Below are 62,849 nucleotides of genomic sequence, written 5' to 3' on the forward strand. Positions count from 1 at the left end.
TTATGGCAGATTTTCTGCATGTACATTTTTGTATATGAAGGTGTCGACATGGTGGAAAATTTGATGAGGGCAGAAGAGTTAAATAAAAAGAGACATTCAGAAAAATAATTTCCACTTAAATAAGTCTAACTGGATACTGAAATGAGCACCTTTGTTTTTGTCAATATCATGAAGTGTTTGATTCACTGACAACCAACATCCCTGCTGGAGTCAGTCAGATGATTTCCATAGAGAGGCACTTTGCATCAGCAGCACCATGCTCCAGTGCTCTGGGAGAGTTTATAGTCCTGAGAGTTGAACACTGGATGACTGACAGCTGTCCTTCATCACAACAGAAGCCACAGAAATCCTCCTCATCAAAAACATGACTTTGATCTGCGTCCTCATCTGGACTCTCCTCTGCTGCTGCTTCACAGGTAAAGTCCAGAGAATCAAACTCCTCTCCTCTATCAACATCTGTCCCTCTGAAATGAAGCCCACAAAACCATGAAGCTGCTTTATGTTTTTGTCTCTGTATCCTCAGAGTCCAGAGGACAGATCACAGTGACTCAGCCTGGAGCAGTGAGCTCTGCTGTGGGAGGAACTGTGAGCATCAAGTGTACGACCAGTCAAGATGTTTATGTTTCTAGCAACTATCACTATTTAGCCTGGTACCAACAGAAAGATGGAGGAGTTCCTAAACTGCTCATTTACTGGTCTAGCACTCGATATTCAGGGATTCCAGCTCGTTTTACAGGCAGTGGATCAAACTCTGACTTCACTCTGACCATCAGTGGAGTCCAGGCTGAAGATGCAGCAGTTTATTACTGTCAGAGTGAACATGAGATCAACAGTCAGTATGTGTTCACACAGTGAAAAACAGTCGTACAAAAACCTCCCTCAGTCAGACTGAACAGAAACTGAAGTGACTGCTGCAGCTGGAAGATACTGCAGAGACTGATACAGTTCACTGAGGACACACACACACACACACGCACACACACACAGTAATGTTAATGTGGGTTTGACTCAAAACTTCAGACTTGTGTCCATCCTGACGAGCTCGCACAGAAGAACATGTGAAACACAAAACAGTTGATACTGTGAGTCAGATCTGTGATGAAGAAACTCTCCTGTAAATATTCAAACTGGGAAGTAGTTATTAAATGAGAATATTTTAATAAACTGCAGTACTGATATATGTATGTATGTAGATTGCTCAGCTACATTCTTGGTCACAGAAATATTTCACATGATTTGATCTGAAGATTTAAAGTTTAGTTCATCAAGTCTTTAACTTCATCTTTGTGACATAAATTCTTCTGACATTTACACTTTTTAACCTGCACTGATGTTCTGAAAGAGACATTTTTAGTGTCTCCTATGTTGAGAAAGAAAGTTTAGTTTTTCTTTGGGTTATTTTATCAATTCTGACTTTGAAGAAAACCAGGACGGGTCTCATCATGGGTCACATGCAGGTTACAATAATCTGTCACCATGTTTTCTACTTCTTCTACACCCAACAGCAAATATCATCACAAAATCCAACATGATGGAAAATAATGCAGCTGCAAAAGACTTTAAAACTATTTATAACAGGGAGCAGCTGTTGGCTGTGATTCTATTTTTAACTTATTGCTTTTTCTTTTCTTTTTTTAGTTGTTTTCATTTTTTTACATTTACACTCTGATGTGATACAGCACATGTGATTCTCTCAGTCAAAGTTACTGAAGCAGAGATTTTCAGTGTATGGAAGCATCACTGCTGAAGCTGAAGGATGATTATCAGACAGAAGAGCAGCTGAATGGAAACACATTAAAACCACTATTTGAAGACCTCAGTTTTTATTTGAAGTATTAAAACCATCAACAGTGCCACAAGCATGAAAACATGAAAACTATCAAAGCAATACAGACACAGAGGGAGCAGACTGAGTCAAGGTGCAGACTAAAGCCAGTATCAGAGTCCCAGTGAGTCAGCTCAGGACTGGGAACACTGGTCTGTCATCAGAGTCTCTGAGAGTGGAGTGTGGGAGCCCTGGGTGGCCTCACAGGTCACAGAGCCCACCTTCTCCCACTGGTCTGCAGGGAGCCTCAGGGTGCTGCTCCAGCTGTAGTGGCCGTCATTCTGCAGCGCCCCGGGGCTCCTGCTCTCCTTCCAGCTGATGCTGCCACTGCCAACCACCTTCCAGGACAGCCTCCAGTCTGAGGGGAAGCCCTTGTTGGCCACACACATTGTCAAGTCAAACCGAGTAGGAGGTGGAGAGCCCTGAGGCAAAAAAGTAAAAGTGACAGACTGGAGGGGGGAACTAATCTTGTGTCTGGGTTTCTGTCGGGAAGGAAAAAGAAGGCGAACTGGGGAGCAACAGGAAGTTGCCACTTTCGGGAAAAGCCCAGCATAATTCTTTCAATAAGTTGTCGCCAACATGAATATTGTGTGGAACTGAAGTATCTACAAAGCCAGGGAGGCAGCCGGTAAGGGAATGGTTGCTGACTATGGTAAAAGACTTTGAAGCGAGTTGCTAAAGAATCGCGGCTGCCGCTAGTTTACGTAGCATTAGCACTGTGCCGTGAGTTGGTCGCCTGTTTACGAGCGGCACCATTGTTTATTGTTGGTCTGCATATGGAAGACTGTTAATGCTTGCATATGGTTAAGAGAAGCTGGTTAGAAATACTATTGTTACTGCTCAAGTTCTAATGCAGATTGATTATTTAATTTAGCACTGTAATAGAAAGCAGTATTTCTCAAGGTGTATGTACAATTGTTAGTGAATTACATAATTTGAGCATTTAAAAATACTCAAGTAAATATTGTACTACAAAGCTTACGCACTGCATTGATGTGTTTAAAAAAGAAATGTGTTTGGGATTGTTTACAATATTTGCAGATGTGTGATAACAAACATAATTTGTATTTTGGTTTTTTGGTTTGTATTTAAAGGTTTTTCACCTATAGCTGACTATGGCTGAAAAGAAGATTAAAGAAAAAGGAAAACAAAAGATCTGCCTGGTCATTGAGTGAAATCCAGTTAAACACCTGTGGTAGATGCATCAATCCCTTTCAAGCGGGGAAGCTGCACAAACTTAAAGAGCTTGACAGTGAAAAACCGGGAAATCAAATCTGGGAAAAATGACCTGGAGTCCTGGGATAAGGGAATAATTGGTGCAAAGAGGAAATTCGGAGAATACCTCAAGTTGCATGTGCCATTCCCATTAGTAAATAAACCTCAGTTCAAGCCTGAGCACACAAAAATGGCAGACCAAGCTGCTGGAAAGTCAGTTGAACAACTCAAAGGAGTGAGGGCAACAGCCAAGAGATCATTCTCTTGTCTGGTTAATAGCATTACGAGGACGCATGAGGATATGACTGAAGAAGAACTCAAAGACAGTTTCAATAGACTGACGATGGAAGCAGAGAAAGTCTTGGAGGCCAATGATGATCTAGAGGCCGGTTTCATCACGGAGCTAGGGGCAAAGCCTGACACAAGTGAAGCAGCTGTGCTGACAGAACAGCAGAGAGCCGACTTAGCAAAGACTGCAAGTGAATGTGAGTTAAAACTGAAGGAAATAAAAACCCTAGTCAGAGAGGCTCTCTGGGCCAACTTTGGAAGTGCAGAATTGTCCACAGCACTAGAGGCAGCAGAGGCTGAGTGTGAACATGTTGCTGCCATTGCGCCTGACGGTAATTATGAAGTGTATGATTTCGTTCTTGGCCACCTGAAAGAACTGGTGGGAGTGGCAAAGGAGAGGTATAGCAAGGGGAAGCATTGGATCCCATCAGGTATTCGGAGAGATCTTCAAAGCAATATACAGAAGCTGGAACTCTGCGTCCCCAGGCTGGTTTCCAGAAAAGCTGACTTTCTGGAGATGAGAATAAAGGAGGATGCTGATCACCTGTCATCATTGCCAGTTACCTCCAGCTGCCCCATGCCAATCATCAAGCTGAAACCAACAGCACTTCCTAAGTTTCTTGGAAATAAACGAGACTTCCACAGATGGAAGAAGGAATGGGAGGTTCTTCAGGGGCAGGCGGAGCCATCTGGTTCTAAAGAGATCAAAAAGTTACAGCTACTTGATAGTGTGGATGAGAAAATAACGAGAGAACTTCGACTCACCACTTACAACACTGCAGACGACATCTTTTGTGTTTTGGAGAATCGGTTCGGCAATCAAACATCAATTGCTATTGAAATAGTGGAGGAGTTACAGAGAATGCCAGCTGTCAAGAGCCACCAGCCAAGAAAAATAGTGGAATTAATTCAAGCTGTGGAGAAGGCACTTCAAGACCTGGTTGACCTTGGTGACACGGGGGCTATAAAAAACCCATTGGTGACAAAGTCAATCGAAAGTAAACTTCCAGAAACACTCAAAAAGGAGTGGCTTATTTATGTTGCTGACAGTAGAAACATGGTCACCCCAGAAAAACGATTTGATAGTCTTCTGGAATTCCTCAAAGAGCAAGAAACCATATATGAACAGCTTGATCATCTGAGAGAGGAAGAGCCAAGTAAGCGAGAAAGAGTGGAGCTGAAACATTCCAGAACCAAATTCACCAAATTAGGTAGCGATGAAGGGTGTGTGGTCTGCGTTGATGGAAAGCATAAAAAGAAACTCTACTTCTGCAGGCAATTTAAAACATTAAAGCTTGCAGAAAAGAAGGCCGCAATTAAGAAACTAGGCGCATGCTGGAGTTGTCTCGAAGTTCATGACAATGGGTCATACTGCAAACCCACTTATCTGTGCAAAAACCCAGGCTGCAAAGAAGCACACGCTGTGGAGCACCATTACTACTTATGCCCTAATGCTGAGGTGAGGAAGGGAAGTGCAGCAGGGAGGCAAAATAGATCTGATCCAGAGGGAGGAAAGGTCAGCAGGAAATGTACGGAGGATCAGGAGGAGTTCCTCAGAAAACTGTCACCTGAACTGGCAAGAGAATGCAGGGATGCGTTTTCAAACACTGCATCTAGGGCATGCAGCACCACCAAGGAGCAGCCAAGCCTCCTATTTGAAGGTGGGCTTCGAGAGCTGCCAGTAACCATGATGCTCCTTGAGGTCACAGCTAATGCTGGGCAAAAGATTGGGACATTAATTGACCTGGCTTCTGACACCAACTATATAACCCACAGGGCTGCAAGCAGTCTTAACCTAAGAAGTGAAGAAATCACTCTGGTTGTTCATGGAGTAGGGGCGATGAAAACGCACGTGAGAACAAGGCGGTATCTTTTAAAGATCCGAGTCAGAACGCCTAGAGGCACCCTTAGGTCACACCAACTGGTCTGCTATGGACTCGACAGCATAGCAGAAGTCCACAAACATGTCACACCGAGTCAGCTACAAAGGTTCTTTCCGGATATACCACTCAACGATCTTGTAAGACCGAAAGACATTCATCTGCTTATAAGTCATAAAGAAGGTCGGCTAGCGCCTCAGAGGAGCAGAGTCATCGGTGACCTTGTGTTATGGGATGGGCCACTTGGAAAGACAGTTGGGGGAACTCACCCTGAGCTCTTTGAGGAGCTTACTGTCTCTGCCCACATGTCCAAGACACACTTTGCCAGGTCAATGAGAGCAGCAGCTGTCAAGTATGAGGAGCTCATTGGCGAGGCCTCAGACCAGTCTTCAACAAGGAAGCATGTTCCTGCTAAGCTTCAGAGGTCAAGCACCTCAACCACCAGTCGAGAATTCTTAGAGTGGTGGAAGTGGGATAGTATTGGTGCTGCATGTGAGCCAAAGTGTGGGGGTTGCCGTTGCGGAAATTGCCAGCCAGGTGGGAAAGAAATGACACTGGCCGAGGCGAGAGAGCTTGAAATAATAAGAGAAGGACTCACCTATGTCACGGGTGATGGCCACAGCGACGAGCCACACTGGCATGCCAAGTACCCTTGGGCTGAAGATCCAGCATCCTTACCAGATAACAAAAAAGGAGTTGAGAGCACATTCCTCCGGACAGAGAAGCAATTGGCCAAGGAGCCTGAATGGAAAGCCGCTTATGCCGCTCAGGTGCATGACATGGTGGAGCGTGGAGCCGCAGTCAAGTTGTCCAAGGGCATGATCAGTAACTGGGATGGGCCAGTGTGGTACGTGAGTCACCTCATTGCTCCGAATCCCCACTCTGTTACAACTCCAGTGAGGCTTGTGTGGAATAGCAGCCAGAGGTTTAGAGGTGTGAGCTTGAACGACCTGCTAATAAAGGGTCCAGATGTCCTCAACCAGATTCGAGCAGTTCTCCTCAGATTCAGGGGCGGAGTGTACGGAGCCCTTGGTGACATAAAAAAGATGTACAATTCAGTTTGGTTGGAAGACAAAGAGATGCACCTGCATAGGTTCCTCTGGCGGGACTCTGAGGATGACGAGCTAGAGGAATATGCCATCACAAGGGTGAATATTGGAGATAAACCGGCAGTATGCATTGCACAGCTGGCAGTGCGTGAAACTGCCAGCCTTTCTACCTTTTCCCACCTCAAGGAGGAACGTCGTGTACTCCAGCAAGACAGCTATGTCGATGACATCCTTACCTCTCACAATGACATGAACCAACTAGAAGTCATTACAGAGAACATTGGGCGAATTCTAAAGGCTGGAGGATTTGAGCTGAAACCTTGGGTCTTATCTGGTCAAAGTGGGAGGAGGAAGCGCGATGACAAGGGTGAGAAGACAAGAATAAAAACTATAGTCCTACCAAACCAAATGCGTGACGAAGAAAACAAAGCTCTTGGTCTGGGTTATATAGTGGAAGAAGACAAGCTTCATGTCATGGTAGCAATCAACTTCTCCAAGAGGAAGAAAAAGATGCGAGTTGGCCAAGACCTTGTCCAGGAGCAGATTAAGACCCACACACCAAACCCACTGACACGAAGAGAGCTTCTCAGTCAAGTGTCAGGGTTGTATGATCCAGTCGGTTTGGTCACTCCTGCAAAGCAAAAAGGAGCAATCTTAGTTCGCAGAGCATTCCAAGAGACAAAAGTAGAAAGCTGCTTGGTCAAGGACACTTGGGACATGGCGCTCTCAGATGCCCTGAGGGAGGACGCCATTAGGCTTTTTGAGGAGTATGCCCAGCTCAGCAAAGTCACATTTGCAAGGGCGCTAACCCCCCCATGCTTCACCGAAGAACCCTGGGCAATTACTTTCTCCGATGGAAGTGAGCAAGCCTATGGGGCAGTGTTGTACTTAAGGTGGAATTCAGGTCAGGGCCCAATCATCAGGTTGGTGGAGTCCAAAGCTAAGTTAACACCATTGGACCACAAAGGGGATGTTGTCAAAGCAGAGCTGTGTGGGGCAGTGTTTGGCTCACGCCTAAAGAAATACTTTGAGGCGCAAAGCCGGATTCAGGTTGAGAGGTGGTATCACTTTGTCGACAGCCAAACCGTCATTGGGGCAATACAGCGGGAGAGCTATGGGTATCAGACCTTTTTTGCAAATAGGATTGGAGAAATACAGAGCAGCACAAGGATTCAAGATTGGTGGTGGATCCCTGGCCCTCAGAACATTGCGGATGTAGTCACAAGAGGAGCTAGTCCAGAGATCTAGATGAAGACTCAGAATGGCAAAATGGTCCAAAGTTCTTGAGTTTGCCTGTGTGCGAGTGGCCAGTTAGGTCAGCTAAAGAGTTAGCCGCCACTGCCAAAGAAAACGTCAATAAGCTGCAAAGAAAGGCGTTTGTCGCTGCCTTGACAAGGGCCGAGATAAGAGGGCAAGAAGAAAAGCGAAGTCGGGCTGAGGCCCAGAGAGAGCAGCGAAGACCACCTGCGGGGTCAGTCATCAAGAACCTTTTAGATGTCAAGCGGTTCAGTGACCTAACTCGATTAGTTAGATCAGTTGCTTGGACTTGGAGAGCAGCTAGAAAGTTTCTTGGGGGACATCCAGCTGCTAATGACCCAAAGTGGGAGGCAGTCCCGTTGGCAGGAGTAATTTCGGTGAAGGAACGTGAAGATGCCCTAAGAGACATCTTCCTTGCAGCACAAGACAGCGCTGTCTTCCCATGCACTACTACAGATAGACTGGTAGTATACAAAGACCCAAGCTCTGGGCTCTTTGTTTGTGGCGGCCGAGTGCAAGCTTTTAAGATAGACCAGTTTAGTGTTCCCATCTTGGCTTATGATGCTTGGGTGTCTACACTGTTAGCCCGGGAGGCCCACAACGAGAGTCATGAGGGAGTTGCTGGGACCCTGCTCAGAATGAGGAAGAAAGCGTGGGTCATAAGAGGGAGAAGGATTGCTCAAAAAGTTGTGGATGGTTGTGTGGTTTGCCGGAAAGCAAAAGCACAGAGTCGCCGGCAAATAATGGGCGACTTACCTCCGGAAAGAACTCAACCTGCTTTACCTTTTGAGTTCACAACAGTGGATCTCTTTGGACCCTACCAAGTGAAGGATGACATCAAGAAAAGAGTCATGATAAAGGTTTGGGGGGTTGTATTCTGTTGTATGGCCAGCAGAGCGATTCACACGGAGTTAGTAAACTCCTTGTCGACTGAAGGCTTCTTGATGGCTTACCAGAGATTTACAGCAATTAGAGGACATCCAAGAAAGATCTGGTCAGACCCAGGTACTAATTTCATAGGAGCAAAGTCTGTCTTGAAGGAACTTTACGGATTCCTGGAAAGTCAGAATAAGTTTGTCTTGGAGGAGACTGCGGCAAAGAATGGAACAGAGTGGATGTGGAAAGTAAATCCGGCTGATTCCCCACATAGAAATGGAGCTGCTGAGGCTGCTGTGCGCATTGTGAAGAGAGCACTCCAGAGTCTTGGAAGGGAGTCTGGGCTAAGTTACATTGAGTTCCAGACAGCTCTTCATGTGGCAGCTAACCTTGCAAATGAGCGCCCGATTGATGCCAGAGTACAGAGTCGGGAAGGTTGCATTCATTACGTCACACCCAACAGTCTTTTGCTTGGTCGAGCATCTCAAAGTGGGGACTTCAAGATGTTTGACTTTTCCGTTTACCCCTATAAGAGACTCCAAGCAATTCAGGCAGAAGTGAGCAAGTTTTGGAGGTCCTGGAGCCAACTTGCTGGCCCTAATTTGTTTGTAAGGAGCAAGTGGCACACTGCACATAGAAATGTCACTGTTGGAGATGTCGTCTGGTTAAGTGATCAGAATGCGCTGAGAGGACACTTCAAAATGGGCATAGTTGTCAGCACTAATCCAGACAAAAAGGGAATTGTGAGGGACGTCAATGTCCAGGTATGCCCAAGTTACAGCGGTTCTGTGGCTAAGTCCTTGAGAGCGGAGGACTTAAGCTCTGGTTCAAGGGGAGCGACTCCGGTGGCTCAAGCTACCATCCTTCATAGAGACGTCAGACGTCTAGTTATTCTGTTACCTGTGGAGGAGCAAAATGGGACCAAGCCGTCAGCATCATGCTTCAATGGGATGAGTTAAACTGCGGTTTGCTTGTGAACTTGGCGATCTCCTGTGTTCCAAGGGAAGATCGAGTGGGAGGTGTCAAGTCAAACCGAGTAGGAGGTGGAGAGCCCTGAGGCAAAAAAGTAAAAGTGACAGACTGGAGGGCGGAACTAATCTTGTGTCTGGGTTTCTGTCGGGAAGGAAAAAGAAGGCGAACTGGGGAGCAACAGGAAGTTGCCACTTTCGGGAAAAGCCCAGCATAATTCTTTCAATAAGTTGTCGCCAACATGAATATTGTGTGGAACTGAAGTATCTACAAAGCCAGGGAGGCAGCCGGTAAGGGAATGGTTGCTGACTATGGTAAAAGACTTTGAAGCGAGTTGCTAAAGAATCGCGGCTGCCACTAGCTTACGTAGCATTAGCACTGTGCCGTGAGTTGGTCGCCTGTTTACGAGCGGCACCATTGTTTATTGTTGGTCTGCATATGGAAGACTGTTAATGCTTGCATATGGTTAAGAGAAGCTGGTTAGAAATACTATTGTTACTGCTCAAGTTCTAATGCAGATTGATTATTTAATTTAGCACTGTAATAGAAAGCAGTATTTCTCAAGGTGTATGTACAATTGTTAGTGAATTACATAATTTGAGCATTTAAAAATACTCAAGTAAATATTGTACTACAAAGCTTATGCACTGCATTGATGTGTTTAAAAAAGAAAATGTGTTTGGGATTGTTTACAATATTTGCAGATGTGTGATAACAAACATAATTTGTATTTTGGTTTTTTGGTTTGTATTTAAAGGTTTTTCACCTATGGCTGACTATGGCCGAAAAGAAGATTAAAGAAAAAGGAAAACAAAAGATCTGCCTGGTCATTGAGTGAAATCCAGTTAAACACCTGTGGTAGATGCATCAATCCCTTTCAAGCGGGGAAGCTGCACAAACTTAAAGAGCTTGACAGACATGACTGTAGCCTTCCCCTGCTGCAGCTCCTCACTAGAGGGCGCCAGCACGGTCAGGGAGGGGGGGACTCGACCCACTGCAGAGAGAGAGAGAGAGATGTTAGAGAAACTGGGAGTTTGGGTGAAACTGCTCTCCAGTTGTTTCACTTCCTTCTCTGAGCTTGGTAACCATGGTAACAGACAGGCTTCACTGCTGAACCATGGCAACAGACGAGTTTCAGTACCAAAGATAAAAATATTAAAGTGTTTCTTTGACTTCTGATGTACTCGTCTGTAATCTGTGAACTATTTCTTAGTTCTACAATTACAATTAAAATAATCAGAAAAATAAATTTCAGAATTTTATCATAACTCAAAAATTAAACAATTTTGTATATAAAAATGGAAAAAAACAAACAAACTTATTTTTGGTATATTTGGGAAAAATAACTTAATTACAAATTAAATCTCATAAACTGAGCCCAACGTGGTCAGCATGCTTTTAGAGCAGGGGCGGGCAACTCCAGGCCTCGAGGGCCGGTGTCCCTGCAGGTTTTAGATGTGTCCTTGAACCAACACAGCTGATTTAAATGACTAAATTAGCTCCTCAACGGCTGTGTCCCAATTCAGGGTCTGCACGCTTGAAGTATGCATTTTAAGTGCGGTTACGTCACCGCCACGCGACGACGGCTGTCCCAATTCGAAGTGTACTTCAAATGCATGCTTCAAATGCATACTCCAAATGCGCCGTCGATTTCCCCAAATATCAAGCGTGGTCCGGTGCATGCTTCGTGGTCCCATATATCCCACAATTCGTAGTGCGGCGGTGGGTGTGGATAATTTTGCCGCAAAATACCGCAGAAGGGAGCGGCCGAAGAGGTTTTTTTTTTTTTCCAAACTTTATTGAAATTATAAAGCGAACAGTCAGTCATTCCAGTTCAGTTTGTACAGTAGACATACAAGGCAAATAAGAGTAACAATATACAGTACAATGAAATAAGGATAAATAAATAAAGGACAAAAAAAAGAAAGAAAGAAAAAAGGGGGGAATGTGACAGACTTCATAACAACTTTGTACTTGAAAGTTGTGACAGCTCATTCCTTAAACATTTCTGAATGAATTTCAATCAATGATAAACCTTTTTTATTGGAAGTTAATTTAAGAGAATGTAAGTAATATTCAATTTCAATCAAAACCAAATTAAATGATGGGGTTGAGTTTTGAAATTTACATTTATGTATGTGGAATTTCCCTAATAAGATGCAGCGGCCGAAGAGTGAACTGTCAAAAGTACTGAATATGACGTCACTTATTTATGTGTGAATGTTTAATAATTGAAGTCAGTCATATATCCACAAACACAACAAGCTGAAAGTCAGTGATATATGTGTATGTGTGTGTATATATATATATATATATATACACACACCCAGCACGCCCCTGCGGGCGGTTTATCCTTCAAGCTCGGGTCCTCTACCAGAGGCCTGGGAGCTTGAGGGTCCTGCACAGTATCTTAGCTGTTCCCAGGACTGCGCTCTTCTGGACAGAGATCTCCGATGTTATCCCCGGGATCTGCTGGAGCCACTCGCCTAGCTTGGGAGTCACCGCACCTAGTGCTCCGATTACCACGGGGACCACCATTACCTTCACCCTCCACATCCTCTCGAGCTCTTCTCTGAGCCCTTGGTATTTCTCCAGCTTCTCGTGTTCCTTCTTCCTGATATTGCTGTCATTCAGAACCACTACATCGATCACTACGGCCGTCTTCTTCTGTTTGTCTACCACCACTATGTCCGGTTGGTTAGCCACCACCATTTTGTCCGTCTGTATCTGGAAGTCCCACAGGATCTTAGCTCGGTCATTCTCCACCACCCTTGGGGGCATCTCCCATTTTGACCTCGGGACTTCCAGGTTATACTCGGCACAGATGTTCCTGTACACTATGCTGGCCACTTGGTTATGGCGTTCCATGTATGCCTTGCCTGCTAGCATCTTGCACCCTGCTGTTATGTGCTGGATTGTCTCTGGGGCATCTTTACACAGCCTGCACCTGGGGTCTTGCCTGGTGTGATAGACCCCAGCCTCTATGGATCTTGTACTCAGAGCTTGTTCTTGTGCTGCCATGATTAGTGCCTCTGTGCTGTCTTTCAGTCCAGCTTTGTCCAGCCACTGGTAGGATTTCTGGATATCAGCCACCTCCTCTATCTGCCGGTGGTACATACCGTGCAGGGGCCTGTCCTTCCATGATGGTTCCTCGTCTCCCTCCTCTTTCTTGGGTTTCTGCTGCCTGAGGTATTCACTGAGCACTCGGTCAGTTGGGGCCATCTTCCCAATGTATTCTTGGATGTTCGTTGTCTCATCCTGGACTGTGGTGCTGACACTCACCAGTCCCCGGCCCCCTTCCTTCCGCTTAGCGTACAGCCTCAGGGTGCTGGACTTGGGGTGAAACCCTCCATGCATGGTAAGGAGCTTTCTTGTCTTTATGTCAGTGGCTTCTATCTCCTCCTTTGGCCAGCCTATTACCCCAGCAGGGTACCTGATCACGGGCAGGGCGTACGTGTTGATGGCCCGGATCTTGTTCTTACCATTCAGCTGACTCCTCAGGACTTGCCTGACCCTCTGCAGGTACTTGGTGGTTGCAGCCTTTCTAGCGGCCTCTTCATGGTTCCCATTTGCCTGCGGGATCCCCAGGTACTTGTAACTGTCCTCTATGTCTGCAATGTTGCCTTCTGGTAGTTCAATCCCCTCAGTTCTGACTACCTTCCCTCTCTTTGTTACCATCCGACTACACTTCTCCAGTCCGAACGACATTCCAATGTCATTGCTGTATAGCCTGGTAGTGTGGATCAGTGAATCGATGTCTCGTTCACTCTTGGCATACAGCTTGATGTCATCCATGTACAGGAGGTGGCTGACAACTGCTCCGTTCCGTAGTCGGTATCCGTAGCCAGTCTTGTTAATGATCTCACTGAGGGGGTTCAGGCCTATGCAGAACAGCAGTGGGGACAGAGCATCTCCTTGGTAGATCCCGCACTTGATGGTGACTTGTGCTATGGGCTTGGAGTTGGCCTCTAGTGTTGTACGCCACATCCCCATTGAGTTCCTGATGAAGGCTCTTAGGGTCCCATTGATCTTGTACAATTCTAGGCATTCCAGTATCCAGCTGTGGGGCATTGAGTCATAGGCCTTCTTGTAATCAATCCAGGCAGTGCACAGGTTGGTCAGTCTGGTCTTGCAGTCTCGGCTGACTGTTCTGTCTACCAGTAGCTGGTGTTTTGCGCCTCTGGTATTCTTGCCAATCCCTTTCTGTGCCCCACCCATGTGCCTGTTCATCTTAGCCGATATGATGCCTGACAGGAGCTTCCATGTAGTACTGAGGCAGGTTATTGGTCGGTAGTTGGAGGGGACCGGTCCCTTCTTGGGGTCCTTGGGGATCAGGACCGTCCGACCTTCGGTTAGCCATTCCGGGTGTCTCTCGTTAACTAGCAGCTGGTTCATTTGTGCTGCCAGACGCTCGTGGAGTGCAGTCAGCTTCTTTAGCCAGTAGGCGTGAACCATGTCGGGCCCTGGTGCTGTCCAACTCTTCATACTGGAGACCCTTTCTTGGATATCTGCCACTGTGATGGTTACTGGACCCTGTTCAGGGAGGTCGCTGTGGTCTGCCCTCAGATCCACTAGCCACTGAGCATTGCCGTTATGGGTTGCGTCCTTCTCCCATATGCTCTTCCAGTATTGCTCCGTCTCCAGCCTTGGTGGTGCTGTTCTCTTATTATTGTTCCCTTGCCACTGAGAGTACACCTTTGCTGGTTCTAAATCTAAATCTAAACAGAACAATGCAGGCATTAAAGAATGATCCTTAACATAAACAAGTAGACTTAACATAATACAAAAAAATGACAAAAACACAGGAAACGCAAACCGCTTGGTCGAATGAGCCAGGACAATGACAAGTGGTCTTGAATCATTTCAGCAAAATGCCCCTGCAGGAGAAAAGCCTTCACATCTCCTCACTGCATGAGTAAATTTTGACTTAATTTCTCATCTGTCTATAAATCATGAAGGGTTCATGTGAGTCACATGCCAAATATGCCATGACAACTCTTTTTAGACACATCACATTGATCCAAGTCTCTGCTGGAGTCAGTCAGATGATTTCCATAGAGAGGCACTTTGCATCAGCAGCACCATGCTCCAGTGCTCTGGGAGAGTTTATAGTCCTGAGAGTTGAACACTGGATGACTGACAGCTGTCCTTCATCACAACAGAAGCCACAGAAATCCTCCTCATCAAAAACATGACTTTGATCTGCGTCCTCATCTGGACTCTCCTCTGCTGCTGCTTCACAGGTAAAGTCCAGAGAATCAAACTCCTCTCCTCTATCAACATCTGTCCCTCTGAAATGAAGCCCACAAAACCATGAAGCTGCTTTATGTTTTTGTCTCTGTATCCTCAGAGTCCAGAGGACAGATCACAGTGACTCAGCCTGGAGCAGTGAGCTCTGCTGTGGGAGCAACTGTGAGCATCAAGTGTAGGACCAGTCAGAATGTTAATGTTTGGAACAACAACCACTATTTGCACTGGTACCAACAGAAAGATGGAGGAGTTCCTAAACTGCTCGTTTATTGGTCTATCAATCGATATTCAGGGATTCCAGCTCGTTTTACAGGCAGTGGATCAAAGTCTGACTTCACTCTGACCATCAGTGGAGTCCAGGCTGAAGATGCAGCAGTTTATTACTGTAAGAGTTGGCACTATCTTAACAGTCAGTATGTGATCACACAGTGAAAAACAGTCGTACAAAAACCTCCCTCAGTCAGACTGAACAGAAACTGAAGTGACTGCTGCAGCTGGAAGATACTGCAGAGACTGATACAGTTCACTGAGGACACACACACACACACACACACACACACACACACACACACACACACACACACACACACACACACACACACACGTGCACACATTTGATTTCAATCTAAAAATAGTTTCTTTCTCGTTTTCCTTTACATTTAACTAAAAATAAGTCAGATGTTCCAAAGTCGAACAGTTATTGAGAAAACGCTTCATCATGACCTTTGACCTCAGTTTCACACTACAGCCGCCGTAATATAATCTATGATTTGTTAAATTTGAATAATCATCAGTAAAATAAGACCTTCCTGTTAACATATACAAAAATACAATCATTAAATATCATACAGCTCGACATAAAAACACATTTTACTTTAAATAATCTAAACATAAATTTGCGGCTCAAAAACTGAAGTCATGAGTTGCTTTCATGATTAAATCACATGTGTCCATAACTACACATACATAACATCCAAATCATATGCAGTGACATATTTGTCACATGTATACAACCCTTACTCTGAGATTCAAAGTTCATCCTGCACTTTAGACTTTCAGATGAAACAATCTCACCTCGAGTTACAGTCAGTACCTGTTGAGGAGCTTTCAGTGACAACACACGATCAGATAGAAGCGTCCATTTATTATTGACATGTATGTGCTAAAAATAGCTTTTGTCCAGATTCACTGAGACGTTTGTATCCCAATCTTTAAACACATGAAGGATCAAGCGCTAACACTTCTAATTTTAGCAGCCACACCACCACATGTAAACTGCTGCGTCCATCTGGATTTTGACGTGACCGACACAATGCATTATGGGACTGTTGTTCACGCAAATCTGAGTTTATAATGGAAAAAGGAGCCAGAGGTTGGTTTGGTGTTTTAAAGTTAAAATTTGGAGATTAGCTGCTCTGCTGCAAAATGATGCAGTCGCTCATCTGACCGAACAGAAGCATTTCATGTAGGGTGACCAACCGTCCACTTTTCACGTTCTGTCCGGGGCGTCCGAGGGGATTTTCGAGATTGATGAATATGTCCGGGTTTTCCTGTAGTCCGACAGAGGACCCATATGTGAGACGTCATCCCCGAACTGCTGTTTTGTGAGGGCTTGTTCTGCGCTCACAGACAGGACTGACAGCACGCAGCAACGCGTCTAATGATGTTTAAAAGATCCCAAAGCGCATACCGAGCATTTACCCGGTTAGCCGATGGCACTTCGCTCTCGCTCTGCAGGCCTACTTGTTGTTCCTAGAGTATTTAAAAGTAGAATGGGAGGCAGAGCCTTCAGTTTTCAGGCCCCTCTTCTGTGGAACCAGCTTCCAGTTTGGATTCAGGAGACAGACACTATCTCTACTTTCAAGATTAGGCTTAAAACTTTCCTTTTTCCTTAAGCATATAGTTAGTGCTGGACCAGCTGACCCTTAGTTATGCTGCAATAGACGTAGGCTGCCAGGGATTCCCATGATGCATTGAGGTTTTCCTTTCCAGTCACCTTTCTCACTCAGTATGTGTTAATAGACCTCTCTGCATTGAATCATATCTGTTATTAACCTCTGTCTCTCTTCCACAGCATGTCTTTATCCTGTTTTCTCCTCTCTCACCCGAACTGGTTGCAGCAGATGGCCTGAGGGTTCAGCTTTTTTTTTTATGTGTGTATGGATTCACTAAAATTCTTTAAATGTGTTTTGAACAATCATCATCAGATCAACCAAACTCCCTGTTGGAGTCAGTCAGATGATTTCCATAGAGAGGCACTTTGCATCAGCAGCACCATGCTCCAGTGCTCTGGGAGAGTTTATAGTCCTGAGAGTTGAACACTGGATGACTGACAGCTGTCCTTCACCACAACAGAAGCCACAGAAATCCTCCTCATCAAAAACATGACTTTGATCTGCGTCCTCATCTGGACTCTCCTCTGCTGCTGCTTCACAGGTAAAGTCCAGAGAATCAAAACTCCTCTCCTCTATCAACATCTGTCCCTCTGAAATGAAGCCCACAAAACCATGAAGCTGCTTTATGTTTTTGTCTCTGTGTCCTCAGAGTCCAGAGGACAGATCACAGTGACTCAGCCTGGAGCAGTGAGCTCTGCTGTGGGAGGATCTGTGAGCATAAAGTGTAGGACCAGTCAGGATGTTTATGACAACAACCGTTTAGCCTGGTACCAACAGAAAGATGGAGGAGTTCCTAAACTCCTCATTACCTATGCTAGCAGTCGAGAATCAGGGATTCCAGCTCGTTTTACAGGCAGTGGATCAAACTCTGACTTTACTCTGACCATCAGTGGAGTCCAGGCTGAAGATGCAGCAGTTTATTACTGTCAGAGTCTTCACTATCCTAACAGTCAGCATGTGTTCACACAGTGAAAAACAGTCGTACAAAAACCTCCCTCAGTCAGACTGAACAGAAACTGAAGTGACTGCTGCAGCTGGAAGATACTGCAGAGACTGATACAGTTCACTGAGGACACACACACACACACACACACACGTGCACACACACACACACACACACACACTCACGCACACACGTACGCACACACACGCACGCACGCACACACACACACACGCACACACACGCACGCACGCACGCACACACACACACACACACATTTGCTTCCAATCTAAAAATAGTTTCTTTTTCTCTTTTCCCTAAAAATTAAGCAAAAATCAGTCAACATGTTCAACAAGTCGAATAGTTATAGAGAAAACTCATCGTGACCTTTGACCTCCATTCCATACTAGAACCACCATAATATCATCTATGATTTGTTAAATTTTAACAGTTATCATTAAAATAAGACCTTTATGTTAAAATATATGAAAATAAAATCAATAAATATCATACAGCTCAACATAAAAATAAAGTTTAATTCAAATAATCTAAACATAAATTTGAGGCTCAAAAACAAACACTCTGTTTACACAGTGAAAATCTGTCGTACAAAAACCTCTCAGCTGAAGAGGAACTGATCTGAAGCAACAGCTGCAGAACAAACTAAAAGACTGGGAGGAACGATTACTTTAATATTTACTGTGGAATTTCATTTGTGTGCACTCACAGTTTAACATTCATAAACTTATTGAATACGTTGTTAGTAACATGAAAAAAAAAGAATAAAAAGATAAATGTTTAATGAGTCACAGAATACAGACACAACACTGGCTCCAGATGTTTAACACATTAACATTATTTTTAGATGACTGATGTTCTCTGCAGCCCATCAGTCTGACTCATTCTTAGTTTCTACATTTATAACAATAAGTTCAGATGAAAAGACGTAGCTGGAAGGTCCACAAAGAAAAAAATGTTGTTTTTGCTCATTAAAGATTTTTATATTAATTTAGATTTTTAGTTGTCTCGCTGCCTTCTGTGAGTTACTCAGCCTCTGTTTTGTGTGCTTTAAATCTCCTTATCTCCACCTCATCCTGACAATTAGAGATCCTCAGCTAAGTCTCCACCTGCTTCACCTCTGCCACCACCAGCTTCTAGACTCTTCTCTGCTTTGTTGCCTCGTCAGAGTTTCACTGCCAAATAGTTCATTAATCAAACTTCAGTAAATCTTCACTTAAACTTGATTTAAATGATCTCTGTTTAAACATACAGATGACACCCTGCTCTTTAATTTTACTTATTAGGTTTTAGATCAGATTAAAATGTAGATCATAAAACAGCTTTGAGACTAGAAATTATGAAGAGCACACAGATAATCTATGGTTGACATGACCTCAACATCTTATAGAGAAATATTTAATATGTGGATTTAAAAATATATTTAACCATTTTCACTGCACATTACACTTGATGTGTCTGTTTACATTTTTATTTTGGTCTGGTTTAATAAATATTACCAAATCTTAATTTTTTAATGTGCATTTATTAAACTCACAGAGTCAAAGAACATGTTTTCTCGGTACGTTTTTATTCTTTTAAGAGTTTGAAATATCAGCTTTACAACAGACACAAAAGGATGAAACTAGAGGAGATTGTTGCTCTGATTGTTGTCATTATGAGATGGAAACATGATTATTTAATGAGTTTATTTTTTTTAAATCTGCAAACACAAAGAAACAAAGAGAAAGAAGAAAATCAACATCAAAGACTCAGTGATTGACATCAGGACTGGGAACACTGGTCTCTCCTCAGTATCTCTGAGACCAGAGACTGGGAGCCCTGGGTGGCCTCACAGGTCACAGAGCCCACCTTCCCCCACTGGTCTGCAGTGAGCGTCAGGGTGCTGCTCCAGCTGTAGAGGCCGTCATTCTGCAGCACTCCAGGAGTCCTGCTCTCCTCCCCTCTGATGCTGCTGCTGCCACTGCTGTCGCTCGTCTTCCAGGACAGACTCCAGTCTGAGGGGAAGCCCTTGTTGGCCACACACATGAGCGTGGCCTTCCCCTGCTCCAGCTCCTTGTTGGAGGGACCCAGCACCTTCAGGGCGGGGCGGGTATCACCTAGGAAACACCAATCAGCTTAGAGGACACGAACCACAATTTGATTTTCTCCGTTAAGAAGTTTCTGTCAGGTGTTTTTTCTGCTCCACCAGTCATTCACTCACACATTGTTTCACTTCCCTTTAAGAAACCTCTCATGCATATCAGCACAGAGAGAATCATCACACAGTTTGAGCTGAAATATGTTCAAACTACACTGGAAATAAAAGAAGCAGATGTGGAAACATTTACAGCAGAAGTTTGGCTTTAAAATGATTAGAAGTCTAAATCATGGACGACTGAAGAAATGAGTGGACACAAGCACAGAGCAGCTACTCATTCATATAGATTTGAAATGTTATTGAACAGCTCACATGATTTCAAACTAAATCTGAAACATCTGACACGATAAAAACATCAGAAAGCAAACTTTAACTCATCCAAACAGCAGCTGATGTGGTGGAAATTTACAAACTAATCATAAGATGATGAAGTTTACTCTTGTCTACATATATTTTACTGTGACAGAAATGTAGATTCAACAAGAGAAACTCGCAGAGCTCATCTGAATTAGTCCAGTAAAAAGGACAAACATCAAACACTAAATTATTTTTAATAAAAAAGTATTTTTCTCTCATCTAAGCAGCCTAACAAGTAGTTATAAAAGAAAATGATAAACCATTTAATAATAAACACAGTTAATTAACTTACTTCCAAATTCCAGTCTGGTTCCTCCACCGAACGTGTACCACAGTGATACAAACTCATTGAGGCGCCGTACAAAAACCTCTGACTGTAGAGAGACACGGCTCTCTGACTCTGAAACAAACAAACTCAACAAAATCATTCACTCCTTCCTTTTCAGTTTAACCAACTGATCTAAAAAAATGAAATTGTTGCAGTGATAAACTGAAATATATATACATTTAAAAAATATTCTAGTGTCTAGTTGGCACTGAAAGGATCATCTTCAGTGCTCCTTGGCACTGATTCTCAAAGACTTTGAACTGTACTGGAGGGATGAGGCCCTTTCTCCCAAATCATGCAGACGGAGAGCTCTGTCTAACACATCGGCCCAAAATCTCCTTGACATTTAGATTAAGCTCTAATGATTGTAAAAACATAGTTTCACATAATTTCCATCCTCATTAAAGCATTAACTGATCCCTAGTGTCAGGGGCTGAGTCTGTGACCCAGTGTTTTGAGTTTATTTAGTATTTTTGGTTTCTTAGGTTATATTAAAATATATGAAGTTCTTGTGGTGTTATTCTTAGTTAGGGTTTAATTGAAGTTTAGCCTAGTTGTGTTACCACCTAAGTCTCCTTGTTTGTGAGTCTTTTCCTGTCTTCTGTGTTAGTCTATCATATGTTATCATGTCTATGTCTCTCCAAGTTTCCTGTTTTACTTTGAAGAGTCTAGTATTCCCATGTTCATGGTGTTTTGTTTTACTTTCCCTGTGGCATCATTATGTGTATTCCAGTCAGCTGTTTTCCCAAGTGTTTCCACTTTCCCTGATCACCTCCTGTGGGTATTAGGTCTGTTTTCCGTCCCCCACATCAGGTCAGGTTAAAAGTACGTATTTCATCATTCTGTTCAGGCCATGTTCATGTTTTCTCATCATAGTTTCTTGCATGCTCCTACTAATCATATTCATATCACTTTGTCATAGTTGACATAGTCTAGCTTTTCCCAGTTTAGCTTTTAGTTTTAGTTTACTCCCCCTGTGTGCTTTGCCTTGTTTTTTATTCCTGTGGGGTTTTTCCAGCCAAATAAAGGGCTCGCCTTTTGTTTAAACTTCTCTCTTCTTCTGTGGTTGCACTTGGGTCCACTCCACAAACACACCGGCTGCTCAGCCGTGACACATAGTTCCTCCTGTCATCTTGGAAAAGCTCACTCAACTCAAGATTGAAAAGTTTAATGACAGTAGTGATCACTCAGAACAAATATAATAGATGTCGTTTAAGTCTTCATTTATGAAAAGGATCTACATCTTCCTCTGCATTCTTCAGTAAAATCTTGGCTTTTTTATATTTATTGATATGACGCTGACAGCATGAGAAAGCTTTTTAATATTCAACAGCTGGAAAATCTTTGGCTCACAAAATCGATTAACTAAAGAAAGAGTCATCTTTAAAAGAGCGAAACAGACAAAATAACCTTTTTCTATTTAGTTTTGTTAAGCTGGAGGACAGGATCAGAGATGAGAACTTTTTAAACAGAGAGCTGATCCAGACTTGCTGTATTGGGGTGCTGGTCCTGCAGATCGACACTACGTCTTTACTAGTTATGGATTGGCAGTGGTGTGTGGGGTTGTAGTATCAGGGCTGATACATTTTCAAGAAAGGTAACAATTAATGCATTTATGTATATGTTTCAATAATTATTTATATTCATGATTACCACAGCATGAGTCATCACACACTCTCTGAAAGTAAATGATGGAAGAAATTGGAAAAGAAAAATTGGTCAAGTTTAAGCTTTTAAACGCAAATTGATAAAACATTGTTGAGATTTGGATACTTAAGTAAATATACATGTTCCTGTGTGCTGAAATATCTTTAATTAATAAATGCAAATTGAATAAATAAAAATGCAAGTTAAAACAAAGAAGCACTGCACTAACTAAAGGACGAACAGGATGACACGATGAGGAAAGATGACTGACTCTGTGTGTTTGCATATGTGTCCTGCCTCTCTGCTCACAGCTGTTAAGAGGCCAGTGTTGATCAGTGGCTGTCCAGGCCTTTCAGAGCCACTCACACACCAGCAGCACAATGATGATGTCACTGACTCTACTGCTGGCCACCCTGGGGCTCCTTGTTCAGGGTGAGACTCTCTGTCTTTGCTTCAGCATGCAGCCAGGTTCACCACAATGATGTTCTGCTATGATGGAGAAACTCTGAAACCAGCAGCACTGACCTTCTTCCATCTGTTCTCCATGTTAGAGAAATGATCCTCGAATGTTTGGATGTTCATCATCTCAATAACTTTTCTCCACTTTTTCATGTTTTCAGGTTCATCAGGAGAAAAAGTCCTGACTCAGACTCCTACAGCTCAGTCTGTTGTTCCAGGACAGACTGTCTCTGTCAGATGTAAAGCCAGTTCAAGTGTTAGCGGCTACCTTAACTGGTACCTTCAAAAGGACGGAGAATCTCCCAAACTCTTAATTTATTATGCTACAAACCGTCAGTCTGGAGTTTCTGATCGTTTCAGTGGAAGTGGATCTGGGACTGACTACACTCTGACTATCAGCAGAGTTCAGGCTGAAGATGCAGGAGTTTATTACTGTCAGCAGTGTAACAGCTGGCCGTTCACACAGTGATACAACGCTGTACAAAAACCTCACACAGCTGGAGAGGAACTGAGAAAAACGATCATCTGAACTGACAGCTGCTCAGAAACACACATTATTTTACATTGACAAAATATTTTGATAATTTTAAAAATAGTTTTTAGATTTTGTTATAATAACATTTTATAAATGTTAATCTCATCAGTTCCTCATGCTCAAAATAAAATGTTATTGCTGCAATTAATTATCTGTAAAACAGAGAATATCGATACGAGCAACGATTGAAAACAATCATTTAAATAGTTGATCTTTGAATTATGAAAGCTAGAAACTCAAAAGACTAATGACTAATTCATCCTGCTTTAAGTTCTACAGAAACACAAATATTTATGATTATCATGTAATCATCTTTAAAGCAAAAACTTCAGGCAACGTGTCTCTGAAGTGTTTTAGGCACATGCTCTATATTATATATTACTACATTTGAATTAAATTTATCAGTACATACTGACAGTTATAAATATTTCCATTAACACAGCTGATTTGAGAGTATTTATGTTCTATTTTAAATTATTGTTAGCATTACTGTCAGCAATGAAAATGGGATCATAGTAATTCACTGTTAGACAACAAGAGATACAGACTGTTTTCTCTCTGCTCCTGTTTTTGGTAAAGTTCTCCATGCAAATGATACCATGTACTTTAATTATGTCACTGAATCTCTTTATTAATATAGTTTTAATGTGATGATCAGAATCAAATGCAGGACAAAGAACTGCTTCAGGATGAGAAATTATGAAGAGCAGCTGGTTCATCGACCGCTGACGTGACCCAAACAGCTCGACTCACATTAGATGTGGACATAAGAACACATTCAACCTTTTTACTACACCTGATGTTTAACAATCTGCCCTGTTGGAACTTTTCATGGTTTTCTTCCTCCTTTTGCTTCCGTCTGTCCTTTTGGGAGGAGCTACATCCCCTTTATTAAAAGGTCAAAGGAGCTTGCAAAGAAAAGCGTCTGGACTTCTTTAAGTTACTTGAAGACGTTTCACCTCACATCCGAGAAGCTTCTTCAGTTCTAAGGTCAAATGGTGGAGAGTCCCAGATATAAACCTAGTGGGAGTAACCCCCCACAGAGGGACAAAAGGACCCCCTGATGATCCTCTAATCGCCTGAGCCAAGGTGTGAAACTGGGTGTGGGTCAAAATCAGCCAGAGTTTCGAAACTAATAAACTGCATTCCCTATGACCTCAATACCTAATAAACAATCTATTATTTCTACAGCTCCTAAACCAGTGAAGAAATAAAGCTCCCCACAGCTAAAAAAAAGATCCTTATACTCCATCTTAGGGTTAGGTTTTTTAATCTGTTATCTGTGTATCAATGCCAGAGACAAGATTTTGATCCACTAAAACTCCGAATATGTTGGAAAACAACATCATCAGATCCACCCAACTCCGTGTGAGTCAGTCAGATGATTTCCATAGAGAGGCACTTTGCATCAGCAGTACCATGCTCCAGTGCTCTGGGAGAGTTTATAGTCCTGAGAGTTGAACACTGGATGACTGACAGCTGTCCTTCATCACAACAGAAGCCACAGAAATCCTCCTCATCAAAAACATGACTTTGATCTGCGTCCTCATCTGGACTCTCCTCTGCTGCTGCTTCACAGGTAAAGTCCAGAGAATCAAACTCCTCTCCTCTATCAACATCTGTCCCTCTGAAATGAAGCCCACAAAACCATGAAGCTGCTTTATGTTTTTGTCTCTGTGTCCTCAGAGTCCAGAGGACAGATCACAGTGACTCAGCCTGGAGCAGTGAGCTCTGCTGTGGGAGGAACTGTGACCATCAAGTGTACGACCAGTCAGAATGTTAATGTTTATAGCACTGTCTTCAACAGCTACCCCTCGTTAGCCTGGTACCAACAGAAAGATGGAGGAGTTCCGAAACTTCTCATTAAGTATGCTAGCAATCAACAATCAGGGATTCCAGCTCGTTTTACAGGCAGTGGATCAAACTCTGACTTCACTCTGACCATCAGTGGAGTCCAGGCTGAAGATGCAGCAGTTTATTACTGTCAGAGTCTTCACTACCTGAACAGTCAGTATGTGTTCACACAGTGAAAAACAGTCATACAAAAACCTCCCTCAGTCAGACTGAACAGAAACTGAAGTGACTGCTGCAGCTGGAAGATACTGCAGAGACTGATACAGTTCACTGAGGACACACACACACACACACACACACACACACACACACACACACACACACACTTTATCATATTCTCCTTGTTCTTTAAAGAATCTGATTTCAAAATGTAGATTTTACAGCTTTCCACATGTGAAAACATCTCTTGAAACCTGGCACTTATTTTTTCACAACTCTAAACACTGAAACTAATTCTCAGCCTAAAACGCTTCAAAAACACTTCAGATTCATGTAGTTATGTTTTGAATTTCACAAAAATATTAAGTTCTGGAAAGTGTACCAGCATTTTTTTCTATGTTTTTTTTTTTAATTTCCGAAGGAACATGTCCATTGTTAAGACGCTGCCTACACATACAGGGTTTTTTTTAATGAGTTTTTATTTCTATTTTGGAATTCTGTCTATAAATAATGGTGTTTTAGGAAGTTTTGAAAATCCCTTCCAGGTAGAGAAGACTGTGCTCTGTGCTGTTCTCACTGTGAAGGCTTCTAACTGGTAAACATTACCATTCAATTCGGGTTTTATCACCATGTGTTGCTTTGGTTCACTTTTGACATGTTTCACACACACACACACGTTTTCAAACGACTTCACTGACATTTATTCGTGAACAGTTAAATGAACTTCAGTAAATGTTTCCCCATCACTGCTTTTCTCAGTTGCTTTGGTGAAAGTCTTACATCAGGAACGTCATTCTCACCACTCTTAATGCAGCTCTCAAAATATGTAAGGCCTTTTTCACCACACAGACTCATCTATGCAAAAGACACTTCATAAAACACTTTCACCGTCGTTTTAAGACATCAAAACAGGTTTTTTTGTTTTGTTATTTTTCTCAAAACCTTACCTACTTTGGAAAGAGTACTGCAAAAAATGTAGGCCTAATGTCACAAGGGGCCAAAGGCCTGTACGAAACTGGACTCAAGTGCTGGACCACATGTGGAGACGGTTGAGTTTGCTTTACACAAATCTTTATTTGGCACAAAAACACAGAGTTATACTTGACGTGGGATTCATGACAAGAAAACGTAGCGTGGTGGCCTAAGGTGGCGTGGTGATCAAGAGGGAGAGAGGAAAAGGGGGTTAGTGGGTTCACAGACTTCTCCAGGTGTGATTGAACTTTAAAGAGGAGTATTGGTTATGTTGCAGGTGGAGCTGGTGGTACTTTGAGGGGAGTAGGTGAAGGTCCAGGTGAGCTGAATAGATTTAAGATGAGCTGACCTGAGCTCCAAGGGATCCTGTGAGAAGCAGTGGGAAGAGGGCAGCAGGTGTGATATTGAAATCCTTCCCAGGAGACGGAGCATGAAACTGCAGTGAGTATGGCCGAGTGCATAGACTTGGGCAAGGAGCATGAAGCATGGTAGCCTGTTACCACCGAGGGTAAGTTAACAAACTAGCAGTGAAGAGACGACAACGCTGGTCTTAAATATCCTGAGTAGGTTGCTCCAGATTGGCTCCATGTGAGGAGATGACGGCTCTGCCCAGGGGCAGACACAGGAGAACATGGTGGAAATTTACCAGCAGCTCACCCGGACTGTGACAGCTAATGAGAAGTTTAAAACTGTTTTCAGAAACAAAAATCAAGTCTGATGTTTTTTTTGTATTTTTTTAACCTTAAAAAACTGATGAAATGGAGAAAAGCAAAATAATACTCATTAAACTATTTGTGTCAGGAAAAGAAAATGTATACAATCTGAGACCACAGCACCAACTACTGTATAGTCCAGTAAAGTCATACTGCATGTGTTTATTAGGTTATTAAGTACACCTGTTAAACTGCTTATTAATCCAAATATCAGCCAATCACATGTCAGCAGCTCATAGCATTTACACATGTAGACATGTTGGACACAGCCTGCTGAAGATTAATTCAAGCATCATTAAGAAAGATAATTAAAAGTGTCATGGTTGTTGATGCCAGACAGGCTGATCTGCTGGGATTTCTTTACACAGCCATTTGTAGGGTTGATGGGGAACGGTCTGAAAAATGTTGATGTCAAAGGCCAGAGGAGAACGGCCTGAAAGTTTTGAGTTTATAGGACGGCAACAGTAACTCAATCAACCACTTGATACAAACAAAACGCAGAAGAGCATGTCTGCAAGCACAACATGCGACCTTGAAGCAGATGGGCTACAGCAGGAGAAGACTGCACTGCAGGGCCTGTCACCTAAGAACAGGAAACTGAGGTTATAATTCACATGGAGTGACCAAACTTGTAAGAACAAAAAAAACAAAAACACGGTGCTCCAATGGCCTCCACAGTCACCAGATCTCAGTTAAAGACAGCATTTTTGGGATGTGGTTGAAAGGGGTGTCCAGCTGTCAAATCTGCAGCAATGATATGATGCTATTATGTCAATGAGGGGCAAAATCTCTGACTTGTTGAATCTATGCTACAAAGCATTCAGGCAGCTCAGAAGGCAAAAAGGGGGTCCAGCCCGGTACTAGCGAGGTGTACCTAATAAAGTGGTCTGTGAGTGCATATAGTATATGTTTCTGTGTAATTACAGTAGCAGTGCCATGGCATGGACGTGTGACACAAGACTGAGATTATGCATATCCAAATGCTTCAACTTAAAGGTCTTCTGAGAACATGTGTCCATATGTGATTATAATTGAAGAGCAATTTCACTGCTTTGAAGTAATTTGAGTGGAAACACTAATGCAGTGTTGGACAGTAGTAGTAATACGATGGCACCTGTCCAATATGGCGGCCAACCAAACCGGTTTGACAACCCGTTTGACCGGTTTCGTGCGTGTGCGCATGCGCGTTCAGCAATACGATGGCACTAGTCCAAGATGGCGGCCAACCAAACCGATTTGACCAGTTTCGTGTGTGTGCGCATGCGCGTTCAGGTGCGGGAAATACCACAGGGGTTCAGAGGGGTTATATGAGTTTATGAGTTTTTAACGGGGTTTTAATTTAATCAAACCATAGGGTTTTTAATTAAACTATTTTTATCACTTAGGTGTATCGCAACATTCAGTTATGCAGACATATGTGTTCTTAAAAGCAATTCTTTGTTTCTTGTTTCATTCTTGGCGGAGTGGAAGCTGTTTTGGTTCACAGTGCGCCTTAACAAAGAGGGGGTGCTCTAGTCAAAAGTGTTGGTAATAGTGTTTTAATCACACTAATTTTCTAAATCTGACAATGTCTCAGCTTGCAGTGGGGCATGCATTTTATTTTATAAATGGCACAAATGGGAATTTCTTCTGAACGGGTGATGTCAGCATGTTCACAAGCGTTTCATTTAATCAAACCCCTAGTTTTAATTTAACTAGTTTTTACACATCTACTGGGGTTTCTTTCCAGGGTTGATGCGATCATTTTATTTAAAAATCGGGATTTCGGAATGTTGAACTAAGAGTGAGACAAAGCCAGCCAGCTAGTTTTTTAACACAGTAAATGTTACAAACAGCATTCAGTCCTTTAGAAAATAAATGCTATAAGCAGCCAGTATCGCTCTTTTCAAACTAATCGTCTTTTAAATACACTCATTTTGTGATTCCGGTGTCAACACCTTGCACCGATGCAAGCATCTTATTTATTTAAAAACGGATCAAACGGGCCATTTCTTCTGTAAGGGGTTTCATGGTTTCAGAGTAGTTTTTAACACAACAGATGATCGCAAATAACATTCAGCCCTTTAGAAAATAAACACTACAGTGATACTTCTAAAACACGCTGCACACAATGTCACCTTTTCCCCCAAAGCAGCCAGTATCGCTCTTTTCAAACTAATCGTCTTTTAAATACACTCATTTTGTGATTCCGGTGTCACACCTTGCAGCGATGCAAGCATTTTATTTATTTAAAAAAACGGATCAAACGGGCATTTCCTTCTGTAAGGGGTTTCATGGTTTCAGAGTAGTTTTTAACACAACAGATAGTCACAAATAACATTCAGCCCTTTAGAAAATAAACGCTACAGTGATACTTCTAAAACCAGTCGCCCAGACCCACTCCAACTTTTCAACAGCTGGCTAATTGTTTGAATTTGTTCAGGATTGTAAAAGCCCACCGTGGGTATCACTAGTTGAGAGTACCATGCGAACAAGGGCCCAGCCTATTGTTTAAAGTGGCCGGTATTGGCTCTTTTTGTAATTCCTCGACAAGGTAAATGGGGCAGGTGTACCAGTCGGGTGGAGACCCCGCCTATTGTCTGAAGTATCGGCTCCTTTGTAATTCCTTGAGAAGACAAAAGCCCTGAAGGGTCTCATTTAAATTGATTGGCGACATACCTTTTCTTTTTGGAAAACACCCACCCTATATAAAAAAACACGCTCAGAGCCCGAAACCCTGAGCCATTTACGCCTCAAGATTCGCTGCGGAGCACACCATTTTCTTTGCGATCATCAACACTAACATCGTTCTTTATAACATGGCCATCTTAAACGGTAAGTAAAACAAAACCTATTATTGGATTTTTAAAAAGTGTTATGTTAACATATTATAGGATATTCAAACTATTTTTTTTCCTAAAACAAAAGCTTAATTTTTAGGACTTCGGGAGAACGGCCCAGGACCCCTTTTCTTTAGAAACGGGCGCTTTTACAGCTGGAACTAGTTCTCTAACAGGCACAAGGTGTGTACAGAATTACTGGATTTTTAAACGTATGTATGTTTTAAACTAGCGATTGTTTTAAATTATGTAATAACGTTTTTGTTTGTTCCAGGGTTAACAAACTGAGCAGGAAAACATTCAGACACCGCGACCACAGAGCCCAACCTTACATCAGGTGTGTATACAATGGGATGTATAGTTGTGTATTATTTTTTTTAAAAGAAAAAAATTTTAAAAGGGTTTAAACAATTACAAATGTTCTAAACTGACCGTTTTACACATACAGAGCCACGCCAGAGAACCGTGTGTGCGGAGAAGCAGGACCATCCCGAATAACGCACACTACAAGGTAAGCATAGGCCTATATAAATTAGATAAAAAGAGATGGAGAGGGAGACACGCTTATTCAGTTTGAAATGGGTACATGTATAAAATGTTTTAACACATGTCTATCTATCTTCACAGACTGCAGAACAGCACCCCTCCTCATAATGATCAGGACACCGTACGATTCCAGACGTTTTTGGAATGTTTAAGCAGTATCGACCTCCCAGAACAACAAAAACCTGGAGCCTTGTGCAACAGTGGAGAGTCAGAACAGATCTTCATCAGCGAACCTGCAACACCCCCGAGTGAGTGGCTACCTCGCGATTTCTCTGATGTTTTTGAGTACAGTATATCAGATTTTGATCTAGTTCATATACCCACCAACCCAGAATGTGACAGAAATAGTGTTGATTCACACATAGATTTTGAAGAAGATGGCATAACAGACTCTCAAATATCAGTGGCGTATGATGCTTACATAAAGCTTCCAGACGCTCAGCCTGCTGAACAAAGTCATATAGCTTCAATAGCTGATAAATTATGTTTGATTGAAGCTAGACTCAATCAATACCACCAAGAAGCACAGGTACAAAGGCAACAGTTTACCAAACTCATAAACAAAGTGTGTAGTACATTAGACAACATCTGCAGCAAAATTTCAAGTCCCTGACTTTTAAAATCCAGACCATGGACCCTCCAAATAAATTATTTAAACATAATAACGGGACCTCCACTCCTGTTAGATGTTTTGACTTAGAGACTTTTATGCAGTGGGCTGAAGAAACAGATAACAAATTAGACGATATTATAGCTAGACTTAATAGGGTGCCTGCATCAGCCTCATCCGATACACATCCTTGTCAGACTGTTCCTACGTCTGCTATTGCTGATGGGGCTATTGTTGCTAATAATAGTGATTGTACAGCAGGTGTTGCTCGGGCCGTTGCTGTTACTGATGCAAACCATATAGCTTGTGCTGCTGGTGATTTTGCGTCTGATGCACAATCTAGCCGGGTCACCTCTGCTGCAGCTACTGTAGTTGTTATTCAGCCTGTTACCGCTTCTACTATTACTTCAACCACATATGCGTGTCCGGGCTCCGCTGGTGATGCTGCAACACAACACACCCCCTCAATCATTGTAAATTTCTCACAAACAGATACTGCTGTAATTGAGCCCGTTGTGCAGTCTGGGTCCGGCAGGCGCTCTCAGTCACACATTAGAGAGATACCTAATTTTAATGCTCGCGAATTGCATGAACGCCTTGATTTTAGAGGTATAAGTCTCGATCATCCAGAACAAGTGCCGGCGCGAGTGCGCGAGTGCTTAGCCAATGTGATAGACAGAGCTGTGGCGGGATCCCAACAGGGCAGTGTTCTAAACGTGGTCCTGCGTGGCCCCTCGCTGGCTTCAGATGTTCAGGCTGTTTTAAACGCTGATGATCGGTGTGATCCGGAGTTGTTTCTCGATCAAATTGCACAAGTTATGCAGAGTAATGATGAATCTATCGGTGATGATGAATTAGAGTTTATTGTCACGGTAGCTCAGAACAGTAGTGGTGGGTCTCGCTTAAGACTGGCGCACATACCTTATGATGAGATTCTCTCAAAGAAAGGCAGACATTTATACACACCAAACAACACAAACAACAATTTGTGCTTCTCCCTATGCATAGCACATTCATTAAACTCATCATCCTCTGAGCATGAAAAACTTGCTACAGCTAAACAGATGCATGCTGAAGTAGGTCTATGCGACACACAGCAAGTATCATTCTCTGATGTCGGTAAATTTGAGAAGCACATAAACATTAAGATTGTAATCTATTACCACACAGAAGGGCGTAAACGCCTGGAATGTTTTTACACACATGAAGAGCCAAACCCTAACACGTTGATGATGTATCTCCATAATCAACATTACCACCTGATTTTAAACCCGACCGCTTTTTTTGGGGGGGTCCTATGTGTGTAATTTCTGTTACAGTATATATAATACACCATTGCAGCACAGCTGTAAACATAGATGTAACACATGTTACACACTCTGTCAACATCACAGGGGTCCCACAGTGAAATGCAGCGACTGTAACCGCATCTGCAAATCACAACACTGTTACCAACAACACAAATTACCTGAATTAAAACACAACATGATCCCCTGTGATAATATGAAACATTGCATGCACTGTGGCACCACATATAGAGAATCCAAGAAATTGCCACACAAATGTGCGCAGCCTAGATGCGAGCACTGCCGCGAACCTAAATTAGCAGGAGACTCCGACCATCAGTGTTTCATACAGCCTGTTGAAAAACAGAAGCCTAACGATAAATACATTTTATATGATTTTGAGACGAGGTACCACAACGGTAAACACGAGGCTAACTTTGTGTGTGCGTCTGATCTGAAGGGCAATAAGTTCACATTTAACACATTAAAGTGTGTGGAGGCGTTTGTGCAGCATTACAGACGCCCAAGGTTTCGTGGGTACACTTTCATAGCACATAATGCATCTGGCTTTGACAACTACATACTCCTTGAGTACTTTGTCAGACAGAGTATAACACCTAGTGTCATAATGAACGGCAGCCGTGTGATTTTAATGCATGACAGGGACTATGACCAGCGGTGGATTGATTCGTTCAGCTTTTTGCCCATGGGCCTTGCCAAAATACCCTCTGCTTTAGGTTTTCAAGACCTGCAGAAGGGCCATTTCCCACACAGGTTTAATACGAGGGATAATGAGCGTTATGTGGGCCCGTACCCAGACCCCTCCTTCTACGGCTATGAGCACATGTCTGAAAGCGATAAGGTGCGATTCATGGAATGGTACCAGGTTGCCTCACAGAATCCCTTTGATTTTCAGGCTGAACTCAGGCGTTACTGTGTTAACGATGTTGATGTCCTGCGTAAAGCATGCATCATTTATCGTGACACGCTACTGGGTTGTACTCAAGTTGATCCATTCACGTATACCACCCTGGCTGCATTTAGTATGGGTGTGTATAAAACGCTGTTTCTGCCTAGAGACGCGCTCGCTCTCACGTATGAAGGGGCATACGTTGAGCAGAACAAGACGTTTTCTAACGTCTCTATTGAATGGCTTCAATATGTGTCCCACACCATCAACAAAGTGGTAAAACATGCTCTCAGAGGAGGCGAACAGAGGGTTGGACCGTATTTTGTGGACGGTTTTGACCCCACAAGTAATACAGCTTATGAATTTGCAGGATGTTTTCACCACGGTTGTGTTAAATGCTACCCCGAGAGTGAAGTTAATCCTGTCAGCAAAGCATCCTATGGACTGCTGCATCGCATGTTTTGTGACAAAGTTGATGCACTGAGATCACAACACAGTGTGAGCGTAATAGTGATGTGGGAGTGTGAATGGGCTGCCTTGAAGCAGACAGACCCTGCAGTTGTGGCTTTCATGCATACATACAGAAAGCCAGAACGCCTGAATCCCCGAGACGCCCTTTTTGGCGGTCGCACAAATGCTCTAAAGCTGTACCACAAGACTGCTTGTGATGAAAAAATATTTTACTACGACTTCACCAGTCTCTATCCCACAGTGCAATCTAAAAAAGATTATCCTGTAGGACACCCTCAAGTCATTTACACCAACTTTGACAAGCTAGAAAATTATTTCGGCTTTGTTAAATGCACAGTGCTCCCACCTAAGGGTCTTTTTCACCCCGTCCTACCCTACAGATGCCATGGAAAACTGATGTTTCCACTCTGCAGCATGTGTGCTGAAGACCAGAACCAGCATACTGCATGCGGGCACAGTGACAGTGAGCGGGTGTTGACAGGCACATGGGTCTCATTTGAGCTTGAAAAAGCTGTTGAGAAGGGATACAGGGTTCTTGCTGTTGATGAGGTGTGGCATTTCCCCAATAAGACCGACACATTGTTTAAAGACTATGTGAAAGCCTTCCTAAAACTCAAACAGGAGGCCTCGGGGTATCCTGAACATGTGAACACACCTGACGAACAGCAGAAGTACATAGACGAGTATTATGAGAAGGAGGGAATAATGCTAGACCCGTCCAAGATTTGTGTAAATAAAGCTGTTCGTAACTGTAACAAGCTGTTGCTAAACTCGTTATGGGGTCGTTTCAGCATGAGGTCAAACATGGCATCATCTGAGCTCATTACAGACCCTTCCAGATTTAGCCAGCTAATGTTTAGCGACCAGTACGACGTGCGTCAGTTTTGTTTCATCTCTGACGACGTCGCAATGGTGCAGTGGCGCCATGCTGATGGTAGAGCTTCCCGTGTGAAGGACGTTAATGTCTTTGTCGGGGCCATGACCACTGCACACGCCAGACTCATGCTGTATGATTTGCTAGACAACTTGCAGCAGCGCGTGCTGTATTGTGACACGGACAGTGTCATTTTCACGGCACGCCCTGGCGAGTGGATGCCTCCTCTAGGTCCGTTTCTGGGGGGTCTCACAAGTGAATTAGATTGTGGAGAGGGTGGTGTGGAGGATTACATAGCGGAATTTGTTTCCGGTGGGCCAAAATGCTACGCATATCACACATCGTTGGGAAAGACCCAGGTCAAATGTAAAGGCGTCACACTGAATGCATTAAACTCGAAAGTTGTCACCCACGACTCCTTGAAAGGTTTAGTCCACAAGTTTGTAGCCAATCAGACATCAGACGCACACCTAGTTGCTGTGTCTGATAGCATCAGACGCGATAAAAAGAAGCTTCATTTGAAGAATGAAACCATTGTGAAAAAAGTTAAAGTTGTTTACAATAAGCGCCGTGTGCTCCCAGACTTCACAACCCTGCCTTATGGATTTTAAATTAGAACAGCGGTTTGACGCCCGGTTGCAGCATCCGTTCAGCATGGTGGTCAGTGGTCCCAGTAACTGTGGCAAGACTTTTTTTGTTAAAAACATAATTGAAAATTCTTCCAAGATTATATCATGCAGCATTGATAACATTGTGTATATATACTCATGCTGGCAGCCACTATATGACCAGCTTCTTAAGATAAGAAACATAAACTTTGTTAACGGTATACCCGAATCTCTTGCTGATGACACCCTTCTGCCTACAGAAAAGAACAATTTGTTAATTATAGACGATGTAATGAACGACGCCGCTAACAATTTAGAAGTACAAAATGTGTTTACAAAGTATGTGCATCATAGGAATTTGAGTTGTATATATCTAGTTCAGAATTTGTTTATTCAAGGAAAATCCAGTAGAACCATTTCCTTGAACACTAATTACCTAATATTGTTTAAAAATCCGAGAGATAAATATCAGGTTATGCTTTTAGGTAGGCAAATGTTTCCGGGTAATACTAAATATTTTATAGAAGCGTTTAATGATGCCACATCCACAACATACGGGTATCTTTTAATAGACTATAAAGCTAAGACCCCGGACTATTTAAGACTCAGAACAAATTTACTGTCAGACCGTCCGGTTGTTTACATTCCAAAACAAAAATCAGCAAAGAGGTGAAAGGATGTCATCACGCATGCGGAGGAATCTGTCTCTGTTGGAGATGATATACAGGGCTCCTCCTACTCTACGCAGAGTTATTATTAGTAATTCAAACTTAGATTTTATCAATGCATTGTGTGAGATAGCCTTTAATGTATTGCATGGTAACATTCCACTGACCAATCAGCAGTACAAACAGCTAAAAAAGAAAAAAACAATAATCAGACTGATTGCAGACAAAAAAATAAAAACTTTGAAAAAGAGAAAGACAATCAACCAATCTGGAGGGTTTTTACTACCGTTATTAGGGGCTGCAATCCCTTTCATAACCAGTCTGATAGCAAACAGGTGAAAATGGAACATGTGCAAAAGATGTTTTTGGTACCCCAACATCAGTTGGACTTAATAAAGCAACAACAGCAGCAGCAGCAAACAGGCAGCATCAGACAACAGTCTCAGCACGAGTTGGATAAGGAGATGTTACAAGTGTTACAAGATTCTGACATAGATGTGTATGAGAAGGCTAAAAAATACAGCGATATTCTCCAAAGATACCTTACCCTTGTGAGACAAGGTGCCCGTGAAAAGAATGTACTGTCTTTATCATTACCTGAACAATTTAACAGGGATGTGCAACCCCAGTCACCGGACACATCGTCTGTTCATGGTGATGCCGGGGTGAGGGATCTTGTTGCGGAGAATGTTTTAACACACATACCTAAAAGGAGTAGGAGGAATGCAGAACTTATTCTATCAGCGGTGAACCGTTCGCCACACTTGATCTCTTACAATGACAAAGGCGAAATTGTTGTTGATAAACACACCATCCCTGGTTCACACATTTATGATCTAATTAAAGCCGTCACAACCACACACACACCTTCTGAGGGTTTGAGACCTATCGGCTGGACAGAGTTTTTAAAAGCTTTCTCAGATTTAAACATACCGTTATCAGCCATATCTAACACAGGCATATGTAAGACCGTCGCCATGTATAAAACCGATCACACACTGTCTGAAGACCGTGGTTTTTTAAAACACACACCAAAAAAGAACACCCCCGGTGGACCGCTGCGACATAGTACACTAAAAAAAAAAAATAAAGAATAAAAAAAACAAATTAAAGGGGGGTCCTGTAGAGTGGTTGGATTTTTGAATTCAGGTTTTTTTTCTTATTGCAGAAATTGTTTTTCTGCTAAAAATATTTGCTGTTTGGTGTTTTTCTACTGTTATGTTTTTTTTTCACTTATTGCTGCTAAATTGTTTTGTTTTATTACTGTTAAATATTTTATGTCTTTTATTACTGGTTAATGTTTGATTTCTTTTATGTTTAAACAAAGTATGTTATGAATCTATATATATATATATACGAGATTTGATAATAAATACCATTGACTCGATTAAATCATGCTCTCATGTTGTTTTTATTATTATTCTCATTAGTACATATCAGTGTCCACATTGCACACACACATAATCACTGCATACAGCAACAGGTTGTATGTTGTTGACAAATCGACACACCATAGCATCATTACAAATTAAATCAGACCCATACATGTTAAGCAGGCGGGCATAAGATACACCATTTTGCATATGATATAAAAAAAATACACAATGTTGACCGCATGTGATGGAGAAGTCGTTCTGCACTTGTTTTCCTGAATATAAAACAGTGGAACAGTTTTTTAGAAGAAACATCTTTATTGCTGGGGGAAAACTGTCTAACGAGTGACCAAAACTATCAAAAAAATAACCGCGTCTGTCTCTCGAAATATAAACAGCAAGCCAATGTTCCCCTGGCATCGTAGAAGGGTGGGTGTTTACAATACCCATAGCGGGGAGTCTTTGAAGCCGTTCAGTGGTTAGCTGATCATAGGCTAACACGCCTAGGAAATGTGTGTTTTTATTGATAATGCCGCCGACCACGGCTGATAGTTCTATAGTGTTCATGACCGTTTTTGTCTCAATAGTAGTCCAAGAGCACATGTCTCATGTTAGATATTTCAATGACTGAATCAAATACAGAATAACACAAGAGGTTAACTGTACGGGGTAGTGGGTTTCTGAAACGGGTTTCCAATCTCACGTTCCCAGTTATAATTAACGACACATTCCCTGAATGTCCTTCGTCAGCTTCCAGATTGAAACAGAATAAAGTGTAGCCGTTACCAAAGTCTGCACGTGTTATGGCCAAGGATCTGTCCTTTAAATGTCTTCCTGTGGTTTGTATCAGCTGGTAAAATTCTCTGATATAGTGTTTTCTCTGGAAATTTGGTTGGAATGGTTTAGCAGGATAAGCCTGACTATCAGCATATAAAGACATAAATTCTATATCGCAGTTTTCAAAATGAAATGGATTACGCTGGTAGGAGCCGGTGTATGCTTCATTGTCTATGAATGCAATGATGACAAATTTAGGTATCCTACCCATAAATAAATTGTCATTTGTTGATATTCTAGCCCCTGCAGGTATGGAGAAGGTCTTTAAAGACACTCTGTCTACCGTGTATTTTGCGTTTGCATGGTGCAATGCCTTGCTGTGTGCAAGTCTGACGCTTGGTGATACACTAACTTTCTTGACAAAGAGACTGGCTGAGACAATTTTAACTCTGTATGCATTGGCATCCGCTGTCATGAGAGCAAATTCGTCTTTAGAGCGCACAAATTTCAGCGACAGGTCGATTCCATTAAGTAACAGTTTTTCTTGAAAAAACAGGTCTGCATGTACTGGTGCAATCAATTCAACAATACTGCTATTTGCTGTGTAGCCACCTCTGGTCACCAGACCCTGGTTCTCTCCTTCTATAGATGTGTCATTCATGTGTGATGATGTATCCTTACAGAATAACCCGGTGCTGAACTGTGTGTCTAAAGTGTCCTTATTATAATTGATAAGACATTCTATCACACCTCTGTATGGATATGTATTGGATGATTGACTAATGAGCCGGTCTCCCAAATTAATATCGACTTGACTAAATATGCTGCATCCAGGATAATTAATAAATCCTACATTAGCGTCCCTAGCCAGGTTTGAGCCATCAGCGTTTGTGATTCTCACCCGTGTGTAGATATATGAGTCATTTAGATCCAGGTAATCTTCACCCGAAGATGAGATGTAAAACTCGATCGGCCCTCCATCAGTGATTGCAGATACAGGTGGGATTTCAATAAATGTACTTTTCTCAATGCTAGTCTGTGTGTATGGGACAGTAAAAAGATCGAGCTCTGTTTTTACACATTCTCCAGAATGACTGTGTAACAGAGCCATTTAGAATATGTCTAACGCTGCAGTTTTTGAACGACTGGTTCTGGGTCTTTTCACTCTGCGTGACGGTGTCCGTTTGGTGGCTCTCCTGCTAGGTTTTGTGGTTTTACGCTTTTTAGACAACGGCTGCCCTGGGGGTGGGGTCTTAGATGGTTTGGGCGTATACACATACAAGCCGTTACCGTCCTGCTTAGTGGTTGAGGGTCTGGTTATGTTGGTTATGACATCAGACACTATGCCCGATGCGGCTGTTTTTAGGTGTGGTTTGACTATGCTGACTCCTTTTTTAAACAGCGGTACTGCAAATCTAAACAAGCTACGGAACAACCCACCCAGACCTGTCCCATATTGTGTACTGGTCCCAACATACCCTCCGAGCTCTCCACCAGCCTGTGATAAGTAGTATTTTACATATTTTGAGTCATCAGTGTTGTAGACGGCCATCCTTTTTTTCAAAAATGCTGGGTTATCGGTCGGAAGTGTAACTTGACAAACACTTTGCCGTATAAAAAGGGTATGTGTTGATTTCGATCGTCTTTCAAATCAATTTCTATGTCGTCGATTAATGTCTTTGACACAGGTGTGTAGTGTGGGCTGTCAAATTGTAGAATAGGCAAGCAGCGGTCATCGTCTGTAATATTTATAGCTCTTAATAACCTCGCGTGGGCGTCACCCACAAGCTGGTAATCAACGATATCTGCATAAATAAAGATGTTATATTTTCCCCCGTATATGTCTGCGGGGTGCGGGGCATATGTGTTTTTATAATGAAGTACAAACGGGTCTCCTGTTTTGAATCCTAGGATTTCCGCCAGTCTCCCTCTGAATGTGAGAATAGTCCCCCTAGGCCCCATAACACAGGCATGGTTACTAACTGCATTGTACTGCATTTTAATGTCACCAGTGGCTTGGTGCTGCTGACATTTAAAATTAAATTCTTTTATTATCTGTTCCACAGATGCATAATGGCCCACAGACAGTTCGATCATGGTTACGGCTATGGTTCCATCTTTGACTGGGTCATGAATTTCCACTTCCGAATCTGATTGTGGAAAAGTCCGCCATATGCGTGGGTACTGTATCTCTATAACAGCGACCTCATACGGTTGATCCAAAACAATAGGTTTTGCTAGCTTTGTTCTAAAATTAGATATCTCATTACCCGGGTAAACATGTGCTGAAGCATTCGAGAAGAGGCTTACATAGAAGCCTGCATTGTTGTTCTTTTTATTCATGCTTTCTCAGTCTATGCTCAGTGTTGAATGAATGTATGTAGAGCTGTGTCATCTGAGTTAATTACGCCTCAACGATGTCTTTTTCTGGAATCCACGAATTAAAGCTGTTGGGCCATCCTAGCCATTTCACTAGCACCTGCTTTTTCCGACCCACTTTTTTTCTAGCCAATATGTTTTCAATTTTAAATGTTTTGTTTTCATCAACAACCACACGTTGTATCTCAGGCTCATAAAATGACCCTTTCAATACCTCTCCTGCTAGATCCACTAGTCTGTACACTGGGGGCTGTCTCCCTATACGTTCCTTGACTGTGAAAATCTCATCGGTGTAGGTCTGCTCGTATCCTTTTCGAAACTTTCCTCTCAGTTTTGATATTCGTACAGTGTCACCGATATTAAATTTAAAGTGCAGTTCCCTCTGAGGCCTCGTTTTGTACAGCGCGTTAAAGACCGACTTCTCATTATGCTTATTCACCTCTGCCGGAGCCATTTGGATAGATCTGTGATAAGCATTGTTATATGCTTGTGTGAGATCTGGTATGACATCTACATATCTCCGGGAGTTGGCTGATGTTAAGTACTTCCACATTCTACCCTTGAAGCTACGATTGAATCTCTCGACAATACTGCATTTAACCTCGCTAGCTGTTGAGAAATGCTTGATATTATATCGCTTCATTAGCTGTTTAAAAGTTGCATTATAAAACTCTTTGCCTTCATCTGTTTGTAGTTTCACAGGGATCCTACCCTCACTAAGTATATCCTCAAAAGCAGCTGATACAACAGTCCCTGTCTTGTTTGTTAGACATCTAACCCATGCGTATTTTGAGAATACATCTATACATGTTAGCAGATATCTCACATTATCATTATCTGCCACATATTCACACATGTCAACCAGATCGGCTTGAAACTGTTTGTCGACCCCTGTCACCAATACTCTATTTCTGGGGAAATGGATCCTCGCAGGTTTGTGGAGTGTGTAAGTGTCGTCTTGTTCTAAATAATGTTTGACCTGAGATAGTGGAGGTGTTACATCTGATGCCTCCCCTGCTGCTATACGTAGCTTATTTAAACTGGCCAACCCCGCAGGATGGGCTGGATCATGATATATTTTATGCAATGTGCTTTCCATGATTTACAAACCACAAATGACTAAGATGTTGATGTTAACAAGTCTTTTTATTTAATTTTCACAAAGACACAATCACAGACAATGGATACTCGGACACCCCACATTAAACCAGATGTAACCCAGCCCAGTAGTTTCCAATCATGCGGAGCATGGCTGGTTTAACACGGCGGGCACAAGTACTTGCATCTAGCAGGTGCCCAATGTTGTCATTAATGGCGCATACTATATATCGCTCTGATCTCAGTTCACACATGATGTGTTCTGCAACTCTGCGGATTTGTGTTCCAGACCCATCTGCAGTGGATGAGCGTACAAACAGCCGGATGGCAGGGATGAATCGGTCAGTCTGGAGCCTTATCATCACATCATCATAGTAGGTGTCGAAGAAATACTCAGACAATTCCTGCAAGCAGCTGTGTTGCACCTGACTGGGGTGGCCTGTTTGGCATCCGTAACATGTCTCTTGTACAAACTCATTCAAAGCCAACATTAACAGGTGGAGAGTTGCGAGTTTGATGTCGATTACAGTTTCATCCCACAGGTCTGATATGAAGGGGTCCTGCGAGCATTGTGGTGAGGGTGGTGGAGTCTGGGGGATCGGGATTAGCAGCTCTGTTGATGGTGACTCCAACAGGTCCCACGAGGGCGTGTCATTCTCTGTAAAATGAAAACCACAAGCTCTTAATTTGTCACATAGATACACACTCAACCCCACACACCCGCACATTAAACCTACCAGTTTATTGTTTAGCTGTCGGAAGGTCTTATGATTTTAGGTTTACACAGGGTACCAGGCAAACCAGTCTTCAGACAACTCGCCAGATCGTCAAAAACAAGGCGCTTTCTAATACTCTCGTACGCAGTGTTGAGTCTGTCCCTCTTGATCGCGTCATCAATCTGGCTAAACAGACGCGACAAACCTCTCCAGTCGCACCACTGTATAAAAAAACAAGTCCTTAAACCATCTTGTGCGCTCTTCGAGGTTTAGAGGGTATGGATTTAACCTCCAGTTTTCAAGCCCTCTGGAAGCAATAAGACTATCCCTGTCATCACATACACTGAGGAAAATAAAGTTGTCGGGGTTGCGATTGAAACGATCAGCCTCAACCCTGTAAAGCTCAGGGCCTGATGCACTGTTCCACTGGGAAACATACAGCAGCTCTGGGAAACCCACATTGTCCAGGTCCGCACACACTACGGTGCGGAAGAGCTTCCAGTTTTTAGTAGACATGACTTGGGCTTCCCCCCAAAACAATCCCTCACCACAATCTACACTAAGCACAACTGTCCCTTCGGTATATTTAATGGCATACACATACCCTTCGACGCCTCGATATTCTAACTTGAATACAGTTCCATCTGCGGCGTTTCCACAGCGTTGCTTTTTACGTTGAGGACCCCGACTGCATACTCCTGAAGACATACCTATAGTGCCTGTGGCATGGGCGATGTCCTGGCTGGGTGTCATTCCGAGCTCCATAGGTCGATGCGTCGGGGATCCTTAGCGCGATGTGTCGGTGCTCTAGGTCGATGCGTCGGGGATCCTTAGCGCGATGTGTCGGTGCTCCTCAGGCCGTGGCGGTGATGCTCTTAGAATGTGAAAGGATCACTTTTATACCCATACAACCTAGCACATCCCACTAGGAGGAGTCGTTCCCGCCCAGAGGGTATGAACAAGCATAACCGGTAGCACACCTGAACGCGCATGCGCACACACACGAAACTGGTCAAATCGGTGGTCAAACCGGTTGTCAAACCGGTTTGGTTGGCCGCCATCTTGGACTAGTGCCATCGTATTACTGAACGCGCATGCGCACACGCACGAAACCGGTCAAACCGGTTGTCAAACCGGTTTGGTTGGCCGCCATATTGGACAGGTGCCATCGTATTGCTGAACGCGCATGCGCACACACACGAAACTGGTCAAACCGGTTTGGTTGGCCGCCATCTTGGACTAGTGCCATCGTATTGCTGAACGCGCATGCGCACACGCACGAAACCGGTCAAACGGGTTGTCAAACCGGTTTGGTTGGCCGCCATATTGGACAGGTGCCATCGTATTACTACTGACAGTCTTCAGCAAAGTGACAGATCTGGAGTTCTGTCTGACAAAACTGTTTCGAAGAGTTGTGAGATTCAAGTGGATCAACAAAGCAACAAATCCCTTTATTAGAGTAGAAACAACAGCAGTGTGTATGTGTGTATAAAAACAACGAGAAAGGCTAATTTGATTGGGGAAAAGCATCACTGATTTGAAACTGCAGCAAACTGACAGAAAGTGTAATATATGTTGGAGGTGGATGGTACTGGAGGAAATCATGTTGTATCATGTTGTTTGAACCATATTTAATTTTGGATCACAGCCATCTTAATGGTCTCCTATAGCAACATTTTAAAATTGACATTATCATCAGAAACTTTAATAATCAACAACATCGCAAACAAAACCAATAAAATGTTATGCTTAATTTAAAAATGTGTTTCCAATAAGTCAAACAGCATGTCTCACTCAATAGTACTTTACATACAGTGAGTATAACTGCATTCATACAAATAATATGTGGTATTACATTCTTTCCAAATACCAGCACAGTGGCACAAGTGGTTTAGAAAACACTTTCTCCACAAAGTCTCTTGTATTCCCACTGTGAAGCTTTCAGTTAGGTCACATGATCTTCACCAGCAAGTAGAATTTACTCAAAAAAGTTACTTGAATCAATGTAACTGTACAAATGTAAGTGTGACCCACCACTGTACACCATCATAAAGTCACTGACTAAATGCTTTGTATGAAATATTTAATACTACAAACATGAACGAAGGAATTCAGAAAAAATATGAATTTTCTACATCTCTACATCTTAGCAAAAAGCAACTGTTAAATGAACTTGTTTCAAATATAATCAGTTAGTAGTTCTTCAGAACCCATCAGGATCTGCGTGGGGTACAGAATGTTGTAAAAACATGTAGTGAAGTCCAGACCTTTACTTTTTCACATTGTGCCTTTAAACTTGGTCAGATGATTTCCATAGAGAGGCACTTTGCATCAGCAGCACCATGCTCCAGTGCTCTGGGAGAGTTTATAGTCCTGAGAGTTGAACACTGGATGACTGACAGCTGTCCTTCATCACAACAGAAGCCACAGAAATCCTCCTCATCAAAAACATGACTTTGATCTGCGTCCTCATCTGGACTCTCCTCTGCTGCTGCTTCACAGGTAAAGTCCAGAGAATCAAACTCCTCTCCTCTATCAACATCTGTCCCTCTGAAATGAAGCCCACAAAACCATGAAGCTGCTTTATGTTTTTGTCTCTGTGTCCTCAGAGTCCAGAGGACAATATACAGTGACTCAGCCTGGAGCAGTGAGCTCTGCTGTGGGAGGAACTGTGAGCATCAAGTGTACGACCAGTCAGAATGTTAATAGTAATTGGTTATCCTGGTACCAAAAGAAAGATGGAGGAGTTCCTAAACTGCTCATTTACCTTGCTAGCACTCGACAATCAGGGATTCCAGCTCGTTTTACAGGCAGTGGATCAAACTCTGACTTCACTCTGACCATCAGTGGAGTCCAGGCTGAAGATGCAGCAGTTTATTACTGTCAGAGTTATCACTACATCAGCAGTCAGGATGTGTTCACACAGTGAAAAACAGTCGTACAAAAACCTCCCTCAGTCAGACTGAACAGAAACTGAAGTGACTGCTGCAGCTGGAAGATACTGCAGAGACTGATACAGTTCACTGAGGACACACACACACACACACACACACATACACACACACACACACACACACACACACACACACACACACACACACACACTTATCTAAGACAAAGTGAGACAATGTGTGATATGTAACATGTAATCCTAATGACTTTCTACCTCACCTACACCGCTTCTCTGAGATTTTAAGCACTTTCGGTCCCTAGTTATAACAAATAGTTATTAAAGTTACATAATTTTCTCAAAGATCAATAAACTTTTTGGCTGACGAAAACAAAAAATGTGCATGCTTGCACTCTCTGTAATGTACAGATTTCTGTACACAGTTTGGGAACAGGAATCAGTCAACCCAACCACTCAGCAGGCACCTGTGAGGGATGAGAGAGAAACACCCACACATACATCCTCTGATGGGAAGAGTCTGTCACGGCGGGGTGCGCTGGTGTGAAGAATGAGGTAGACCCAGATGAAGACACGGTGGAGACAAAACGTGGTTTCAAAAATAAAGCGAGCCTTTATTGCAGAAGAAAAAACATAAAACTAGGGAAACTAAGGAGACGATGAACACTGTGTTAACAGAAGGCTGTGACACTCAGTGAAAGAACTACAACAAAACTATGAACACTGAGTAAACTAGGACACACAGCGAAACAATGAGGTAAACCTATGAAGACTGTGGTGAGGTTAACAGACGATCTGACACCGACTGAGCAGAAACACACGGATTAAGTACACATAAGGAATGATCAGGGGAAGCGGAATCACATGGGAAACAGCTGACAACAATTAACATAATGACAGGACAGGGGACGTGAAGCTAAATACAATAAACACAAAACACAAGGATCCTTCAAAATAAAACGGGAAACATAACGAGACCCAGACATGACTGGAACGAGACAAACAAAGAAAACTTGGACATGAAACATGACAGATAAACACACGAAGACTTAACACAGAAAACTTCACACAGGGATGAGACAAATGGGGAGCTTGAAAAATCATGAATTAAAAGTGTAACCCAGGCGTGACAGAATGTAACTCAATAAACTGAAATGAAACTAGACTGAAAGGAATAAGAAAACATCAAGAAACTCAGAATGCTGGGTCACATGACCCAGGACCATGACAGAGTCACCCAAATAAACACACACACATATGACCCACATGATTTTCAATCATAAGAGGGGTAGAAACGTGAAGGCCACAAGTTCAGTCTGTGGATTTTACCTTCAAATCCAACAGCACCTTTAAACTAGGTACATGTTCTTTTATGTCCATGATGATAACATCACGAGATTTTATTCATTTGAATAAAGCTGGAATTCAGTTAGTAATTTTATGATTGCAAAAAAGACATCATCAGCAAATAGTGAACATTTACACTTGATCTGCCCCACTGTCATTTCATAAATACATGACTGTGATCACATAGCTACTGAAACACCTCTGATAACAGCTTCATTTAAAGATACTGATTGTGTCTGTTTGTGTTTCACAAGAACTCATTTGAAGCAAAGGAGCAATAGGGTTTAAAAAATCTCCTTTAGCATTACACATAAACTAATATTTATTATCAAACATTTAAATGTAATAAAAGGCAAGGCAAGGGCAAGCCAAGTTTATTTGTATAGCACAATTCAACAACAAGGTGATTCAAAGTGCTTTACAGAGACATTAGAAACAAAAACAAATAAAAAGCATGATTTAAAATTGATTCAAACAAACAAACAAACAAACTAGCTAATTAACAAACAAACAAAACAGTATATAAAATCAAAACAGATAAAATCAGAAATAGATAAGATCAGTAGTTAGTGTAAGTTTTGAAATTTAAGCTTAAAAGTGTGGATTTGGTGCTTTATTCAAATGCAGCTGAGAATAGGTGAGTCTTCAACCTGGATTTAAATAAACTGAGTGTTTCAGCTGATCTGAGGCTTTCTGGGAGTTTGTTCCAGATATAAGGAGCATAAAAGCTGAATGCAGCTTCTCCGTGTCTGGTTCTGACTCTGGGAACTGACAAAAGACCAGATCCAGATGACCCGAGGGATCTGGAAGGTTCATACTGGGTCAGGAGGTCATTGATGTATTTTGGTCCTAAACCATTCAGAGCTTTATAGACCAGCATCAGAACTTTAAAGTCTATCCTCTGACGGACAGGCAGCCAGTGTAAAGACCTCAGAGCTGGACTGATGTGGTCCACTTTTTTGGTCTTAGTGAGGACTCGAGCAGCAGAGTTCTGAATATGACAAAATCACGGAGCTATTTAAGGTCTTCTCTGTTTCCTCCTTTGTCTTCAAATCTCAGGGTTGGCAGGGTTGGGCCGGAGGACCACCCCCTTCCCATCTGGCAGCCACCTACAACAGTCACTGTGGACCGACAGCGCCTCCAGCTCACTAATTCATCTGGTGGAAGTTAGGGCCAGAAAGAAGGCAGTCTTAAGCGATAGCCACTTCAACTCAGCACTTTCCAGGGGCTCAAATGGAGGGCGCCAAGGACAAGGTCCAGGTCCCAAGGGGGAACTGAGGACCCTGGCCTTTAAGCTGTTAGGTGCAAAGCAGTGTCAGTGTCACTGAGTGCTGAGCGACCAAGGAGAACTGCATCCAAGTTTTCCAAGGGAATGTTTTTTTTTCTTAACTAAGCATTCTGTCATTATCAGTTTTAGTTTTCTTCTGTGGTTTTTCAGGCCTTTTTAGTATCGTGCTGTCCAATGCATTTATTCCTTTTACGAATGAACCAGGTGGTTGATTCGGACGGTCCTAAAGTTTCTGCTCTTATGTTTATTTTGTTATTTCCTGTGGTGATGATCCCTTTGGACCTCATATGGATAGTAATTAATTAACAATACATGCAATTATTTTACTTAAAATCAATCAATCATCTGTTTAATTAACAGGTCTTATCTGTCCATGAAATGGCTTTAAAAAACAAAGACGTATCCTTGTGGCAGTCTGTTCAAATACATTCCAGATTTTAGAAAACTGACTCTGAGACCTTTATTCAGTGGTATGTTAATTTGATTGATCCATTATTAAACAGCATTATGAGACTGGTCCAAATCTGTGTTGGAGTCAGTCTAGGAAAAAAGTCACACCAAAAGGTTCATTGCCTCAATGGTGTCATTGATCACTTTTATAGCAGTAGCTGAATGAATGTTTAATTCTGCTTTTAATCCACATTACCAGATTGTGTATCAGGAGAAGGCTTAAAGGTCCTGGATAAAGTAATAAATAGAATAATAAAAACCTACCAACCCAATTACATCTCCAAACATGTTGGAAACCTGTGAATTCACATTGCAAAGACTAATTATGCAGTCCTGCTGGAGTCAGATGATTTCCATAGAGAGGCACTTTGCATCAGCAGCACCATGCTCCAGTGCTCTGGGAGAGTTTATAGTCCTGAGAGTTGAACACTGGATGACTGACGGCTGTCCTTCATCACAACAGAAGCCACAGAAATCCTCCTCATCAAAAACATGACTTTGATCTGCGTCCTCATCTGGACTCTCCTCTGCTGCTGCTTCACAGGTAAAGTCCAGAGAATCAAACTCCTCTCCTCTATCAACATCTGTCCCTCTGAAATGAAGCCCACAAAACCATGAAGCTGCTTTATGTTTTTGTCTCTGTGTCCTCAGAGTCCAGAGGACAGATCACAGTGACTCAGCCTGGAGCAGTGAGCTCTGCTGTGGGAGGATCTGTGAGCATCAAGTGTAGGACCAGTCAGGATGTCCGGTACTCCAACCGTTTAGCCTGGTACCAACAGAAAGATGGAGGAGTTCCTAAATTGCTCATTTACTATGCTAGCAGTCGAGTATCAGGGATTCCAGCTCGTTTTACAGGCAGTGGATCAAACTCTGACTTCACTCTGACCATCAGTGGAGTCCAGGCTGAAGATGCAGCAGTTTATTACTGTCAGAGTTATCACTACATCAGCAGTCAGGATGTGTTCACACAGTGAAAAACAGTTGTACAAAAACCTCCCTTAGTCAGACTGAACAGAAACTGAAGTGACTGCTGCAGCTGGAAGATACTGCAGAGACTGATACAGTTCACTGAGGACACACACACACACACACACACACACACACACACACACACACACACACACACACACACACACACACACACACAAAGCTATAGTGAAACAATATTTCCAACATAATTACTGGATTGTCCCATTAGCAGCAGGTTCTCTAACTATTGCAAACAAGAGCTTAATAACATCTAAAACTAGACGGCGTTGTTTGAAATGTGGAAAGAAACTGTCATTTTAATAAGTCACTAACTTTAAGCTGATATTCATGTCTAAAGTTGCTTTAGTAGTTAAGTGATAAGACTGAGTTTGTGTACCTGGCCAAAAAATAAATATATATTTAGTGTAAGAATGAATAAGATTACAGACTTTGTTTTACAGACTCTTCACTTCATGGTGACTTGACTATATTATGACTCTTGTTATTTTACAGGAGATGAAAAAGTGTGTCTGTGTTTTGTCAGGCTTGTCAGTGATCATTGCTCATCTGCCTTCACACACATATGACCTTGAGTGAAATCCCCTTCTTAATCCAGAGGGTGATGTCAGCCCACCCTTTGCAACTATAACAGCTTCAACTCTCCTGGGAAGCCTTGCCACCAGGTTTAGGAGCAGGGCCGGCTGTACGCTGGGGCAAGAGGGGGCCACACCCCTTTAAGCCAAGCTTTTAGAAGTTGAGAAAGAAAATAATAGATTGCCCACAAATTGAATATCGACAAGACAAGTTTCAGTCTGGTAGAGACGTGTTTCTTTCTCAATCCCACAAGCACCACTGTGAGCCTGTCTGCTGCACAGAGCCGACTCGAGGACCTGTGTCAGTAAGACCCAACACAAAGCCCCGCCCAGTTTTCATCTCTGCACTCAACAGTTTCCTCGTTTCATACAATGATGTAATCACAGCGATTTTAGTAAAGATTATTTACTTTTGTTACATAATAGAAAGAGGAATTTGCTGATCTTGGCCCACGAGAAAAAAATCCATAACAAATAACTTGGATATGGATAAATCTGTAAGAGTTTTTGGAAAGGGAAACAGGAGACTGTTGAATTAAGGAGAAAGGAGAGTTGAGCTGTACAGCTGCAAACAGAGTTGAGTTCCTTACAAAACAAATAAGCTTAAAACAAGACGAAATCTGTTGTGTTCTACAAATTAATTTGAGAATTGTAGGAAAAGACATGAATTGTTTTTTCTAATAACTTGGCCTACCCTTTTTAGTTTTGGTAATATTGGCAGTAGTGAGAAGTGCTATTGTTGGGTTTGAATATTTTTAAAATAGGCCATCCAACTCAGGTAAATGTCATGTTTTTAGTTGTTAGAATCTGATTAGCAATATTTTATTTTACTTGTTGTTGTTTTAATTTTCCGTTTTTAAGGCACGCAAACCCCCTGATGACGTTAAGGTGGCAATTCCTCAGGGGGGGAAACTAAAAGTGCAATCAATTACATGACAAACACAGTTATCCAGAGCAGAAGACTCATCACTCTAGAGAACACGTCTACACTGCTCTAGAGTCTGAGCTGCAGAGACTGATGCAGTTCACTGAGGACACACACACACACACACACACACACACACACACACACACACACACACACACACACACACACACACACACACACACTATTAGATAAACATGTAGGAGTGTAACACAATCTGAACTTGCAAAGTTGAGAAAATCTAAAGTGCTGTACAATAATAATAACTCACTTTCACATATTTTTCTCAATAGAAGGAAATATCTAAGGAATAATGATCAGTCAGTTATTTGTCAATGATGGAATTTGAATCACTAATCACTGTACCTGCTGCGGAGACTCAGGTCGTTTGGAGTGGAGGGCCCACTCCTGAAGACCTTCTATGACTCTGTTGTGGCTTCTGCTATCTTTTATGGCGTGGTCTGCTGGGGCGGCAGCATCTCTGCTGGGGACAGGAAGAGACTGAACAGGGTGATCCGAAGGGCCAGCTCTGTTCTAGGATGCCCTCTGGACCCAGTGGAGGTGGTGAGTGACAGGAGAACGGCGGCTAAGCTGTCATCCTTGTTGGACAATATCTCCCACCCCATGCAGCAGACTGTGACAGCACTGAGCAGCTCCTTCAGTGGGAGACTGCGGCACCCACGGTGTGGGACGGAGAGATTTCGCAGGTCTTTCCTCCCCACTGCTGTCAGACTCCATAATAAAGACTTTAACTGATCAAGCACACACATCCATACATATGCAATAATACTAAGTGTAATAATCCTTTCTGTCATCGTTGTAATTTTTACTCAGTTGTATATAGTATTTGTATTTGTATTCTATTTTTATCTTATTGTATATTTATTTTATTTTATTCTACTGTATATAGTATTTTATTCTATTCTGTACAGTTGTGTACTGTATTTATCCTTATTGTATTCTAATTTTTGCCTCATAACTTTTGCACTGTCCACTTCCTGCTGTGAAAAAACAAATTTCCCACGTGTGGGACTAATAAAAGTTATCTTATCTTATCTTATCTTAAATTCTTATCAGTTCGCATCTTTAATTTTGAATCAACTTTTCAGGCAGTTTTTAGGATATCCTGATAATAACAAACTCCAGTAGTCCAGAGTCAGTCAGATGATTTCCATAGAGGCACTTTGCATCAGCAGCACCATGCTCCAGTGCTCTGGGAGAGTTTATAGTCCTGAGAGTTGAACACTGGATGACTGACAGCTGTCCTTCATCACAACAGAAGCCACAGAAATCCTCCTCATCAAAAACATGACTTTGATCTGCGTCCTCATCTGGACTCTCCTCTGCTGCTGCTTCACAGGTAAAGTCCAGAGAATCAAACTCCTCTCCTCTATCAACATCTGTCCCTCTGAAATGAAGCCCACAAAACCATGAAGCTGCTTTATGTTTTTGTCTCTGTATCCTCAGAGTCCAGAGGACAGATCACAGTGACTCAGCCTGGAGCAGTGAGCTCTGCTGTGGGAGGAAATGTGAGCATCAAGTGTCGGACCAGTCAGAATGTTCATGTTTATAGCACTTTCTTCAACAGCTACCCCTCGTTAGCCTGGTACCAACAGAAAGATGGAGGAGTTCCTAAACTCCTCATTAAGTATGCTAGCACTCTAGAATCAGGGATTCCAGCTCGTTTTACAGGCAGTGGATCAAACTCTGACTTCACTCTGACCATCAGTGGAGTCCAGGCTGAAGATGCAGCAGTTTATTACTGTCAGAGTGCTCACTACCCTAACAGTCAGTGGGTGTTCACACAGTGAAAAACAGTCGTACAAAAACCTCCCTCAGTCAGACTGAACAGAAACTGAAGTGACTGCTGCAGCTGGAAGATACTGCAGAGACTGATACAGTTCACTGAGGACACACACACACACACACACACACACACACACACACACACACGCACACACACACACACACATTTGCTTCCAATCTAAAAATAGTTTCTTTTTCTCTTTTCCCTAAAAATTAAGTAAAAATCAGTCAACATGTTCAACAAGTCGAATAGTTATAGAGAAAACTCATTGTGACCTTTGACCTCCATTCCATACTAGAACCACCATAATATCATCTATGATTTGTTAAATTTTAACAGTTATCAGTAAAATAAGACCTTTATGTTAAAATATATGAAAATAAAATCAATAAATATCATACAGTTCAACATAAAAATAAAGTTTAATTCAAATAATCTAAACATAAATTTGAGGCTCAAAAACAAACACTCTGTTTACACAGTGAAAATCTGTCGTACAAAAACCTCTCAGCTGAAGAGGAACTGATCTGAAGCAACAGCTGCAGAACAAACTAAAAGACTGGGAGGAACGATTACTTTAATATTTACTGTGGAATTTCATTTGTGTGCACTCACAGTTTAACATTCATAAACTTATTGAATACGTTGTTAGTAACATGAAAAAAAAATGAAGTGGTGTCCCCGAATAAAAAGATAAATGTTTAATGAGTCACAGAATACAGACACAACACTGGCTCCAGATGTTTAACACATTAACATTATTTTTAGATGACTGATGTTCTCTGCAGCCCATCAGTCTGACTCATTCTTAGTTTCTACATTTATAACAATAAGTTCAGATGAAAAGACGTAGCTGGAAGGTCCACAAAGAAAAAAATGTTGTTTTTGCTCATTAAAGATTTTTATATTAATTTAGATTTTTAGTTGTCTCGCTGCCTTCTGTGAGTTACTCAGCCTCTGTTTTGTGTGCTTTAAATCTCCTTATCTCCACCTCATCCTGACAATTAGAGATCCTCAGCTAAGTCTCCACCTGCTTCACCTCTGCCACCACCAGCTTCTAGACTCTTCTCTGCTTTGTTGCCTCGTCAGAGTTTCACTGCCAAATAGTTCATTAATCAAACTTCAGTAAATCTTCACTTAAACTTGATTTAAATGATCTCTGTTTAAACATACAGATGACACCCTGCTCTTTAATTTTACTTATTAGGTTTTAGATCAGATTAAAATGTAGATCATAAAACAGCTTTGAGACTAGAAATTATGAAGAGCACACAGATAATCTATGGTTGACATGACCTCAACATCTTATAGAGAAATATTTAATATGTGGATTAAAAAATATATTTAACCATTTTCACTGCACATTACACTTCATGTGTCTGTTTACATTTTTATTTTGGTCTGGTTTAATAAATATTACAAAATCTTAATTTTTTAATGTGCATTTATTAAACTCACAGAGTCAAAGAACATGTTTTCTCGGTACGTTTTTATTCTTTTAAGAGTTTGAAATATCAGCTTTACAACAGACACAAAAGGATGAAACTAGAGGAGATTGTTGCTCTGATTGTTGTCATTATGAGATGGAAATATGACTGTTTAATGAGTTTATTTTTTTAAATCTGCAAACAAAAAGAAACAGAGAGAAAGAGGAAAAACAGCATGAAAGACTCAGTGATTGACATCAGGACTGGGAACACTGGTCTCTCCTCAGTATCTCTGAGACCAGAGACTGGGAGCCCTGGGTGGCCTCACAGGTCACAGAGCCCACCTTCCCCCACTGGTCTGCAGTGAGCGTCAGGGTGCTGCTCCAGCTGTAGAGGCCGTCATTCTGCAGCACTCCAGGAGTCCTGCTCTCCTCCCCTCTGATGCTGCTGCTGCCACTGCTGTCGCTCGTCTTCCAGGACAGATTCCAGTCTGAGGGGAAGCCCTTGTTGGCCACACACATGAGCGTGGCCTTCCCCTGCTCCAGCTCCTTGTTGGAGGGACCCAGCACCTTCAGGGCGGGGCGGGTATCACCTAGGAAACACCAATCAGCTTAGAGGACAGGAACCACAATTTGATTTTCTCCGTTAAGAAGTTTCTGTCAGGTGTTTTTTCTGCTCCACCAGTCATTCACTCACACATTGTTTCACTTCCCTTTAAGAAACCTCTCATGCATATCAGCACAGAGAGAATCATCACACAGTTTGAGCTGAAATATGTTCAAACTACACTGGAAATAAAAGAAGCAGATGTGGAAACATTTACAGCAGAAGTTTGGCTTTAAAATGATTAGAAGTCTAAATCATGGACGACTGAAGAAATGAGTGGACACAAGCACAGAGCAGCTACTCATTCATATAGATTTGAAATGTTATTGAACAGCTCACATGATTTCAAACTAAATCTGAAACATCTGACACGATAAAAACATCAGAAAGCAAACTTTAACTCATCCAAACAGCAGCTGATGTGGTGGAAATTTACTAACTAATCATAAGATGATGAAGTTTACTCTTGTCTACATATATTTTACTGTGACAGAAATGTAGATTCAACAAGAGAAACTCGCAGAGCTCATCTGAATTAGTCCAGTAAAAAGGACAAACATCAAACACTAAATTATTTTAAATAAAAAAAATACTTTTGTCTCATCTAAGCAGCCTAACAAATAATTATTAAATAAAATGATAAAATATTTAATAATAAACACAGTTTAATTAACTTACTTCCAACATCCAGTCTGGTTCCTCCACCAAAAGTCCACCACAGTGATACAAACTGATTGAGGCGCCGTACAAAAACCTCTGACTGTAGAGAGACACGGCTCTCTGACTCTGAAACAAACAAATTCACCAATATGAATTCTTTAAATCATAATTTCATGACATATTATTATTATAATTATGAAATAAAAATGAATGAAACACAATAAAACAATTTTCCAAAAATGTAATTTGCATTTATTTTAGAGTTTTTATCCAGTTTTGGTCCTCAGTAACCAAAAGGTCATGGCTGTGATATATTGTGTATTTTAGAGTTTGAAAAAATCTAAAATAGTGCTGTCAGCGTTAATCTTGTTAAAATGACGTTAACGCCATAACCACATTAAGATCAAACCTGGACCATTCTTTTGGTCCACTGCAGTGTAGCAGTCAAAAGAAAAGTGAAGTGGCCACAAATGGCCAGGATAGAGCCCAGAGGGTTAATGCATAAAATGTATAAAAATATTATTGATTACAGGGTAATACATTAATGTTAATAGCAACTGTAAGCTTTTTACTTTGAAGTAAGAAGTATAAACAATGCTGTTACTGCCACGGGACCGAGTGGTCTGTACTGAACTGAACTCAGGCGCAGAAACCCAGAGCAGAGACAGCAGATGGTTTAACAATATTTTATTAGGCCTAAGCGCTCCAAATGTAGCAAGGACAAAAAAAACCTAACCCTGCAATTCTGGCTTGGAGGCAGAATAAACAGAGAAAAACAGATAAACACCATATACACATTTAAGTTCAGGTTTTAGCAGAAATAACACGTTACAGTTAGCATGTAAGAGATTTGGGAGAAAATTCTTTACAAAAACATAATTTACCAGACACTTTTATTAGTGACATACGTATCTATTGACATATAACAGACAATTTAGCAAAGGCTAACTAACATCTGGGCAATAAAAAACAGAGCAGAATGTAAGTTTGTCTTTGTGACAAACGCTACAATGTTGATGCAGGTGGAATGAGAGACATAAATAAAGTGCAATATGCAGTAAAGGGAACAATGTGCACTGATGTCAGATAGAGAAAAGTAGTGAAGTGAATTTGTTCAATAACAAGCAAAAATCTAATTGGTTTGAAACTGACCACTAAAAGCTAACCAGAGGTGTCAAAAGTACACACATTGCAAGTTTAGATACCTCGGGGGTCTGACCGTTGTTGTAACGCTAACAAAGTGCCAACATAATCAGTGTAAGCAAACTAGATGATTCCTAGAATTATATAATTATTAACGGCAAATTTACACATGACAGACTCTGTCCCAACCTTTACGATCCACTTGCAAGGTTTCCACAGTCGATGATCCATGCAGGAACGCATTTCCACCTACTGTAGAGATCACGTGTTTCCGGTTACTGTGGAGGTCGCAATATTGCGCTCCCCAGTGGCTGCAGCCCTTCTCTGTGCATGGGGCTGCACGCCGCTAACACGTTAACGATCTAACTGCGCTAATGCGTTGACGCCGTGCAGCCAACGCACGGGGCGATCTGCGTTAACTCGCTAAGAGAGATTTGTGGTGTTAATGCTGTTGTGGCTTCAACGCCATTTTAATTCATACAAAAAGCACATGGCCCAAAAATCAAAAGAATGATAATCAATGAAGTTTCAATGAAGCTCCAGAGGACGACCCGGAGGTCGGCAACACAATAGCCCACGATCAAATAGTTGTGGGGAGGCCTGTGGTGGCGAACTGCATACAAAGCGGTGACGTCGTTGGTGAGGCCATGGCAGAAAAGCCCCCAGTGGCTTGGCTACACACACTCTGCGCAGGTGCATAGCATTGGCTTGACAGGCGTCAGGCACGCTGAATGTCACGGCAGCATGAGAGCCACGAATAGTGGAGCTGCTGGCGACGGATTCGTAACTGAGACGAAGCCGAACCAGCAAGCGCGGGGACTGCTGGCGGGGACGAAGCAGAAACGGCAGGCGTGCAGTCCACTGGCAGCTGCAGCCGCAGTGGGCAGAGTAATCCAGCAAATCCCGGGCTTGGATCGTCTCCTTGGCTCGGACCAGATAGCAGATCAGCACCGAAGCCGACGGGATCTCCAGCAGTTCAGGATTGCCGTGAAGAATCACCTCCATGGTGTTTACTCCCACCAGCTTTGTCCACACATTCGAGGTGCCAGAGATGTATGCTCACAGGTTCCAGAGACGGTGACACCCTCCTCACGAACAGCATCCACTGGGTCCATCTTGCGTCAGATCGTTCTGTCACGGCAGGGTGTGCCTGTGCTTTTTTGATACAGGACCCAAAAGCAGATGATGACAGAGGAGTTGCAGGTTTCAGCAAAAAACGAGCCTTTATTTGGGTTGAGGGCTGAACCAAAAATGAAAACTATGAAAAAACTATGAGAACTGTGACACCGGTGACAATTGTGGTGGGTATAACAGACAACCTGACAATGACATTGTCAGGGCTCGTGGGATGAGCCGTGTGGAATTTAATGAGGACCCAAGATGCAGGCAGCTGAGATGCAGGGGAGTTTTTATAGAGAAGGTGGAGGTACAAACAGAAACGGCAGAGGAGTGGAGGAAACTAAACAAAACCTAAACTGGAAAAAACTAAGAAAACAAACCTGAAGCGCTAACGAACACGGAGAAGTGGGAGCAGGCAGGCACAGAACAAAACCCTAACAAATGGTAAACCTTAACAAAAGATATAACAGAATAAACAAAGAACATAGAATAATATAAATACACACAAAACACAGAGTCGTCAGACTCAGGACCATGACAGACATACAGAAAACACACCGACTTAAATACATACGGCGGACGAAAGCGAAAGCATTTGCCAAGAATGTTTTCATTAATCAAGTGTATGAAAAAAATACACACAGGTCCTTTTCTGTCACCATGGGTACCTACGCCTCCTCCATTGCCCCTGTTACCGCTGGTGTCCCCCAGGGGTCTGTGCTAGGTCCCATGCTGTTCTCTTTATACTTGTTACCCTTGGGCCGAATCTTTTTTTTTTGGTCTCCATTCTGCCCTTGTTCACAAACTACAGCTCGTTCAAAATGCGGCTGCGCGTCTTTTAACTGGAACTGGCAGGTTTGAGTCTATTAAACACCCCGAGAATAAACACCCCGAGGCTGCTTTTATTGTTGCTGGCGACTTCAACCACACCAACTTAAAGACAGTCCTCCCCAGATTCCACCAACATGTCTCCTGCCACACCAGACGAGACAAGACTTTAGACCATGTGTATTCCAACCTGGCTGGAGCCTACAAAGCCACACCCCTCCCCCACATTGGACAATCGGACCATCTCTCCCTGTTCCTCACGCCTCAGTATTCACCACTCATCCAACGTGTGAAACCTGCTGTGAGGACAATTAAAGTGTGGCCAGAGGGGACAGACGCAGTGCTCCAGGACAGATTTAAAAACACAGACTGGAATATGTTCACCCACACAGACCTGGACCAGTACGCCTCATCTGTACTGGATTACATCTCCAAAACCACAGACAGTGTCACCACCCAGAAACGGATCACCATGTACCCCAACCAGAAGCCTTGGATGAACCAGGATGTTCGTCTCCTCCTGAAGGCCCGCAACACCGCCTTTAGGTCAGGAGATGCACACGCCTACAGTACAGCCAGGGCTAATCTAAAGAAGGGCATCAAAAAGCCAAACACCATTACAAAAAGAAGGTAGAAGAACACTTCTCCAACTCCAACCCCCGACGCATGTGGCAAGGACTCCAGACCATCACAGACTACAGGACCACCAAACCCTCCCCCGCATCCTCTGATGTCTCCTTCCTCAACGAGCTCAACAACTTTTATGCTCGTTTTGAGCGAGGGAACCCCACAACCGCAACCAAAGCAGACATGACGCCAGACCACCAACCTCTGACTCTCTCCCCCACCGATGTAGGAGCGGTGCTGAGCAGGATCAATGTCCACAAGGCTGCAGGCCCTGATGGCATCCCCGGGCGTGTTCTCAGAGCGTGTTCTGGGGAGCTTGCAGGAGTGCTCACAGACATATTCAATCTGTCCTTGGCCCACGCTGTGGTACCGGCCTGCTTCAAATCCACCTCCATCGTCCCGATACCCAAAAACTCCAACCCATCTTGCCTCAATGATTACCGCCCAGTAGCACTCACCCCCATCATCACTAAGTGCTTAGAGCGACTGGTCCTAGCACACTTCAAATCCTGTCTCCCCCCCACCCTGGACCCCCACCAATTCGCATACCGCCAGAACAGGAGCACAGAGGATGCAGTCTCCATCGCAATGCACTCTGTCCTCTCACACCTGGACAACAACAACACCTACGCCAGAATGCTGTTTATAGACTTCAGTTCAGCATTCAATACAATCCACCCCTCACAACTCATCAGGAAACTGACAGACCTGGGCATCAGTTCCCTCATCTGCAAATGGTTACTGGACTTCCTGACCAACCGCCCCCAACATGTCCGGCTGGATAACCACTGCTCATCTACCATCACAATGAACACCGGTGTACCACAAGGCTGTGTGATGAGCCCTTTCCTCTACTCCCTCTTCACCCACGACTGCAGACCTGCTGATGGTTCCAACACCATCATTAAGTTTGCAGATGACACCACGGTGATTGGCCTCATCAGTGACAACGACGAGGCCGCCTACAGGGAGGAGGTGGATCGTCTGGCTGAGTGGTGCGACAGAAACAACCTGCTACTTAACACCGAGAAGACCAAGGAGCTCATCGTGGACTACAGGAGGAATGCTGACCCACATCCACCCATCCACATTAAGGGGACGGCTGTGGAGCGTGTGAGCAGCTTCAAGTTCCTGGGAGTCCACATCTCCGAGGATCTCACCTGGACGACCAACTGCTCCAAGCTGGTCAAGAAGGCTCACCAGCGCCTCTTCTTCTTGAGGACTCTGAGGAAGAACCACCTGTCCTCAGACATCCTGGTGAACTTCTATCGCTGCACCATCGAGAGCATCCTGACCAACTGTATAACAGTCTGGTACGGGAACTGCTCTGCCTCGGACCGGAAGGCGTTGCAGAGGGTCGTGAAAACTGCCCAGCGCATCGCCGGAGCACCACTTCCTGCCATAAAAGACATCTACAGGAAGCGGTGTATGAAAAGGGCTGGGAAAATCATCAAAGACCCCAGTCACCCATCACATGGACTCTTCACCCTCCTGCCCTCTGGGAGGCGCCACAGGAGCCTCCGGACTAAGACCACCAGGTACCGGAACAGCTTCTTCCCCACAGCTGTCAGACTCCTGAACTCTGCCTCCTGACATCTGACCCACGTTAAACTCATGGACTGAACATACACACAATGGACAACTGTACCCTCAAACACACACAAAATAATAACATGGACTGAACCACCACTCACAACCACTAGCACTTTATATAGCCTCTGTAGAAACTATCTACACCTCACTTATCTTAACTGCACTACTGTATAGCTCTGTGTAAATAATCATTCTGTACATTCGATAATCTTTAATCCTACAACTGTTTACAACTTGCATAGTTCCCATTTCTGTATAGCTGTATATCCCAGATTCTGTAAAGTTATTTATTTCATATTCTGTATAGTTTTTCATATTTATATCCTGTTCATATCCTGTACATAGCTTGTACTCACTACAGCCTGTACATACTTATAGTTATAGAATATTCACAACATACTTCATACCGTGTACATTATAACATACCATAATAGACCCATTTCTGTAATATACTCACATATCTATATTATTGCTAATATATATTGTAATATATCTATATCACTAAAGCACTTCTGGATGGATGCAAACTGCATTTCGTTGCCCTGTACCTGTGCATGTGCAATGACAATAAAGTTGAATTCTAATTCTAATTCTAATTCTATTACTCCAGTTCTTTCCGACCTGCACTGGCTCCCTATTAAATTTTGTATTGATTTTAAAATCTTATTGCTCACTTTTAAAATCATAAATAGCACTGCGCCCAGCTATCTTACGGATCTCCTCAGCTTTTATACCCCTGGGAGAGCGCTTAGATCAGCAGGCCAAATGCTCCTGGTGCGACCTAGTTCTCGGCTCAAGACCAGAGGTGACCGTGCATTCGCTGCTGTCGCACCTTACCTCTGGAATAACCTCCCTCTAGCTATTTGGGCGTCTGATTCAATTCAATCTTTTAAATCTCGATTAAAAACTTATTTGTTTAGCCTTGCTTTCCCCGCCTCCTAGGTGTACTGTAAGTTATCTTTTTCGCTTTATTAAGGAGAGCAGCCATTTGGCTTTTCTACCTTTAAAACCCGGAGAGCAGCCAAATGGCTGGTAGGCTTTTAGCTAAGCTTTAGCTTCAGCCAAGTGGAAGCTAAATTGGCTAGTCATTCATATGTAAATTAGGTTGTTACCTGGGAATTCTGGAGGGAGGGGAGTGGGGGTGTGTGGATGAGGGGGTGGGCGAGCTGCTAAAAGCTGTGAACTTCCTTTTGTGTTCGTCTTGATGCATTCTCAATCATCCAGGGAAATAAATCTCCAAAAGTCACCAACTTGGAGTGTTTCAGTTTGCCATCTTAGGGAGAAATCAACACACATGGGTGTATGTCCTTTGTTGCTGAGATTTATTGATAAAACCAGTACAAAAAAACAACCATTTGTACACATATTTACAAATGGCCTGCTGAGTGGTGCATGGAGCATGTTCATTGGTTCATGGACCTCCCTGAACTAATGGCATTTATTGCAATTGTCATCTTGCGGGGGGTTAAAAGGGTTCCATCTCTAAATGACTGCTGGTCAGCAAACCTGGGAAACCCACAGATAATTGGAACTATGGCATGAAACCGCTTCCAAGACATCATGCAACACCTACGCTTTGATGACAAGTCCACCCGCAGTGATCAAGCAAAGACCGATAAGTTCGCTGCAATTTCCAGTGTGTGGGGATCATTTGTCACCAACTGCATCACGTGCTACAACCCTGGTCTACATATCACCGTTGATGAACAGCTTTTCCCATCAAAGACTCGGTGCTGTTTCCTGCAGTATATTGCAAGTAAACCTGACAAGTTTGGGATCAAGTTTTGGGTGGCTTGCGACCTAAAATCCAAGTACATTTGCAATGTCTTCCCATATCTTGGCAAGGACCCCAATCGTCCCACTGGGGAGAGACTTTCTGAAAATGTAGTAATGAGAGTTGGCTCACTCTCATGTAGCTGGGAAGAAGGCAAGAAAAGAACAGTTGCTTTGGACACAACCCTCCACACCTAGCCCTGGAAAAAGAGCCATGTGTCAAGATGACAATTGCAATAAATGCCATTAGTTCAGGGAGGTCCATGAACCAATGAACATGCTCCATGCACCACTCAGCAGGCCATTTGTAAATATGTGTACAAATGGTTGGTTTTTTGTACTGGTTTTATCAATAAATCTCAGCAACAAAGGACATACACCCATGTGTGTTGATTTCTCCCTAAGATGGCAAACTGAAACACTCCAAGTTGGTGACTTTTGGAGATTTATTTCCCTGGATGATTGAGAATGCATCAAGATGAAACACAAAAGGAAGTTCACAGCTTTTAGCAGCTCGCCCACCCCCTCATCCACACACCCCCACTCCCCTCCCTCCAGAATTCCCATGTAACAACCTAATATACATATGAATGACTAGCCAATTTAGCTTCCCCTTGGCTGAAGCTAAAGCTTAGCTAAAAGCCTACCAGCCATTTGGCTGCTCTCCGGGTTTTAAAGGTAGAAAGGTAGAAGCCTGGGGGTGCTACTGTTAATATTTATAATGTTTTAACCTTCAGCCTTTTGGGTTGTGCCTACTACGCCTGGTGTATTATTGGTTAGTTATGTCACCCGCCTGTTAGTATATTTTATTTGTATTTTGTATTTTGTGTTTTGTATTTGTATTTATTATTGCTCTAACTCGTTCTGTGAAGCACTTTGGCATACCTGCGTTTTTTTTAAATGTGCTATATAAATAAAATTGTATTGTATTGGATTGTATACAGGAGGTGATATGGGGAAGTGGGAACAAGTGGGGAAACAGCTGACTGACATTAACATAATGACGGGACAGGAGAAGTGAACCT

The 62,849-nt window shown here is 42.6% G+C and overlaps 3 protein-coding genes, 1 long non-coding RNA gene and 6 gene segments (V, D, J or C); 6 read left to right on the top strand and 4 right to left on the bottom strand.

Annotated features, from left to right (window-relative positions):
• Window positions 1-364: 364 nt before the first annotated feature.
• LOC120728235 lies at window positions 365-1,060 on the top strand. The segment is given in 2 exon segments: window positions 365-416; window positions 524-1,060. Coding segments are annotated over 2 exon segments (384 nt in total).
• Window positions 1,061-1,804: 744 nt separating this feature from the next.
• On the bottom strand, window positions 1,805-10,450 carry LOC120728237. The segment is given in 2 exon segments: window positions 1,805-2,212; window positions 10,278-10,450. Coding segments are annotated over 2 exon segments (255 nt in total).
• A 6,543-nt stretch (window positions 10,451-16,993) lies between these two features.
• Window positions 16,994-17,464, top strand: LOC120728236 (the record flags this gene model as incomplete). The annotated part of the segment is given in 2 exon segments: window positions 16,994-17,045; window positions 17,154-17,464. Coding segments are annotated over 2 exon segments (363 nt in total), but the record flags the coding sequence as incomplete, so codon positions are not given.
• Window positions 17,465-19,011: 1,547 nt separating this feature from the next.
• Window positions 19,012-20,416, bottom strand: LOC120728238. The segment is given in 2 exon segments: window positions 19,012-19,561; window positions 20,252-20,416. Coding segments are annotated over 2 exon segments (471 nt in total).
• A 1,791-nt stretch (window positions 20,417-22,207) lies between these two features.
• Window positions 22,208-23,038, top strand: LOC120728239. The segment is given in 2 exon segments: window positions 22,208-22,366; window positions 22,555-23,038. Coding segments are annotated over 2 exon segments (360 nt in total).
• Window positions 23,039-27,723: 4,685 nt separating this feature from the next.
• On the top strand, window positions 27,724-36,657 carry LOC120728241 (probable DNA polymerase). 2 transcript variants are annotated; one of them, XM_040023050.1, is made up of 4 exons: window positions 27,724-29,628; window positions 29,720-29,782; window positions 29,894-29,956; window positions 30,073-36,657. In XM_040023050.1, the coding sequence occupies exon 4, from the start codon at window positions 32,087-32,089 to the stop codon at window positions 34,751-34,753; it is 2,667 nt and encodes an 888-aa protein (XP_039878984.1). In that variant the 5' UTR covers window positions 27,724-29,628; window positions 29,720-29,782; window positions 29,894-29,956; window positions 30,073-32,086; the 3' UTR covers window positions 34,754-36,657. The 2 variants fall into 2 exon arrangements, with proteins under 2 accessions (XP_039878984.1, XP_039878985.1); XM_040023051.1 differs by lacking the exons at window positions 27,724-29,628; window positions 29,720-29,782 and having other exon boundaries at window positions 29,843-29,956.
• Window positions 36,658-39,844: 3,187 nt separating this feature from the next.
• Window positions 39,845-42,585, bottom strand: LOC120728242. Its single transcript, XM_040023052.1, has 2 exons — window positions 42,472-42,585; window positions 39,845-41,703 (listed from the first exon to the last, which is right to left on the bottom strand). The coding sequence occupies exons 1-2, from the start codon at window positions 42,524-42,526 to the stop codon at window positions 41,150-41,152; spliced, it is 609 nt and encodes a 202-aa protein (XP_039878986.1). The 5' UTR covers window positions 42,527-42,585; the 3' UTR covers window positions 39,845-41,149.
• LOC120728244 lies at window positions 41,703-43,119 on the top strand. The gene is made up of 3 exons (XR_005694660.1): window positions 41,703-42,528; window positions 42,573-42,923; window positions 43,096-43,119. It is a non-coding gene; the product is annotated as an uncharacterized LOC120728244 (long non-coding RNA).
• A 5,127-nt stretch (window positions 43,120-48,246) lies between these two features.
• Window positions 48,247-48,729, top strand: LOC120728243. The segment is given in 2 exon segments: window positions 48,247-48,298; window positions 48,406-48,729. Coding segments are annotated over 2 exon segments (375 nt in total).
• A 4,789-nt stretch (window positions 48,730-53,518) lies between these two features.
• On the bottom strand, window positions 53,519-56,889 carry LOC120728260 (immunoglobulin lambda-like polypeptide 5). Its single transcript, XM_040023060.1, has 3 exons — window positions 56,569-56,889; window positions 54,760-54,802; window positions 53,519-54,067 (listed from the first exon to the last, which is right to left on the bottom strand). The coding sequence occupies exons 1-3, from the start codon at window positions 56,887-56,889 to the stop codon at window positions 53,733-53,735; spliced, it is 699 nt and encodes a 232-aa protein (XP_039878994.1). The 3' UTR covers window positions 53,519-53,732.
• Between the last annotated feature and the right edge of the window lie 5,960 nt (window positions 56,890-62,849).

Source organism: Simochromis diagramma, unplaced genomic scaffold (genome assembly GCF_900408965.1).
Source record: "Simochromis diagramma unplaced genomic scaffold, fSimDia1.1 OVJJ01000307.1, whole genome shotgun sequence".
NCBI lineage: Eukaryota > Metazoa > Chordata > Actinopteri > Cichliformes > Cichlidae > Simochromis > Simochromis diagramma.

What these genes read in the sequence shown, in the direction of transcription:
- LOC120728241 (XM_040023050.1), top strand. Translation starts at nt 32,087, where the DNA reads ATGATCCCCTGTGATAATATGAAACATTGCATGCACTGTGGCACCACA.
- LOC120728242 (XM_040023052.1), bottom strand. Translation starts at nt 42,526, where the DNA reads ATGGAGCTCGGAATGACACCCAGCCAGGACATCGCCCATGCCACAGGC. An exon ending in CCATGCCACAGGCACTATAG is followed by an intron (nt 41,704 to 42,471) that starts GTATGTCTTCAG and finishes TTCATTTTACAG; the next exon opens with AGAATGACACGCCCTCGTGG.
- LOC120728260 (XM_040023060.1), bottom strand. Translation starts at nt 56,889, where the DNA reads ATGGAGGTGATTCTTCACGGCAATCCTGAACTGCTGGAGATCCCGTCG. An exon ending in ATGCTATGCACCTGCGCAGA is followed by an intron (nt 54,803 to 56,568) that starts GTGTGTGTAGCC and finishes CAGTTTGTATCA; the next exon opens with CTGTGGTGGACTTTTGGTGG. An exon ending in AACCAGACTGGATGTTGGAA is followed by an intron (nt 54,068 to 54,759) that starts GTAAGTTAATTA and finishes GGTGTTTCCTAG; the next exon opens with GTGATACCCGCCCCGCCCTG.